The sequence below is a fragment of the Orcinus orca genome, chromosome 4 (genome assembly GCF_937001465.1).
Source record: "Orcinus orca chromosome 4, mOrcOrc1.1, whole genome shotgun sequence".
NCBI classification, from domain to species: domain Eukaryota; kingdom Metazoa; phylum Chordata; class Mammalia; order Artiodactyla; family Delphinidae; genus Orcinus; species Orcinus orca.
In genome coordinates, this window is record NC_064562.1 from 57822823 (window position 1) to 57894911 (window position 72089).

Consider the following 72089-nt stretch of genomic DNA (forward strand, 5'->3'; position numbering starts at 1 on the left):
AGTCATATTGCATGGTTCCCATTCCATGGGTCCCAACTCTCCCGGTGTAAGGGATTCTTCCTTCAGCTAAAACATGCATGTGGATCCCAGAGTATGATCCACATTGTGATCAGGAAACGTGTTCAAATGTATCTCATTTTTCGTCCCCTGCTACTCGGTGCAACTTTCCAGACGCTTTACTAACACTCTCCCCACTTGGAGAGTCAGTGCCTTTAACCTCCTGTTTGGCCCAGTTTGCAATTTCTTTGGAAGATGAACAGGAATAAGGAAAACCAATGAGAGACTATCTGTAGGTGTCTGGACGGGCAAATTTAACTCTCATTTCCCACCAGGAAGATGAATGAACCAAAGGCTCCGTGTGCCGTGCTGGAACTAGATTAGGGCCTGGAGAGATCCTGCGGTTTTGCGGCCAGCTCACAAGAAATCGAGCTGAAGAAAGGAGCTCAGGGGCACTGTAATTCACAAACCTGCGGAGTTGTAAATGACAGCTATCATCCAAAATTATACTGAAGGAAGGCTGTGAAGAGGATTTGAATGCGGGGCAGAATTCCTGGAAACCGATTACAGAAGGTACACGGGAGTCACTCTTAAAGCATAGGAAAAGAGACAGAACTTTGAAAATAATGCACTTGACAAAAAAGGGCATATGTGTTTTATCCAGAGCTCTCATAACTGAGGGGAGGAGATTCCCAGCAGGATCCAACTGCCACCTCAGGGCTCACATTGCCAAGGCAACGTGAGCAAGCCAGGCAGCAGTTACCTCACAGCAGAGGTCCCACCTCACAGAAGGGTGAGAAACCCAGCCAACATCAGACTCTCATCAGCGGGCCCACATCACCAAGGGGATGGGAACCAGGCAGGAGTGTCTTCACACCAGTGGGGTCACATCATCGAAAGGTGAGGTACTCAGCACATGTGTCCTCAAACCAGAGGACCCACATCACCAAGGGCCTCGGAGTGAGGCAGGCAGGAGTAGCCTCACAACACTGGGCCCATAGAATAAAAATGTGAGGAATCCAGCAGTTGGAACCTCCTAGCAGGCGGCCCAGAGCACCGAGGCTATGGGATCCAGGCCACAGTGAACTCACAGAAGAGGTCCCATGTCATGAAACTGAGCAACCTAGCCATTGGGACCTCAGAGCAGGAGGCCCACATCCTCATGGGGATGGAAATCTGGTAGGAGTGTCCTCGCACCACTGAGAACGTATCAGAAAATTTTGGGCGACCAGCAGTTAGGGCCTGACGACAGAGGACCCTCATCACCAAGCGAAGGTGGCTCCCAGCAGGCTCCAACTGCCACCAGAGGGCTGACGTCGCCAAGGCAATGTGTGCCAACCAGGCACGAATGACCTCACAGCAGAGGGCCCACCTCAGATAAGTGTGACGAACCCAGTCAGGATCAGCCTCATACCAGAGGGCCCACTTCACCAAGGGGATGGGAACCAGGCAGGAGTGTCCCCACACCAGTGGGACAACATCATCGAAAGGTGAGGATCCCAGCACATATGTCCTCAAACCAGAGGAACCACATCACCAAGGGGTTCGGAATGAGGCTGGCAGGACCGGCCTCACAACACAGGGCCCATAGAATATAAAAGTTGAGGAATCCAGCAGTTGGAACCTCCCAGCAAGTGGCCCAGAGCACCGAGGCTATGGGATCCAGGCCGCAGTGAACTCACAGCAGAGGGCCCACATCATGAACCTGTGAGCAGCCCAGCCGTTGGGACCTCAGAACAGAAGGCCCACATCCCCATTGGGATGGGAACCTGGCAGGAGTGGCTTCGCACCACTTAGCACATATCAGAAAATGTTAGGAGCCCAGCAGTTAGGGCCTGACGCCAGGGGGCCCTCATAACTGAGGGGAGGAGACTCCCAGCAGGTTCCAACTGCCAACAGAGGGCCCACGTCTACAAGGTGGCATGCGCCAGCCAGGCAGTAGTGACCTCACAGCAGAGGGCCTATCTCACAGAAGGGTGAGGAACCGAGGCAGGATGAGACTCTCACCAGAGGGCCCACAACACCAAGGGGATGGGAACCAGTCAGGACTGTCCTCCCACCAGTGGGGCCACATCATCGAAAGGTGAGGAACCCAGCACATGTGGCCTCATATCAGAGGACATACATCACAAAGGGGATGGGAGTGAGGCAGGTAGGAGTAGCCTAAAAACAGAGGGCCCAAAGAATAAAAAAGGTGAGGAATCCAGCAGTTGGAACCTCCCAGCAGGCGGCCGAGAGCACAGAGGCTATGGGATGCAGGCAGGAGTGAACTAACACCAGAGAGCCCACATCATGAAACTGTGAGCAACCCAGGCGTTGGGACCTCAGAGCAGAAAGCCCACATCCCCATGGGGATGGGAACCTGACAGGAGTGTCCTGGCATCACTGGGCTCACATCAGAAAACGTGGGGAGCCCAGCAGTTAGGGCCTGATGCTAGAGGGCCATCATCACCGAGGGCAGGAGGCTCCCAGCAGGTTCCATGTGCCAACAGAGGGCCCACGTCGCCAAGGTGATGTGTGCAAGTCAGGCAGGATTGACCACACAGCAGAGGGCCTACCTCACAGAAGAGTGAGGAACCCAGCCAGGATAAGACTGTCACCAGAAGGCCCACATCACCAAGGGGATGGGAACCAGGCAGGAGTGTCCTCACACCACTGGGGCCACATCATTGAAAGTTGCGGAACCCAGCACATGTGGCCTCAAACCAGAAGACCCACATCACGAAGGGGTTGCGAGTGAGGCAGGCAGGAGGAGCATCACAACACAGGACCCATAGAATACAAAAGTTGAGGAATCGAGCAGTTGGAACCTCCCAGCAGGCGGCCAAGAGCACAGAGGCTATGGGATCCAGACCACAGTGAACTAACACCAGAGAGCCCACATCATGAAATTGTGATCAACCCAGCCGTTGGAACCTCAGAGCAGAAGGCCCACATCTCCATGGAGATGGGAACCTAAGAGGAGTGCCCGAGCATCACTGGGCTCACTAAGAAAAGTTGTGGAGCCCAGCAGTTAGGGCCTGACGTCAGAGGGCCCTCACCACAGAGGTGAGGAGGCTCCCAGCAGGGTCCAAGTGCCACCAGAGGGCTCATGTCAACAAGGCGAGGTGAGCAAGCCAGGCAAGAGTTACCTGATAGTAGAGGGCCCACCTCACAGATGGGTGAGGAACCCAGCCAGGATCAGACTCTCACCAGAGGGCCCACATCACAAAGGGGATGGGAACCAGTCAGGATTATCCTCACACCAGTGGGGCCTCATCATCTTAAGGTGAGGAACCCAGCACATTGTCCTCAAACCAGAAGACCCACATCACCAAGGGCCTTGGAGTGAGGCAGGCAGGAGTAGCCTCACAACACAGGGCACATAATATAAAAAACGTGAGGATTCCAGCATTTAGACCTTCCAGCAGGCGGCCCAGAACACTGAGGCTATGGGATCCAGGCCACAGTGAACTCACAGCAGAGGGCCCACATCATAAAACTGTGAGCAACCCTGGCGTTGGGACCTCAGCACAGAAGGCCCACATCCCCATGGGAATGGCAACCTGGCTGGAGTGTCCTCGCACCACTGGGCACACATCAGAAAATGTGGGGAGCCCAACATATAGGGCCTGACGCCAGAGGGCCGTCATCACCGAGAGGAGGAGGCACTCTGCATGCTCCAACTGCCACCAGAGGGCTCACGTCTCCAAGGTGACATGTGCCAGCCAGGCAGGAGTGACCTCACAGCAGAGGGCCTACCTCACAGAACGTTGAGGAACCCAGCCAGGATTAGACTCTCGCCAGAGGGCCCACCTCACCAAGGGGATGGGAACCAGGCAGGAGTGTCCTCACACGAGTGGGGCCACATCATCGAAAGGTGAGGAACGCAGCACATGTGGCCTCAAGCCATAGGACAGTCATCACCAAGGGGCTGGCAGTGAGGCAGGCAGGAGGAGCCTCACAACAGAGGGCACATAGAATAAAAAAGTTGAGGAATCCAGCAGTTGGAACCTCCCAGCAGGCGGCTCAGAGCACCGATGATAAGGGATCCTTGCCGGAGTGAACTCACAGCAGAGGGCCCACATCATGGTACTGTGAGCAAGCCAGCCGTTTTGACCTCAGAGCAGAAGGCCCATATCCCCATGGGGATGGGAACCTGGCAAGAGTGTCCTCACTCACTTGGCGCACATCAGAAAATGTGGGGAGCCCAGCAGTTATGGCCTAAGGCAAGAGGGCCCTCATCACCGAGGGGAGGAGGATCCTAGCACACTCCAACTGCCACCAGAGGGCCCACGTCGCCAATGTGACGTGGGCCAGACAGGCATGATTGACCTCACAGCAGAGGGCCCACCTCACAGAAGGGTGAGGAACCCAGCCAGGATCAGACGCTCACCTGAGGGCCCACATCAGCAAGGGGATGGGAACCAGTCAGGACTGTCTTCCCTCCAGTGGGGCCACATCATCGAAAGGTGCGGAACCCAGCACATATGGCCTCAAATCAGAGGACACATATCACAAAGGGAATGGGAGTGAGGCAGGCAGGAGTAGCCTAAAAACAGAGGGCCCAAAGAATAAGAAAGGTGAGGAATCCAGCAGTTGGAACCTCCCAGCAGGCGGCCAAGAGCACAGAAGCTATGGGATGCAGACAGGAGTGAACTAACAGCAGAGAGCCCACATCATGAAACTGTGAGCAACCCAGGCGTTGGGACCTCAGAGCAGAAGGCCCACATCCCAATGGGGATGTGAACCTGGCTGGAGTGTCCTCGCACCACTGGGCGCACATTACAAAAAGTAGGGAGCCCAGCAGTTAGGGCCTGACGCCAGAGGGCCCTCATAACCGAGGGGAGGAGGCAACCAGCAGGCTCCAAGTGCCACCAGAGGGCTCATGTCCACAAGGCGAGGTGAGCAAGCCAGGCAGGAGTGACCTCACAGCAGACGGCCCACCTCACAGATGGGTGAGGAACCCAGCCAGGATCAGACTCTCAACAGAGGGCCCACATCACCAAGGGGATGTGAACTAGGCAGGAGTCTCCTAAGACCATTGGTCCCACATCATCGAAAGGTGAGGAACCCAGCACATGTGGCCTCAAACCAGACGACACACATCACGAAGGGGCTGGGAGTGAGGCAGGCAGGAGGATCCTCACAACAGAGGGCCCAAAAAATTAAAAAAGTGAGGAATCCAGCAGTTGGAACCTCCCAGCAGGCGGCCAAGAGCACAGAGGTTATGGGATCCAGGCTTCTGTGAACTAACACCAGAGAGCCCACATCATGAAAATGTGAACAACCCAGCCGTTGGGACCTCAGAGCAGAAGGCCCACATCCCCATGGAGATGGGATCCTAAGAGGAGTGCCAAAGCATCACTGGGCTCACTAAGAAAAGTTGGTGAGCCCAGCAGTTAGGGCCTGACGCAAGAGGGCCCTCATCACCGGGGGGAGGAGATTCCCAGCACGCTCCAACTGCCACCACATGGCTGACTTCACCAAGGCAATGTGTGCCAGCCATGCCGGAGTGACCTATCAGCAGAGGGTCTCCCTCACAGAAGGGTGAGGAACACAGCCAGGAACAGACTCTCACCAGGGTGTGCACATAACCACGTGGATGAGAACCAGGCAGGAGTGTCCTCACACTAGTGGGGCCACATCATCGAAAGGTGAGGAAGCCAGCAAAGGTGGCCACAAACCAGAGGACCCACATCACCAAGGGGTTGAGAGTGAGGTAGGTGTCTGGACGGGCATATTTAACACTCATTTCCCACCAGGAAGAGGAATTAACCAAAGGCTCAGCGTGCCCTGCCAGAAGCAGATTAGGGCCTGAAGCAGTCTTGCGGGTTTGCGGCCAGCTCACAAGAAAGCAAGTTGAAGAAAGGAGCTCAGGGACCCTGTAATTCACAAACCTGCAGAGTTATAAATGACAGATAAAGTCCAAAAATATATTGAAGTAAGGCTGCGAAGAGGACTTGAAAGCGGGGCAGAATTTCAGGAAACCGATTTCAGGAGGTAGACTGGATTTGCATTTAAAGCATAGGAAAAGAGGCAGAACATCGACAATGATGCACTTGGCCAAAAAGGGCGTATGAGTTTGTTCCTGAATATATTCAGGAAAAAACACATACGCCCTTTTTGGCAAACCAAGCAAGCTTGCAATGGAAATCCGAACTACTATGAAGTGTCACTTCCCCCCGGTCTAAAGGGCCATCTGAGAAAAGTGTAAAATCCAGAAAGGCAAGACAGGCCATGGGGAAAAAGGAGCCTTGTTATGCTGATGGGCGGGATGTAAATTGCCAACAGCCACTCTGGAGAAGTGTATGGTGTTTCCTGATACATCTGAAAAACAAAGCAACAGAGTCTAGGGCATTTCCACTTATGGTCCTAGAGCTTAGGGAAATTAAAATCAAAAAGACACAGCCACCCCAAAATTTGGGATGGCTCTGTTCACAGGAACCTCTTCTACAGTACAAGTTAAATATCCCAGAGAACAAATAATTGATAAAGAAGTTGCGGTACTTACGTACAACAGAATACCACTCAGCAATGAAATCTGTGTCACCAGGCCTGTACCAGCATAATGAGTGGATTGAGGCACGATGATTCTAAGTGAAATAAGTCACACAGAAAAAGAAACATCATAAGGTATCACTAATGCACGGAATGTAAACTTGGCTACACATGAACTGAATTACAAAACAGAACAGGGTCTCAAGTTTAGAAAACCAACTTATGCTTGCTTAAGGGGAAAGGTGAGTTGGGGTGCTGCATAAAACCAGAGTTTGAAATTAGCACAGATACCGTTCCATAAGCCAAATATGTAATAGACAAGACCTACCCCTTGCTCAACGAAATGGACTCAACAATGAGGTATCACCTCACACCTGTTAGAATGGGCATCATCTGAAAATCTACAAACAACAAATGCTGGAAAGGGTGTGGAGAAAAGGAAGCCTCTTCCACTATTGTTGGGAATATAAATTGATACAGTCACTGTGGAGAACAATATGGAGTTTCTTAAGAAACTAATAATAGAATTACCATATGATACAGCAATCCCAGTACTGGACATATACCCAGACAAAACCATAAATCAAAAAGAGACATTCACCGCAATGTTCATTGCATCACTATTTACAATATCGAGGTAATGGAAGCAACCTAAATGCCCACAGACAGACGAATGCATAAAGATGTGGTACATATATAAAATGGAATATTACTAAGCCATGAAAGGAATGAAATTGGGTCATTTGTAGAGACGTCGATGGATCTAGAGACTGTCATACAGAGTGAAGTAAGTCAGAAAGAGAAGAACAAATCTTGTATATTCATGCATATATGTGGAACCTAGAAAAACTGTACAGATTAACCGTTTTGCAAGGCATAAATAGAGCAACAGATGTAGACAACAATCGTATGGACAACAAGGGGGGAAAGCTCTTGCGGGGGTGGTGGTGGGAGGAGTTGAGAGATTGGGATTGGCATGTAAACATTTATATGTATAAAATAGATAACCAATAAGAACCTGCTGTATAAAAATATAAAATAAAATTCAAAATTAAAAAGAAATAAAATTTAAAAAATAAAACAGAAAAAACAATTATTCCCTTCACATACATGTATTTATATGAATAAATTATTTCCATGCTTGTATCTGTAAATACAAAAAAGAGGAATAAAATCTACCTTGAACCAAAAACGAAAAAGAGAAAAAAAAAAAACAGAACCCACCAGTTACTCAGAGGAAAACCGTATCAGGGCACTTGCTCCAGTTGTAAACAATTCTGAAGTTGGTCAGTGGTGGGGAATCATCTCCCATTCAGCCAGCAGCCCCCACACAACAAGCGTCCTCATTGCAAAGCTGGGGCACCGTGCCGAGGCATCTGTGAGTAAACGTGAGCTGAGCCCCAGGCCAGTTGCTGCTGAACTGTTCCCACCCTTCCCAGGTAAAACACCTGAATATATACAAGGACTTGAAAGCCTAGAGGAAGGACCATGGAGCCACACGAGTGACAGCATGCCAGCTGACTTGGTGCCTGCAGGCCAGCCAGGATGGTCCTGGCCCTGGGTGCTCTTCTGGAAGATTTCCATTTCCCTGCCTGAGATACCCGTCCTGTCCCTGCCCCCACTGCTTTTTTCCTTCCTCACCTCTGCCCAGGGAGAAATTCCAGCAGCAGGTATGGGTGACACATCCTCTTCTTTAGCAGGTGGCAGCCTGGCAACTGCTGCAGAAAGTCCAGCAGAGCCCCACTCACACTGGGCCACCCACAAAGCCGTGGCCTCTCACTCCCTCCCACCAGCCCAGCCCCGAGACTGCTGACAGGGCAGAGAAAATGGCGTCAGGCACAGCTGCAGGGGCTCTTGCTGCCTGGAGTGGTATTTATATTGATCTCAACCCAGGCACACCTGGGGAGGGCTGGCCGGCACGGTAAGGCTGCCCAGGTCAGCCAATCATCACCCCTCAGGGGCTCACAGTTGCAGAAAATGGAACTTGCTGAACCGGCCAGGTCCAAGGAACACGTGTGGGCTCCTGAGAGTCAGGATAGACAAGAGGCTGCAGCTTTGGCTTGTTTTCTAATCATTTTATCTGGCCCATGAGTGGGAGACAACTTCAAGAAAACCCTCTCCTAATGAGAGGAACCCAGGAGTCAGGGAGAGGAGGGGTGGGTGGTGGTTGGAGACAGAGGCCTGGTGCCCTGGGTGCAGTGGAAGTCTCTGGAAGACCAGGTGGAGGGAGGCCACACAGAGTGATGCCCAGGGTCACAGACCTGTCGGAGCTGCTGTTTGTTAGTTCAAGTCCTGCTCTGAGGTGTTCTGTGTCAGCTCTGAGCGACAGGTGAGCTGGGGGTGCTCTTCAATGAGGGCTATGTGCACGGTTCCTGTGTGCCCAGCCCTGCCACGGTACCTGCAAGGGTAGCTCTGTATCCTGGGAGGGGCCTGACCATAAGAGCCCTGTGGGCTGGGTTGGGGGTGGGGTACCTGCCCAGGAGAGCTCCATATCCTGGGATTGGCCTGACCACGAGAGCCCCATGGGCTGCTGGGGACCTGGTAAAGGATGTCAGGACAGTCAGTGAAGCCACCGAGGATATACCTCCAGTTGCTCCTGATTCCTACACCCTGCTGGTCATTCTACCAACCACCAGGACATGGTATTCTGTATTAGTCTTCAATGATGCCTTCTTTTGTATTCCATTAGTCCCAGAGTCACAAGAAATTTTGGCTTGTGAGTGGCAGGACTCAACATACAACTAAAACAATACTTCCGGGCCGTCTTGCCCCAAGGGTTCAAAAATTCCCACACCATCTTTGGGGAAAGCTTAGCTAAAGACCGAAAAGTTCTACCTCTGGAAAAGGAAACCCTCCTTCAATATGCAGATGACATTCTGATCGCCAGCCCTACTAAGGAGGCCTCTGAACTACCAAGCCAATAAAGGATAGAAGTTGTCCAAGAAAAAGCTCAAATATCACAGACTGCGGTGACCTGCCTGGGCTTCATTCTCACACAAGGTCAGAGAAGCCTATCCCAGGAAAGGGAAGAACCATTTACAGCCTTACCCCTTTCTAAAACTAGAAGACAGCTTAGGGGTTCCTGGGGAGGCCAGGGTTTGCTGCTTCTGGATCCCTAACTACAGTCTACTAGCTGGGCCTCTATATGAAACACTGAAAGGAAAAGATGATGATCCTTTTGAACAGAATCCAGAAGTGGCCTTTCAAGAATGGAAAGAGCAGTCAATTCAGACCCTTGTCCTGGAACTCCCTAATTGAGCTAAACCCTTTGACCTTTCCATTCCCGGTGAAAGGTGAATCGCCATTGGAGAAATAGTGCAAAAACTGGGACCACTTGAAATGGAACAACGCAAGAATGCCATCCAGGTAGGAAAAACTACAGTCACCAAGGGGCTTGGCCCACTGCCACATCTGGCCAAGATACTGGCGGTATCTAAAAACCTGGAAATCAGCAGCCCAAAAGGCCACCTCCCTCCTAAGGGAAAAGGACCCCACGTGGTGATCCTCATCACCAACCATGCCCTGAAGTTGCAGGGTTCGCTCCGTGGGCACACCGACCTCGAGTGAGGAGGCCCTCCAACTCCAACATCCAGAGAGATAACCGGGGGCAACAGGGCACCATGACGACTCGTGTGAACATCACTTGACCTGGAGTTTCTCTCATAAAACAACAATAGTGTGTCCCGAAGGAGTAGACTACTGCTTGCAGGACTTACTGCACCCGGAGCGGAGCTAATAATCTTGGCGGGGGAACCGTATATCACACTGTCACCATAGAAAAGCCTACAGACACCGTGATGATGGTGGCCAATAAGACCGGCTGGACTCCTGTTTACTTCAAAAGGCTGTTGACTCAGTGGCCATCATGGTCCTTGATCACCACTGACTCTGGACTGTCTGGGAGTTGAGCGGGCAGGGCTCTGACACCTGGTGCTGTTTTTACGTTAATTCAGGGGCCTAACTGAAGAAAGAGCAGACTACTGGTCAGAGCATCTAGGCTGGCAGAAACGGTCAGCCTAAGGTGGCCGAACAAATGTGGGGTGGGGTGAAATCGGCCCCCACAGCGTCTCTGCACATCTCTTTCCTGGACCCTTAAATGTCATTAGAATCTATAACACTTCCAATGCTGGTGCTCAGGCGGACAAGCAGGGAGGCAGGGGTCCTGGGGCCAATCAACGTCACCTGGAGGCTGCTGGGGAGAAGTTCTGACCCTCGTCCCCTGGTATGAGGGCTCCCAACTCAGCACTCAGCAGTTACAGAAGAAGGGTCTGCACCCTCAGCACTCCAAGAATGAGGAACGGGACAAAAGGCAGAGGAGGGGTTTGTCCCCAGCAAAGGCCATTAAAAATCCCTGGGAGATAAAAATAGAATCTGGGCAATAAAGTCAAGTCTGACCTTTTTTATCCTTTGTGCTTTGTCTAATTTCACATGCTCCTAGGGTCCCGCATGCAGAGGTTCCACACCCGGCACTTCAGACCAGATTTCCTAGTGCAGAATGACTGGGTCGACACCTCAGCTCCTGGGGCCCAGTGCAGACTCCGAGATATAGAGCCTGAGCTGCAGCCAACCTGGCCCTCGAGAGCTCCGCCCCCTCCCTCCCACTGACTCTCACAGGATCTCTACACAGCAGCCCAGCCCACAGCCCACAGGGTAGTGCATGCTCTCACCTCTCCATTCTCTGATCAAAATATAAAGTTTCCTTTGCTTGTGAACCAAACTCAGTCTCGATCTGTTGGCCCCAATGACACTGGGCAGGGGGACACTTGTTGGGGTCCACTCTGGAGGATCAGTAACAGAAATTGAGACTATTGTAACTTCAATGAACAGATTGTGAGCCAAACTGTAGTTAACATAGAACAGTTTATAAGGCTCGGGTAAAATAAGATGTTTCTAACACTTCCATTTGATATTTCCATCACTTTATTATAAGCAAGTTCAGTGAAAAGGTTTGTCTTATTTGTCAGGTCAATATTAGAGAAATGAAGTGATTTCTTTCCAAGGATGTACATCTAATAATCTTGGTTAAAGCTTCAATCTTGTTTTAAATGCTTTTCCATTGAAAATGATACCTCTCTTTCAGCTCCCCCATTTCTGAGAAGTATAAAATCTTATAATTTATTAATACCAAAGGGGAAAGGTGGGAGGAGGGATAAATTAACAGTTTGGAATTAACACATACACACTGCTATGTATAAAATAGATCATCAACAGGGAACTACTATATAGCACAGGGAACTACACTCAATATTTTGCAATAACCTATAAGGGGAAATAATCGGAAAAAGAATAGATATTTTTATTGACATCATCTATCAATGACAGTTAAAGTGTAACCTAAGGGAAGCCGGTGGTGAGTGCTTCTGACCCTGAAGACTTCAATCATCTAAAGTTTGGACTCTGCCTACTTCCCAAGGCCCTTAATGAACATATGTGTAGCCGTAGCTTAAAAAATTCCCCAGTTTGGGTTTCGGGGAGACACTGATTTTGAAAAAGCTCTGGTGTTCTCCTTACATGAATGGGACTCTTCCTACTGCTAAAACATGTCTGTCACACCCAGAGGATGGTATACCGTCTGATCGGGAAGAGTTTGGAAAAGGCATCTCATCTCCTCATCTCCTGGTGCTCGGGTTCACCCCTCCAGCGTCTTTACTAACAGTCTCCCCACTTGGAGATGTCAGCACTGTCAACATCCTGTTGCGTACAGTTTGGAATTTGTCCAGAGGATGAAGCGGAAGGATGAGGAACAATGAGAGACAAGTCCTAGGTGTTCAGACAGGCACATGTCACTCTAATTTCCAATCAGGAAGATGAATTGACCAAAGGCTAGGGTTGCCCATGGAAACAGTGTAGGGCTTGAGGAAATCCCACTGCTTTGTGGCCAGTTCCCATAAACACAAGTTAAACAATGGAACTCAGGGGCAGTAAAATTCACGAAACTGCAGAGTTGAAAATATCTATCACTGAAAAATGTCTTGAGGAAAGTCAGAGAAAAGGATTGGTAAGCAAGGGAGAATGGCAGGAAAGGGATTTGAGGAGGTAGAAAGGACTCGCCATTAAGCACAAGAAAAGGGGCTGAACATTGCCAACATTGCAGTTGGCCAAAAAGGCTGTATGCGTTTTTTTCTGTATATATTCAAGAAAAGGGCATACACTTTTTTAGCCAACCAAACAGGTGGGCACTGGAAATCAATACTACAAAAGATATCACTTCGCATCAGTCAGAAGAGCCATCCTCATAAAGTGTAAACACCAGAAATGCAGGACAGGGCAAGGAGAAGAGGGAGCCCTGTGAGGCTTATAGTGGAAATGTATATTGCCAACGGCCATTCTGGAGAAGTGTATTGTGTTTACTAAAGCATCTAAAAAATGAGCTACAGAGCATAGGGCACTTGCACTCATGGGCGTATATCTTGGGAAAAACAAAAATCGAGAGGACACAGGCACCCCAATGTTTACTGCCTCTCTGTTTAAAAGATCCTCGACTAGGATATAACTTAAATGTCTCTGGAGGGAAAAAATGGATAGAGATGTGGTACTTATGTAGAGTGGAATATTACTCAGCCTGGAAATCAATGAAATATGGCCAGTTGTAACAACTCCGGAGGAGTTACGTATGATCATTCTAAGTGACATAATTCAAAAAGAAAAAGACACGTATCATAAGATATCACTTAAAGGTGTAATCCAAAATGGCTACACATGAAATAAATTACAAAACAAAAACATAGTCAAATATGTAGAAAACACGCGTAAGGCTGCTAAACGGGAAAGGTGGGGAGGGGTGAGGCATCATCCAGGAGGTTGAAATTAGCAAAGATACCATTCCAAATACCAAACTGATAATCAACAAGGCCTACACGGTAGCTAAAAGAACTGCACTCAGCACACTCAAGTCACCGGAAAAGAATATCTATGACTGGTAAGAATCTGAAAAAGAATTTATTGATGTCTCTCTGTACGTGAATCAAGTGGATGTACAGCAGCAAGAAACAGAGCTTTGAAAATCAGCTGTAACCAATATAGTAATAAATTGAAAAAAATAAACGACAGAGAGACAGAGAAAACCTCTTACAACCTTTCCTCAGGGATGGTGATGCAACGTGGATTGAACACATCTAGACCCACAGCAGGATGAGACATAAGGCTGGAAACTGTTCGCGCTAAGAGAAATGTGAGGTTGGATGAGGAAATGCACACCCTTTAAAGTAATACTACCTGGTACCCATTCAATGGGTCCCAAATCTGCAGGTTCAAGGAATCTTCCTACAGCTAAAACATGCATGGAAAACCCAGAGGACTGTACACCATGTGATCGGGAGATGTGTCTAAAATGCACCTCATTTATCCTCTCCTGGTGCTCCTGTTCATCATTCCAGCCACGTTACTTAGAATCTCCCCACTTAGAGAATCAGCACATTTAAACTTCTGTTTCACACATTTTGCAAATTGTGAGGAGGATGAACGGGAAGAGGGGGAACCAATGAGAGAATAGTTGTAGGGGTTTGGAAGGGCACATGTCACTCTAATTTCCCATTAAGAATAAGAATTAAAAAAAGGCTCAGCCCGCCTCGCCGGAGCCAAAATAGGGCCTGAAGCAATCCTGTGGCTTTGAGGCCAGCTCACAAAAGAGCAACTTAAAAAATGGAGCTCAGGGTCACTGCAATTCACAAACCTGCAGAGTTATAAATGAAAACTAACGTCCAAAAATATGTTGAGGTAAGGCAAAGAAGAGGATCTGAATGCAAGACAGAATTGCAAGAAACAGATTTCAAGAGATAGATTGGACTCGTCTTTAAAGCACATGAAAAGCGGCAGAATTTCGACAATGATGCAGTTGGCCCAAAAGGGAGTATGCGTTTTTTCCTGAATATATCCAGGAAAAAACGCATACGCACTTTATGGGCAACCAAGCAAGCAAGCAATGCAAATGTGCACAACAAAGAAGTCTCATTTCCCACTGGTCAAAAGGGCCATCCGAAAAAATTGTAAAAACCAGAAATGCAGGACAGGCCATGGAGAACAGGGAGCCTTTAGACGCTGATGGACAGTGTGTGAACTGCCGAGAGCCACTCTGGAGAAGTGTATGGTGGTTCCTAAATCATCTAAAAAACAGAGCTACAGAGCATAGGGCACTTCCAATCACGGGAGTATATCTAGGGAAGTCTAAAAATCAACAAGACACAAGCACACCACAGTTTAGGGCTACTCTGTTTACAAGAACCTCAACTTCAGTACACCTTAAATATCCCAGGAAAGAGAACAATGGATAAAGAAAATGTGGTACTTATGTACAATGGAATATCTCTTCACCATGAAATGAATGTAATAAGGCTAGTAGAAGGATAAAGAGTGGATTTAGGTCTGATAATACTACTTGAAATAAGTCAAACAGAAAAAGAAACATATCATAAGATATCACTTATAGAGGGAGGATAAATATGGCTGCACAAAAAATGAATTACAAAACAGAACAGTGTCTCACATTTAGAAAACACACTTATGTCAGCTTAAGGGGAAAGGAGAGGTGGGGTGATGCATAAAACCAGAGTTTGAAATTAGCACAGATACCATTCAATAAACCAAATAGGTATTAGACAAGATCTACACCTTGCTCAATGAACTGGCCTCAACACACCCTATACACCACAGAGAAATATATCTGAGTAATAAGAATCTTAAAACCCATGTATTGATATATCTCCATAAGCGAATCAAGTGTGTGCAGAGCGGCACAAACACAGCAGTGAAAATGAGCTAAACCCCATTATAGAAATAAATTTTAAAACCAAAACGCAGAAACAATGAAAGAGAGAAAAATTCTTACAAAATTCGCTCAGGGGCTGTGATGCAACCTGGAATGACCACATATAAACACACAGCTGGATAAGACATAAGGCTGGACACTTGGGGCTGAGAGGATTGGTGAGCTTTGGTGAGCAACTGCCGAAAGTTTAATGCAATACTTCATGCTACTCATTCCAAGGGTCCCAACACTCCAGGTTGAAGGGAATCTTCCTACAGCTAAACCATGCATGGGAAATCCAGCAGATGGTATACAATATGATCGGGAAAGGTTTCTAAAACGCACCTCATTTTCCTCTCCTGGGGCTCCGGATCAACATTCCAGCCACTTTACTAACAGCATCCCCACATGGAGAGTCAATGCCTTTAAGTTCCGGTATCGCACAGTCTGCAGTTAGTGCGGAGGATGAATGGGAAGAGGGGGAACCACTGAGAAAATAGCTGTAGCGGTTTCAATGGCCACATGTCACTCTAATTTCACATAGGAAGAAGAATTAACCAAAGGCACAGCAAGGCGCCCCAGAAGAAGAATAGGGCCTGAAGAAATCCTGTGGATATGAGGCAAGTTCACAAAAATAAGAGCTGAAAAATGGAACTAAGGGCAACTGCATTTCAAAAACTTGCAGAGTTATAAAGGCCAACTATTCTCCAAAAGTATATTGAGGTAAGGCTATGAAGAGGCACTGACAGCAAGACAGAATTGCAGGAAACCGATTTCAGGAGGTAGACTGGAATTGCATTGAAAACATATGAAAAGACTCAGAACATCGACAATCATGCACTTGGCCAAAAAGGGCGTATGCGTTTTTTCCTGAATATATTCAGGAAAAAACGCATACGCACTTTTTGGCCAACCAAGCAAGCTTGCAAAGGAAATCTGCACTACAATGAAGTCTCACTTCCCCCCAGTCAAAAGGGTCATCTGAAAAAAGTGTAAAATCCAGAAAGGCAGGACAGGCCATGGAGAACTGGGAGCCTTGTTATGCTGATGGGCGGGATGTAAATTGCCAACAGCCACTCTGGAGAAGTGTATGGTGTTTCCTGAAACATCTAAAAACCAAAGCAACAGAGCCTAGGGCACTTCCACTTATGGTCCTATAGCTTAAGGAAATTAAAATCAAAAAGACACAGCCACCCCAAAGTTTGGGACGGCTCTGTTTACAGGACCTCGTTTACGGTACAAGTTCAATATCACAGAAAGTGAAAAATTGATAAAGAAGTTGTTGTACTTACGAACAATGCAATATCACTCAGCAATGAAATCTATGTCATCAGGCCTGTAGCAGCATAATGAGTGGATTCAGGTACGATGATCCTAACTGAAATAAGTCACACAGAAAAAGAAACATCATAAGATATAACTAATACAGAATGTAAACTTGGCTACACAGGAACTGAATTACAAAACAGAACAGGGTCTCAAATGTAGAAAACCAACTTATGCTTGCTTAAGGGGAAAGGTGAGTTGGGGTGCTGCATAAAACCAGAGATTGAAATTAGCACAGATACCGTTCTATAAGCCAAATATGTAATAGACAAGAGCTACTCCTTGCTCAACGAAGTGGACACAACACCCCATATTAAACGCCTAAGTATATACCTGACTAGTAAGAATCTTAAAACCTATGGATTTATATGTCTCCGAAAGAGAATCAAGCATGTGTACAGCGGCATGAACACAGCAGTGATAGGATTGGTGAGGTTCGGTGAGCAAATGCAGACCCTTTGAAGTCATATTGCATGGTACCCATTCCATGGGTCTCAACTCTCCAGGTTTAAGGGATTCTTCCTTCAGCTAAAACATGCATGTGGAACCCAGAGTATGATCCACCGAGTGATCGGGAAACGTGTTCAAATGTGTCTCAGTTTTCGTCCCCTGGTACTCGGGGGCAACATTGCAGACGCTTTACTAACACTCTCCCCACTTGGAGAGTCAGTGCCTTTAACCTCCTGTGTGGCCCAGTTTGCAATTTCTGCGGAAAATGAACAGGAATAGGGCGAACCAATGACAGACTAGCTGGAGGTGTCTGGACGGGCAAATTTAACTCTCATTTCCCACCAGGAAGAGGAATTAACCAAAGGCTCAGCGTGCCGTGCCGGAACCACACTAGGGCCTGAAGCAATCCTGCGGTGTTGCGGCCAGCTCACAAGAAAGCGAGTTGAAGAAAGGAGCTCAGGGGCACTGTCATTCACAAACCTGCAGAGTTATAAATGACAGCTATCGTCCAAAAATATATTGAAGTAAGGCTGCCAAGAGGACTTGAAAGCGGGGCAGAATTGCAGGAAACCGATTTCAGAAGGTACATGGGAGTCGCTCTTAAAGCATAGGAAAAGAGACAGAACTTGGAAAATAATGCACTTGGCAAAAATGGGCATATGTGTTTTATCCAGAGCTCTCATAACTGAGGGGAGGAGATTCCCAGCAGGCTCCAACTGCCACCTGAGGGCTCACATTGCCAAGGCAATGTGAGCAAGCCAGGCAGGAGTTACCTCACAGCAGAGGTCCCACCTCACAGAAGGGTGAGAAACCCAGCCAACATCAGACTCTCACCAGAGGGCCCACATCACCAAGGGGATGGAAACCAGTCAGGAGTGTCTTCACACCAGTGGGGTCACATCATCGAAAGGTGAGGTACTCAGCACATGTGTCCTCAAACCAGAGGACCCACATCACCAAGGGCCTCGGAGTGAGGCAGGCAGGAGTAGCCTCACAACACTGGGCCCATAGAATAAAAATGTGAGGAATCCAGCAGTTGGAACCTCCCAGCAGGCGGCCCAGAGCACTGAGGCTATGGGATCCAGGCCACAGTGAACTCACAGAAGAGGGCCCATGTCATGAAACTGAGCAACCCAGCCATTGGGACCTCAGAGCAGGAGGCCCACATCCCCATGGGGATGGAAATCTGTTAGGACTGTCCTCGCACCCTTGAGAACGTATCAGAAAATTTTGGGCGACCAGCAGTTAGGGCCTGACGCAAGAGGACCCTCATCACCAAGGGAAGGAGGCTCCCAGCAGGCTCCAACTGCCACCAGAGGGCTGACGTCGCCAAGGCGATGTGTGCCAACCAGGCACGAATGACCTCACAGCAGAGGGCCCACCTCAGAGAAGTGTGACGAACCCAGTCAGGATCAGACTCGCACCAGAGGACCCACATCACCAAGGGGATGGGAACCAGGCAGGAGTGTCCCCACACCAGTGGGACAACATCATCGAAAGGTGAGGATCCCAGCACATGTAGCCTCAAACCACAGGAACCACATCACCAAGGGGTTCGGAATGAGGCTGGCAGGACCGGCCTCACAACACAGGGTCCATAGAATATAAAAGTTGAGGAATCCAGCAGTTGGAACCTCCCAGCAAGTGGCCCAGAGCACTGAGGTTATGGGATCCAGGCCACAGTGAACTCACAGCAGAGGGCCCACATCATGAACCTGTGAGCAGCCCAGCCGTTGGGACCTCAGAACAGAAGGCCCACATCCCCATTGGGATGGGAACCTGGCAGGAGTGGCTTCGCACCACTTAGCACATATCAGAAAATGTTAGGAGCCCAGCAGTTAGGGCCTGACGCCAGGGGGCCCTCATAACTGAGGGGAGGAGACTCCCAGCAGGTTCCAACTGCCAACAGAGGGCCCACGTCTACAAGGTGGCATGCGCCAGCCAGGCAGTAGTGACCTCACAGCAGAGGGCCTATCTCACAGAAGGGTGAGGAACCGAGGCAGGATGAGACTCTCGCCAGAGAGCCCACAACACCAAGGGGATGGGAACCAGTCAGGACTGTCCTCCCACCAGTGGGGCCACATCATCGAAAGGTGAGGAACCCAGCACATGTGGCCTCATATCAGAGGACATACATCACAAAGGGGATGGGAGTGAGGCAGGTAGGAGTAGCCTAAAAACAGAGGGCCCAAAGAATAAAAAAGGTGAGGAATCCAGCAGTTGGAACCTCCCAGCAGGCGGCCGAGAGCACAGAAGCTATGGGATGCAGGCAGGAGTGAACTAACACCAGAGAGCCCACATCATGAAACTGTGAGCAACCCAGGCGTTGGGACCTCAGAGCAGAAAGCCCACATCCCCATGGGGATGGGAACCTGACAGGAGTGTCCTGGCATCACTGGGCTCACATCAGAAAACGTGGGGAGCCCAGCAGTTAGAGCCTGATGCAAGAGGGCCGTCATCACCGAGGGCAGGAGGCTCCCAGCAGGTTCCATGTGCCAACAGAGGGCCCACGTCACCAAGGTGATGTGTGCAAGTCGGGCAGGATTGACCTCACAGCAGAGGGCCTACCTCACAGAAGAGTGAGGAACCCAGCCAGGATAAGACTGTCACCAGAAGGCCCACATCACCAAGGGGATGGGAACCAGGCAGGAGTGTCCTCACACCAGTGGGGCCACATCATTGAAAGTTGCAGAACCCAGCACATGTGGCCTCAAACCAGAAGACCCACATCACGAAAGGGTTGCGAGTGAGGCAGGCAGGAGGAGCATCACAACACAGGACCCATAGAGTACAAAAGTTGAGGAATCGAGCAGTTGGAACCTCCCAGCAGGTGGCCAAGAGCACAGAGGCTATGGGATCCAGGCCACAGTGAACTAACACCAGAGAGCCCACATCATGAAATTGTGATCAACCCAGCCGTTGGAACCTCAGAGCAGATGGCCCACATCCCCGTGGAGATGGGAACCTAAGAGGAGTGCCCGAGCATCACTAGGCTCACTAAGAAAAGTTGGGGAGCCCAGCAGTTAGGGCCTGACGTCAGAGGGCCCTCATCACAGAGGTGAGGAGGCTCCCAGCAGGGTCCAAGTGCCACCAGAGGGCTCATGTCAACAAGGCGAGGTGAGCAAGCCAGGCAAGAGTTACCTGATAGTAGAGGGCCCACCTCACAGATGGGTGAGGAACCCAGCCAGGATCAGACTCTCACCAGAGGGCCCACATCACAAAGGGGATGGGAACCAGTCAGGATTATCCTCACACCAGTGGGGCCTCATCATCTTAAGGTGAGGAACCCAGCACATGTGTCCTCAAACCAGAGGACCCACATCACCAAGGGCCTTGGAGTGAGGCAGGCAGGAGTAGCCTCACAACACAGGGCACATAATATAAAAAACGTGAGGATTCCAGCATTTAGACATTCCAGCAGGCGGCCCAGAACACCGAGGCTATGGGATCCAGGCCACAGTGAACTCACAGCAGAGGGCCCACATCATAAAACTGTGAGCAACCCAGGCGTTGGGACCTCAGCGCAGAAGGCCCACATCCCCATGGGAATGGGAACCTGGCTGGAGTGTCTTCGCACCACTGGGCGCACATCAGAAAATGTGGGGAGCCCACCATTTAGGGCCTGACGCCAGAGGGCCGTCATCACCGAGAGGAGGAGGCACCCTGCATGCTCCAACTGCCACCAGAGGGCTCACGTCTCCAAGGTGACGTGTGCCAGCCAGGCAGGAGTGACCTCACAGCAGAGGGCCTACCTCACAGAACGTTGAGGAACCCAGCCAGGATTAGACTCTCGCCAGAGGGCCCACCTCACCAAGGGGATGGGAACCAGGCAGGAGTGTCCTCACACGAGTGGGACCACATCATCGAAAGGTGAGGAACGCAGCACATGTGGCCTCAAGCCATAGGACAGTCATCACCAAGGGGCTGGCAGTGAGGCAGGCAGGAGGAGCCTCACAACAGAGGGCACATAGAATAAAAAAGTTGAGGAATCCAGCAGTTGGAACCTCCCAGCAGGCGGCTCAGAGCACCGATGATAAGGGATCCTTGCCGGAGTGAACTCACAGCAGAGGGCCCACATCATGGTACTGTGAGCAAGCCAGCCATTTTGACCTCAGAGCAGAAGGCCCATATCCCCATGGGGATGGGAACCTGGCAAGAGTGTCCTCACTCACTTGGCGCACATCAGAAAATGTGGGGAGCCCAGCAGTTATGGCCTAAGGCAAGAGGGCCCTCATCACCGAGGGGAGGAGGATCCCAGCACACTCCAACTGCCACCAGAGGGCCCACGTCGTCAAGGTGACGTGTGCCAGACAGGCATGATTGACCTCACAGCAGAGGGCCCAACTCACAGAAGGGTGAGGAACCCAGCCAGGATCAGACTCTCACCTGAGGGCCCACATCAGCAAGGGGATGGGAACCAGTCAGGACTGTCTTCCCTCCAGTGGGGCCACATCATCGAAAGGTGCGGAACCCAGCACATGTGGCCTCAAATCAGAGGACACATATCACAAAGGGAATGGGAGTGAGGCAGGCAGGAGTAGCCTAAAAACAGAGGGCCCAAAGAATAAGAAAGGTGAGGAATCCAGCAGTTGGAACCTCCCAGCAGGCGGCCGAGAGCACAGAAGCTATGGGATGCAGGCAGGAGTGAACTAACAGCAGAGAGCCCACATCATGAAACTGTGAGCAACCCAGGCGTTGGGACCTCAGAGCAGAAGGCCCACATCCCAATGGGGATGTGAACCTGGCTGGAGTGTCCTCGCACCACTGGGCGCACATCACAAAATGTGGGGAGCCCAGCAGTTAGGGCCTGACGCCAGAGGGCCCTCATCACCGAGGGGAGGAGGCTCCCAGCAGGCTCCAAGTGCCACCAGAGGGCTCATGTCCACAAGGCGAGGTGAGCAAGCCAGGCGTGAGTGACCTCACAGCAGACGGCCCACCTCACAGATGGGTGAGGAACCCAGCCAGGATCAGACTCTCAACAGAGGGCCCACATCACCAAGGGGATATGAACCAGGCAGGAGTCTCCTAAGACCATTGGTCCCACATCATCGAAAGGTGAGGAACCCAGCACATGTGGCCTCAAACCAGACGACACACATCACGAAGCGGCTGGGAGTGAGGCAGGCAGGAGGATCCTCACAACAGAGGGCCCCAAAAATTAAAAAAGTGAGGAATCCAGCAGTTGGAACCTCCCAGCAGGCGGCCAAGAGCACAGAGGCTATGGGATCCAGGCCTCTGTGAACTAACACCAGAGAGCCCACATCATGAAAATGTGAACAACCCAGCCGTTGGGACCTCAGAGCAGAAGGCCCACATCCCCATGGAGATGGGATCCTAAGAGGAGTGCCAAAGCATCACTGGGCTCACTAAGAAAAGTTGGTGAGCCCAGCAGTTAGGGCCTGACCCAAGAGGGCCCTCATCACAGGGGGGAGGAGATTCCCAGCACGCTCCAACTGCCACCACGCGGCTGACTTCACAAGGCAATGTGTGCCAGCCATGCAGCAGTGACCTATCAGCAGAGGGTCTCCCTCACAGAAGGGTGAGGAACACAGCCAGGAACAGACTCTCACCAGGGGGTCCACATAACCACGTGGATGAGAACCAGGCAGGAGTGTCCTCACACTAGTGGGGCCACATCATCGAAAGGTGACGAACCCAGCAAAGGTGGCCACAAACCAGAGGACCCACATCACCAAGGGGTTGAGAGTGAGGTAGGTGTCGGACGGGCATATTTAACACTCATTCCCCACCAGGAAGAGGAATTAACCAAAGGCTCAGCATGCCCTGCCAGAAGCAGATTAGGGCCTGAAGCAGTCTTGCAGGTTTGCGGCCAGCTCACAAGAAAGCGAGTTGAAGAAAGGAGCTCAGGGGCCCTGTAATTCACAAACCTGCAGAGTTATAAATGACAGATAACGTCCAAAAATATATTGAAGTAAGGCTGCGAAGAGGACTTGAAAGTGGGGCAGAATTTCAGGAAACCGATTTCAGGAGGTAGACTGGATTTGCATTTAAAGCATAGGAAAAGAGGCAGAACATCGACAATGATGCACTTGGAAAAAAGGGCGTATGAGTTTGTTCCTGAATATATTGAGGAAAAAACACATACGCCCTTTTTGGCAAACCAAGCAAGCTTGCAATGGAAATCCGAACTACTATGAAGTGTCACTTCCCCCCGGTCTAAAGGGCCATCTGAGAAAAGTGTAAAATCCAGAAAGGCAAGACAGGCCATGGGGAAAAAGGACCCTTGTTATGCTGATGGGCGGGATGTAAATTGCCAACAGCCACTCTGGAGAAGTGTATGGTGTTTCCTGATACATCTGAAAAACAAAGCAACAGAGTCTAGGGCATTTCCACTTATGCTCCTATAGCTTAGGGAAATTAAAATCAAAAAGACACAGCCACCCCAAAATTTGGGACGGCTCTGTTTACAGGAACCTCTTCTACAGTACAAGTTAAATATCCCAGAGAACAAATAATTGATAAAGAAGTTGTGGTACTTATGTACAGTGCAATATCACTCAGCAATGAAATCTATGTCATCAGGCCCGTAGCAGCATAATGAGTGGATTCAGGTACGATGATTCTAAGTGAAATAAGTCACACAGAAAAAGAAACATCATAAGATATCACTACTACATGGAATGTAAACTTAGATACACAGGAACTGAATTACAAAACAGAACACGGTCTCAAATGTAGAAAACCAACTTATGCTTGCTTAAGGGGAAAGGTGAGTTGGGGTGCTACATAAAACCAGAGATTGAAATTAGCACAGATACCGTTCCATAAGCCAAATATGTAATAGACAAGAGCTACTCCTTGCTCAACGAAGAGGACACAACACCCCATATTAAACGCCTAAAAATATACCTGACTAGTAAGAATCTTAAAACCTATGGATTTATATGTCTCCGAAAGAGAATCAAGCGTGTGTACAGTGGCATAAACGCAGCAGTGATAGGACTGGTGAGGTTTGGTGAGCAAATGCAGACCCTTTGAAGTCATATTGCATGGTACCCATTCCATGGGTCTCAACTCTCCAGGTTTAAGGGATTCTTCCTTCAGCTAAAACATGCATGTGGAACCCAGAGTATGATCCACCGTGTGATCGGGAAACGGGTTCAAATGTTTCTCAGTTTTCATCCACTGGTACTCGGGCACAACATTCCAGATGCTTTACTAACACTCTCCTCACTTGGAGAGTCAGTGCCTTTAACCTCCTGTATGGCCCAGTTTGCAATTTCTGCGGAAAATGAACAGGAATAGGGAGAACCAATGAGAGACTAGCTGGAGGTGTCTGGACGGGCAAATTTAACTCTCATTTCCCACCAGGAAGAGGAATTAACCAAAGGCTCAGCGTGCCATGGCGGAACCACACTAGGGCCTGAAGCAATCCTGTGGCTTTGCGGCCAGCTCACAAGAAAGCGAGTTGAAGTAAGGAGCTCAGGGGCACTGTAATTCACAAACATGCAGAGTTATAAATGACAGCTATCGTCCAAAAATATATTGAAGTAAGGCTGCCAAGAGAAACTTAAAGTGGGGCAGAATTGCAGGAAACCGATTTCAGGAGGTAGACTGGAATTGCATGTAAAGCATAGGAAAAGAGGCAGAATGTCCACAATGATGCACTTGGCCAAAAAGGGCGTATGCGTTTTTTCCTGAATATATTCAGGAAAAAACGCATACGCCCTTTTTGGCCAACCAAGCCAGCTTGCAAAGGAAATCTGCACTACAATGAAGTCTCACTGCCCCCCGGTCAAAAGGGCCATCTGAAAAAAGTGTAAAATCCAGAAAGGAAGGACAGGCCATGGAGAACTGGGAGCCTTGTTATGCTGATGGGCGGGATGTAAATTGCCAACAGCCACTCTGGAGAAGTGTATTGTGTTTCCTGAAACATCCAAAAAACAAAGAAACAGAGCCTAGGGCACTTCCACTTACGGTCCTATAGCTTAGGGAAATTAAAATCAAAAAGACACAGCCACCCCAAAGTTTGGGACGGCTCTGTTTACAAGAACCTCGTTTATGGTACAAGTTCAATATCACAGAAAGCGAAAAATGGATAAAGAAGTTGTGGTACTTACGTACAGTGCAATATCACTCAGCAATGAAATCTATGTCATCATGCCCGTAGCAGCATAATGAGTGGATTCAGGTACGATGATTCTAAGTGAAATAAGTCACACAGAAAAAGAAACATCATAAGATATCACTACTACACGGAATGTAAACTTGGATACACAGGAACTGAATTACAAAACAGAACAGGGTCTCAAATGTAGAAAACCAACTTATGCTTGCTTAAGGGGAAAGGTGAGTTGGGGTGCTACATAAAACCAGAGATTGAAATTAGCACAGATACCGTTCCATAAGCCAAATATGTAATAGACAAGAGCTACTCCTTGCTCAACGAAGAGGACACAACACCCCATATTAAACGCCTAAAAATATACCTGACTAGTAAGAATCTTAAAACATATGGATTGATATGTCTCCGAAAGAGAATCAAGCGTGTGTACAGCGGCATAAACGCAGCAGTGATAGGATTGGTGAGGTTCGGTGAGCAAATGAGGACCCTTTGAAGTCATATTGCATGGTACCCATTCCATGGGTCTGAACTCTGCAGGTTTAAGGCATTCTTCCTTCAGCTACAACATGCATGTGGAACCCAGAGTATGATCCACCGTGTGATCGGGATACGTATTCAAATGTGTCTCAGTTTTCGTCCCCTGGTACTCGGTGCAACATTCCAGACGCTTTACTAACTCTCCCCACTTGGAGAGTCAGTGCCTTTAACCTCCTCTTTGGCCCAGTTTGCAATTTCTGCGGAAAATGAACAGGAATAGGGAGAACCAATGAGAGACTAGCTGGAGGTGTCTGGATGGGCAAATTTAACTCTCATTTCCCACCAGGAAGAGGAATTAACCAAAGGCTCAGCATGCCATTCCGGAACCACACTGGGGCCTGAAGCAATCCTGCAGTGTTGCGGCCAGCTCACAAGAAAGCGAGTTGAAGAAAGGAGCTCAGGGGCACTGTAATTCACAAACCTGCAGATTTATAAATGACAGCTATCGTCCAAAAATATATTGAAGTAAGGCTGCCAAGAGCACTTGAAAGCGGGGCAGAATTGCAGGAAACCGATTTCAGGAGGTAGACTGGAACTGCAGGTAAAGCATAGGAAAAGAGGCAGAACGTCCACAATGATGCACTTGGCCAAAAAGGGCGTATGCGTGTTTTCCTGAAAGTATTCGGTAAAAAACTCATACACACTTTTTCGCCAACCAAGCAAGCTTGCAATGGAAATCTCCACTACAATGAAGTCTCACTGCCCCCTGGTCAAAAGGGCCATCTGAAAAAAGTGTAAAATCCAGAAAGCCAGGACAGGCCATGGAGAACTGGGAGCCTTGTTATGCTGATGGGCGGGATGTAAATTGCCAACAGCCACTCTGGAGAAGTGTATGGTGTTTCCTGAAACATCTAAAAAACAAAGCAACAGAGCCTAGGGCACTTCCACTTATGGTCCTATAGCTTAGGGAAATTAAAATAAAAAAGACACAACCACCCCAAAGTTTGGGACGGCTGTGTTTACAAGAGCTCGTTTATGGTACAAGTTCAATATCACAGAAAGCGAAAAATGGATAAAGAAGTTGTGGTACTTACGTACAATGCAATATCACTCAGCAATGAAATCTATGTCATCAGGCCCGTAGCAGCATAATGAGTGGATTCAGGTACGATGATTCTAAGTGAAATAAATCACAGAGAAAAAGAAACATCATAAGATATCACTAATACACGGAATGTAAACTTGGCTACACAGGAACTGAATTACAAAACAGAACAGGGTCTCAAATGTAGAAAACCAACTTATGCTTGCTTAAGGGGAAAGGTGAGTTGGGGTGCTGCATAAAACCAGAGATTGAAATTAGCACAGATACCGTTCCATAAGCCAAATATGTAACAGACAAGAGCTCCTCCTTGCTCAACGAAGTGGACTCAACACCCCATATTAAACGCCTAAGAATATACCTGGCTAGTAAGAATCTTAAAACCTATGGAATTATATGTCTCCGAAAGAGAATCAAGCATGTGTACAGCGGCATAAGCGCAGCAGTGATAGGATTGGTGAGGTTCGGTGAGCAAATGCAGACCCTTTGAAGTCATATTGCATGGTACCCATTCCATGGGTCTCAACTCTCCAGGTTTAAGGGATTCTTCCTTCAGCTAAAACATGCATGTGGAACCGAGAGTATGATCCACCGTGTGATCGGGATACGTGTTCAAATGTGTCTCAGTTTTCGTCCCCTGGTACTCGGGTGCAACATTCCAGACGCTTTACTAACACTCTCCCCACTTGGAGAGTCAGTGACTTTAAGCGCCTGTTTGGCCCAGTTTGCAATTTCTCCGTAAGATGAACAGGAATAGGGAGAACCAATGAGAGACTAGCTGGAGGTGTCTGGAAGGGCAAATTTAACTCTCATTTCCCACCAGAAAGAGGAATTAACCAAAGGCTCAGCATGCCGTGCCGGAACCACTCTAGGGCCTGTAGCAATCCTGCGGTGTTGCGGCCAGCTCACAAGAAAGCGAGTTGAAGAACGGAGCTCACGGGCACTGTAATTCACAAACCTGCAGAGTTATAAATGACAGCTATCGTCCAAAAATATATTGAAGTAAGACTGCCAAGAGGACTTGAAAGCGGGGCAGAATTGCAGGAAACCGATTTCAGGAGGTAGACTGGAATTGCATGTAAAGCATAGGAAAAGAGGCAGAACGTCCACAATGATGAACTTGGCCAAAAAGGGCGTATGCGTTTTTTCCTGAATATATTCAGGAAAAAACGCATACGCCCTTTTTGGCCAACCAAGCAAGCTTACAAAGGAAATCTGCACTACAATGAAGACTCACTGCCCCCCGGTCAAAAGGGCAATCTGAAAGAAGTGTAAAATCCAGAAACGCAGGACAGGCCATGGAGAACATGGAGCCTAGTTATGCTGATGGGCGGGATGTAAATTGAAAACAGCCACTCTGGAGAAGTGTATGGTGTTTCCTGAAACATCTAAGAAACAAAGCAACAGAGCCTAGGGCACTTCCACTTATGGTCCTATAGCTTAGGGAAATTAAAATCAAAAAGACACAGTCACCCCAAAGTTTGGGATGGCTCTGTTTACAAGAACCTCGTGTACGGTAAAAGTTCAATATCACAGAAAGCGAAAAATGGATAAAGAAGTTGTGGTACTTACGTACAATGCAATATCACTCAGCAATGAAATCTATGTCATCAGGCCCATAGCAGCATAATGAGTGGATTCAGGTACGATGTTTCTAAGTGAAATAAGTCACACAGAAAAAGTAACACCATAAGATATCACTAATACACGGAATGTAAACTTGGCTACACAGGAACTGAATTACCAAACAGAACAGGGTCTCAAATGTAGAAAATCATCTTATGCTTGCTTAAGGGGAAAGGTGAGTTGGGGTGCTGCATAAAACCAGAGATTGAAATTAGCACAGATACCGTTCCATAAGCCAAATATGTAAGAGACAAGAGCTACTCTTTGCTCAATGAAGTGGACTCAACACCACATATTAAACGCCTAAGAATATACCTGACTAGTAAGAATCGTAAAACCTATGGATTGATATGTCTCCGAAAGAGAATCAAGCGTGTGTACAGCGGCATTAGCGAAGCAGTGATAGGATTGGTGAGGTTCGGTGAGCAAATGCAGATCCTTTGAAGTCATATTGCATGGTATCCATTCCATGGGTCTCAACTCTCCAGGTTTAAGGGATTCTTCCTTCAGCTAAAACATGCATGTGGAACCCAGAGTATGATCCACCGTGTGATCGGGAAACCTGTTCAAATGTGTCTCAGTTTTCGTACCCTGGTACTCGGGTGCAACATTCCAGACGCTTTACTAACACTCTCCCCACTTGGAGAGTCAGTGCCTTTAACCTCGTGTTTGGCCCAGTTTGCAATTTCTGCGGAAAATGAACAGGAATAGGGAGAACCAATGAGAGACTAGATGGACGTGTCTGGACGGGTAAATTTAACTCTCATTTCCCACCTGGAAGAGGAATTAACCAAAGGCTCTGCGTGCCATGCCAGAACCACACTAGGGCCTGAAGCAATCCTGCGGTGTTGCGGCCAGCTCACAAGAAAGCGAGTTGAAGAAAGGAGCTCAGGGGCACTGTCATTCACAAACCTGCAGAGTTATAAATGACAGCTATCGTCCAAAAATATATTGAAGTAAGGCTGCCAAGAGGACTTGAAAGCGGGGCAGAATTGCAGGAAACCGATTTCAGGAGGTAGACTGGAATTGCATGTAAAGCATAGGAAAAGAGGCAGAACGTCCACAATGATGCACTTGGCCAAAAAGTGCGTATGCGTTTTTTCCTGAATATATTCAGGAAAAAATGCATACGCACTTTTTGGCCAACCAAGCAAGCTTGCAAAGGAAATCTGCACTACAATGAAGTCTCACTGCCCCCCGGTCAAAAGGGCCATCTGAAAAAAGTGTAAAATCCAGAAAGGCAGGACAGGCAATGGAGAACTAGGAGCCTTTTTATGCTGATGGGCGGGATGTTAATTGCCAAAAGCCACTCTGGAGAAGTGTATGGTGTTTCCTGAAACATCTAAAAAACAAAGCAACAGAGCCTAGGGCACTTCCACTTATGGTCCTATAGCTTAGGGAAATTAAACTCAAAAAGACACAGCCACCCCAATGTTTGGGATGGCTGTGTTTACAAGAACCTCGTTTACGGTACAAGTTCAATATCACAGAAAGCGAAAAATGGATAAAGAAGTTGTGGTACTTACGTACAATGCAATATCACTCAGCAATGAAATCTCTGTCATCAGGCCCATAGCAGCATAATGAGTGGATTCAGGAACGATGATTCTAAGTGAAATAAGTCACACAGAAAAAGTAACACCATAAGATATCACTAATACACGGAATGTAAACTTGGCTACACAGGAACTGAATTACAAAACAGAACAGGGTCTCAAATGTAGAAAACCAACTTATGCTTGCTTAAGGGGAAAGGTGAGTTGGGGTGCTGCATAAAACCAGAGATTGAAATTAGCACAGATACCGTTCTATAAGCCAAATATGTAATAGACAAGAGCTACTCCTTGCTCAACGAAGTGGACTCAACACCCCATATTAAACGCCTAAGAATATACCTCACTAGTAAGAATCTTAAAACCTATGGATTTATATGTCTCCGAAAGAGAATCAAGCGTGTGTACAGTGGCATAAACGCAGCAGTGATAGGACTGGTGAGGTTCGGTGAGCAAATGCAGAGCCTTTGAAGTCATATTGCATATTGCCCATTCCATGGGCCTCAACTCTCCAGGTTTAAGGGATTCTTCCTTCAGCTAAAACATGCATGTGGAACCCAGATTATGATCCACCGTGTGATCGGGAAACGTGTTGAAATGTGTCTCAGTTTTTGTCCCCTGGTACTCGGGTGCAACATTCCAGACGCTTTACTAACACTCTCCCCACTTGGAGAGTCAGTGCCTTTAACAACCTGTTTGTCCCAGTTTGCAATTTCTGCGGAAAATGAACAGGAATAGGGAGAACCCATGAGAGACTAGCTGGAGGTGTCTGGACGGGCAAATTTAACTCTCATTTCCCACCAGGAAGAGGAATTAACCAAAGGCTCAGCGTGCCATGCCGGAACCACACTAGGGCCTGAAGCAATCCTGCGGTGGTGCGGCCAGCTCACAAGAAAGCGAGTTGAAGAAAGGAGCTCAGGGGCACTGTAATTCACAAACATGCAGAGTTATAAATAACAGCTATCGTCCAAAACTATATTGAAGTAAGGCTGCCAAGAGGACTTGAAAGCGGGGCAGAATTGCAGGAAACCGATTTCAGGAGGTAGACTGGAATTGCATGTAAAGCATAGGAAAAGAGGCAGAACGTCCACAATGATGCACTTGGCCAAAAAGGGCGTATGCGTTTTTTCCTGAATATATTCAGGAAAAAACGCATACGCCCTTTTTGGCCAACCAAGCAAGCTTGCAAAGGAAATCTGCACTACAATGAAGTCTCACTGCCCCCCGGTAAAAAGGGCCATCTGAAAAAAGTGTAAAATCCAGAAAGGCAGGACAGGCAATGGAGAACTGGGAGCCTTGTTATGTTGATAGGCGGGATGTAAGTTGCCAACAGCCACTCTGGAGAAGTGTATGGTGTTTCCTGAAACATCTAAAAAACAAAGCATCAGAGCCTACGGCACTTCCACTTATGGCCTATAGCTTAGGGAAATTAAAATAAAAAAGACATAGCCACCCCAAAGATTGGGACGGCTCTGTTTACAAGAACCTCGTTTACGGTACAAGTTCAATATCACAGAAAGTGAAAAATGGATAAAGAAGTTGTGGTACTTACGTACAATGCAATATCACTCAGCAATGAAATCTACGTCATCAGGCCCATAGCAGCATAATGAGTGGATTCAGGAACGATGATTCTAAGTGAAATAAGTCACACAGAAAAAGAAACATCATAAGATATCACTAATACACAGAATGTAAAATGGTTACACAGAAACTGAATTACAAAACAGAACAGGGTCTCAAATGTAGAAAACCAACTTATGCTTGCTGAAGGGGAAAGGTGAGCTGGGGTGCTGCATAAAACCAGAGATTGAAATTAGCACAGATACCATTCCATAAGCCAAATATGTAATAGACAAGAGCTACTCCTTGCTCAACGAAGTGGACTCAACACCCCATATTAAACGCCTAAGAATATACCTGACTAGTAAGAATCTTAAAACCTATGCATTTATAGGTCTCCTAAAGAGAATCAAGGGTGTGTACAGCAGCATAAGCGCAGCACTGATAGGATTGTTGAGGTTCGGTGAGCAAATGCAGACCCTCTGAAGCCATATTGCATGGTATCCATTCCATGGGTCTCAACTCTCCAGGTTTAAGGGATTCTTCCTTCAGCTAAAACATGCATGTGGAACCCAGAGTATGATCCACCGTGTGATCGGGTAACGTGTTCAAATGTGTCTCAGTTTTCGTCCCCTGGTACTCCGGTGCAACATTCCAGACGCTTTACTAACACTCTCCCCACTTGGAGAGTCAGTGCCTTTAACCTCCTGTTTGGCCCAGTTTGCAATTTCTGCGGAAGATGAACAGGAATAGCGAGAACCAATGAGAGACTAGCTGGAGGTGTCTGGACGCGCAAATTGAACTCTACTTTCCCACCAAGAAGAGGTATTAACCAAAGGATCAGTGTGCCATGCTGGAAACACACTAGGGCCTAAAGCAATGCTGCGGTGTTGCGGCCAGCTCACAAGAAAGCGAGTTGAAGTAAGGAGCTCAGGGGCACTGTAATTCACAAACCTGCAGAGTTATAAATGACAGCTATTGTCCAAAAATATATTGAAGTAAGGCTGCCAAGAGGACTTGAAAGCAGGGCAGAATTGCAAGTAACTGATTTCACGAGGTGGACTGGAATTGCATGTAAAGCATAGGAAAAGAGGCAGAACGTCCACAATGATGCACTTGGCCAAAAAGGGCGTATGCGTTTTTTCCTGAATATATTCAGGAAAAAACGCATACGCACATTTTGGCCAACCAAGCAAGCTTGCAAAGGAAATCTGCACTACAATGAAGTCTCACTGCACCCCGGTCAAAAGGGCCATCTGAAAAAAGTGTAAAATCCAGAAAGGCAGGACAGGCCATGGAGAAATGGGAGCCTTGTTATGCTGATGGGCAGGATGTAAATTGCCAACAGCCACTCTGGAGATGTCTATGGTGTTTCCTGAAACATTTAAAAAACAAAGCAACAGAGCCTAGGGCACTTCCACTTATGGTCCTATAGCTTAGGGAAATTAAAATCAAAAAGACACAGCCACCCCAAAGTTTGGGACAGCTCGGTTTACAAGAACCTCGTTTACGGTACAAGTTCAATATCACAGAAAGCAAAAAATGGATAAAGAAGTTGTGGACCTTAGGTACAATGCAATATCACTCAGCAATGAAATCTATGTCATCAGGCCCGTAGCAGCATAATGAGTGGATTCAGGTACGATGATTCTAAGTGAAATAAGTCACACAGAAAAAGAAACATCATAAGATATCACTACTACACGGAATGTAAACTTGGCTACACAGAAACTGAATTACAAAACAGAACAGGGTCTCAAATGTAGAAAACCAACTTATGCTTGCTTAAGGGGAAAGGTGAGTTGGGGTGCTGCATAAAACCAGAGATTGAAATTAGCACAGATACCGTTCCATAAGCCAAATATGTAATAGACAAGAGCTACTCCTTGCTCAACGAAGTGGACTCAACACCCCAAATTAAATGCCTAAGACTATACCTGACTAGTAAGAATCTTAAAACCTATGGATTGATATGTCTCCGAAAGAGAATCAAGCGAGTTTACAGCAGCATAAACGCAGCAGTGATAGGATTGGTGATGTTCGGTGAGCAAATGCAGACCCTTTGAAGTCATATTGCATGGTACCCATTCCATGGGTCTCAACTCCCCAGGTTTAAGGGATTCTTCCTTCAGCTAAAACATGCATGTGGAACCCAGAGTATGATCCACCGTGTGACCGGGAAATGTGTTCAAATGTGTCTCAGTTTTCGTCCCCTGGTACTCGAGTGCAACATTCCAGAGGCTTTACTAACACTCTCCCCACTTGGAGAGTCAATGCCTTTAACCTCCTGTTTGGCCGAGTTTGCAATTTCTGTGGAAGATGAACAGGAATAGGGAGAACCAATGAGAGACTAGCTGGAGGTGTCTGGATGGGTAAATTTAACTCTCATTTCCCACCAGGAAAAGGAATTAACCAAAGGCTCAGTGTGCCATGCCAGAACCACACTAGGGCCTGAAGCAATCCTGCGTTGTTGCAGCCAGCTCACAAGAAAGCGAGTTGAAGAAAGGAGCTCAGGGGCACTCTCATTCACAAACCTGCAGAGTTATAAATGACAGCTATCGTCCAAAAATATATTGAAGTAAGGCTGCCAAGAGCACTTGAAAGCGGGGCAGAATTGCAGGAAACCGATTTCAGGAGGTAGACTGGAATTGCATGTAAAGCATAGGAAAAGAGGCAGAACGTCCACAATGATGCACTAGGCCAAAAAGGGCGTATGCGTTTTTTCCTGAATATATTCAGGAAAAAACCCATACACCCTTTTTGGCCAACCAAGCAAGCTTGCAAAGGAAATCGGCACTACAATGAAGTCTCACTGCCCCCTGGTCAAAGGGCCATCTGAAAAAAGTGTAAAATCCAGAAAGGCAGGACAGGCCATGGAGAAGTGGGAGCCTTGTTATGCTGATGGGCGGGATGTAAATTGCCAACAGCCACTCTGAGGAAGTGTATGGTGTTTCCTGAAACATCTAAAAAACAAAGCAACAGAGCCTAGGGCACTTCCACTTATGGTCCTATAGCTTAGGGAAATTAAAATCAAAAAGACACAGCCACCCCAAAGTTTGGGACGGCTCTGTTTACAAGAACCTCGTTTACGGTACAAGTTCAATATCACAGAAAGCGAAAAATGGATAAAGAAGTTGTGGTACTTAAGTACAATGCAATATCACTCAGCAACGAAATCTATGTCATCCGGCCCATAGCAGCATAATGAATGGATTAAGGTACGATGATTCTAAGTGAAATAAGTCACACAGAAAAAGAAACATCATAAGATATCACTACTACACGGAATGTAAACTTGGCTACACAGGAACTGAATTACAAAACAGAACAGTGTCTCAAATGTAGAAAACCAACTTATGCTTGCTTAAGGGGAAAGGTGAGTTGGGGTGCTGCATAAAACCAAAGATTGAAATTAGCACAGATACCGTTCCATAAGCCAAATATGTCATAGACAAGAGGTACTCCTTGCTCAACGAAGTGGATTCAAGACGCCATATTAAACGCCTAAGAATATACCTGACTAGTAAGAATCTTAAAACCTATGGATTTATATGTCTCCGAAAGAGAATCAAGCGTGTGTACAGCGGCATAAATGCAGCAGTGATAGGATTGGTGAGGTTCAGTGAGCAAATGCAGACCCTTTGAAGTCATATTGCATGGTATCCATTCCATGGGTCTCAACTCTCCAGGTTTAAGGGATTCTTCCTTCAGCTAAAACATGCATGTGGAACCCAGAGTATGATCCACCGTGTGATCGGGAAACGTGTTCAAATGTGTCTCAGTTTTCGTACCCTGGTACTCGGGTGAAACATTCCAGACGCTTTACTAACACTCTCCCCACTTGGAGAGTCAGTGCCTTTAAAATCCTGTTTGGCCCAGTTTGCAATTTCTGCGGAAGATGAACAGGAATAGGGAGAACCAATGAGAGACTAGCTGGAGGTGTCTGGACGGGAAAATTTAACTCTCATTTCCCACCAGGAACAGGAATTAACCGAATGCTCAGCGTGCCATGCCGGAACCATACTAGGGCCTGAAGCAATCCTGCGGTGTTGCGGCCAGCTCACAAGAAAACGAGTTGAAGAAAGGAGCTCAGGGGCACTGTCATTCACAAACCTGCAGAGTTATAAATGACAGCTATCGTCCAAAAATATATTGAAGTAAGGCTGCCAAGAGGACTTGAAAGCGGGGCAGAATTGCAGGAAACCGATTTCAGGAGGTAGACTGGAATTGCATGTAAAGCATAGGAAAAGAGGCAGAACGTCCACAATGATGCACTTGGCCAAAAAGGGCGTATGCGTTTTTTCCTGAATATATTCAGGAAAAAACGCATACGCCCTTTTTGGCCAACCAAGCAAGCTTGCAAAGGAAATCTGCACTACAATGAAGTCTCACTGTCCCCCGGTCAAAAGGGCCATCTGAAAAAAGTGTAAAATCCAGAAAGGCAGGACAGGCCATGGAGAACTGGGAGCCTTGTTATGCTGATGGGCGGGATGTAAATTGCCAACAGCCACTCTGGAGAAGTGTATGGTGTTTCCTGAAACATCCAAAAAACAAAGCAACAGAGCCTAGGGCACTTCCACTTATGGTCCTATAGCTTAGGGAAATTAAAATCAAAAAGACACAGCCACCCCAAAGTTTGGGACGGCTCTGTTTACAAGAACCTTGTTTACGGTACAAGTTCAATATCACAGAAAACGAAAAATGGATAAAGAAGTTGTGGTACTTACGTACAATGCAATATCACTCAGCAATGAAATCTATGTCATCAGGCCCGTAGCAGCATAATGAGTGGATTCAGGTACGATGTTTCTAAGTGAAATAAGTCACACAGAAAAAGAAACATCATAAGATATCACTAATACACGGAATGTAAACTTGGCTACACAGGAACTGAATTACGAAACAGAACAGGGTCTCATATGTAGAACACCAACTTATGCTTGCTTAAGGGGAAAGGTGAGTTGGGCTGCTGCATTAAACCAGACATTGAAATTAGCACAGATACGGTTCCATAAGCCAAATATGTAATAGACAAGAGCTACTCCTTGCTCAACGAAGTGGACTCAACACCCCATATTAAACGCCTAAGAATATACCTGACTAGTAAGAAACTTAAAACCTATGGATTTATATGTCTCCGAAGGAGAATCAAGCATGTGTACAGCGGCATAAATGCAGCAGTGATAGGATTTGTGAGTTTCGGTGAGCAAATGCAGACCCTTTGAAGTCATATTGCATGGTACCCATTCCATGGGTCTCAACTCTCCAGGTTTAAGGGATTCTTCCTTCAGCTACAACATGCATGTGGAACCCAGAGTATGATCCACCATGTGATCGGGAAACGTGTTAAAATGTGTCTCAGTTTTCGTCCCCTGGTACTCAGGTGCAACATTCCAGACGCTTTACTAACACTCTCCCCACTCGGAGAGTCAGTGCCTTTAACCTCCTGTTTGGCCCAGTTTGCAATTTCTACGGAAAATGAACAGGAATAGGGAGAACCAATGAGAGACTAGCTGGAGGTGTCTGGACGGGCAAATTTAACTCTCATTTCCCACCAGGAAGAGGAGTTAACCAAAGGCTCACCGTGCCATGCCGGAACCACACTAGGGCCTGAAGCAATCCTGCGGTGTTGCGTCCAGCTCACAAGAAAGCGAGTTGAAGAAAGGACCTCAGGGGCACTGTAATTCACATACATGCAGAGTTATAAATGACAGCTATCGTCCAAAAATATATTGAAGTAAGGCTGCCAAGAGGACTTGAAAGTGGGGCAGAATTGCAGGAAACCGATTTCAGGAGGTAGACTGGAATTGCATGTAAAGCATAGGAAAAGAGGCAGAACGTCCACAATGATGCACTTGGCCAAAAAGGGCGTATGCATTTTTTCCTGAATATATTCAGGAAAAAATGCATACGCACTTTTTGGCCAACCAAGCAAGCTTGCAAAGGAAATCTGCACTGCAATGAAGTCTCGCTTCCCCCCGGTCAAAAGGGCCATCTGAAAAAAGTGTAAAGTCCAGAAAGGCAGGACAGGTCATGGAGAACTAGGAGCCTTTTTATGCTGATGGGCGGGATGTTAATTGCCAAAAGCCACTCTGGAGAAGTGTATGGTGTTTCCTGAAACATCTAAAAAACAAAGCAACAGAGCCTAGGGCACTTCCACTTATGGTCCTATAGCTTAGGGAAATTAAACTCAAAAAGACACAACCACCCCAAAGTTTGGGATGGCTGTGTTTACAAGAACCTCGTTTACGGTACAAGTTCAATATCACAGAAAGCGAAAAATGGATAAAGAAGTTGTGGTACTTACGTACAATGCAATATCACTCAGCAATGAAATCTCTGTCATCAGGCCCATAGCAGCATAATGAGTGGATTCAGGAACGATGATTCTAAGTGAAATAAGTCACACAGAAAAAGAAACATCATAAGATATCACTACTACACGGAATGTAAACTTGGCTACACAGGAACTGAATTACAAAACAGAACAGGGTCTCAAATGTAGAAAACCAACTTATGCTTGCTTAAGGGGAAAGGTGAGTTGGGGTGCTGCATAAAACCAGAGATTGAAATTAGCACAGATACCGTTCTATAAGCCAAATATGTAATAGACAAGAGCTACTCCTTGCTCAACGAAGTGGACTCAACACCCCATATTAAACGCCTAAGAATATACCTCACTAGTAAGAATCTTAAAACCTATGGATTTATATGTCTCCGAAAGAGAATCAAGGGTGTGTACAGCAGCATAAGCGCAGCACTGATAGGATTGTTGAGGTTCGGTGAGCAAATGCAGACCCTCTGAAGCCATATTGCATGGTATCCATTCCATGGGTCTCAACTCTCCAGGTTTAAGGGATTCTTCCTTCAGCTAAAACATGCATGTGGAACCCAGAGTATGATCCACCGTGTGATCGGGAAACGTGTTCAAATGTGTCTCAGTTTTCGTCCCCTGGTACTCGGGTGCAACATTCCAGATGCTTTACTAACACTCTCCCCACTTGGAGAGTCAGTGCCTTTAACCTCCTGTTTGGCCCAGTTTGCAATTTCTGCGGAAGATGAACAAGAATAGCGAGAACCAATGAGAGACTAGCTGGAGGTGTCTGGACGCGCAAATTGAACTCTACTTTCCCACCAGGAAGAGGTATTAACCAAAGGATCAGTATGCCATGCTGGAAACACACTAGGGCCTAAAGCAATGCTGCGGTGTTGCGGCCAGCTCACAAGAAAGCGAGTTGAAGTAAGGAGCTCAGGGGCACTGTAATTCACAAACCTGCAGAGTTATAAATGACAGCTATCATCCAAAAATATATTGAAGTAAGGCTGCCAAGAGGACTTGAAAGCAGGGCAGAATTGCAAGAAACTGATTTAAGGAGGTGGACTGGAATTGCATGTAAAGCATAGGAAAAGAGGCAGAACGTCCACAATGATGCACTTGGCCAAAAAGGGCGTATGGGTTTTTTCCTGAATATATTCAGGAAAAAACGCATACGCACTTTTTGGCCAACCAAGCAAGCTTGCAAAGGAAATCTGCACTACAATGAAGTCTCACTGCACCCCGGTCAAAAGGGCCATCTGAAAAAAGTGTAAAATCCAGAAAGTCAGGACAGGCCATGGAGAACTGGGAGCCTTGTTATGCTGATGGGCAGGATGTAAATTGCCAACAGCCACTCTGGAGAAGTCTATGGTGTTTCCTGAAACATTTAAAAAACAAAGCAACAGAGCCTAGGGCACTTCCACTTATGGTCCTATAGCTTAGGGAAATTAAAATCAAAAAGACACAGCCACCCCAAAGTTTGGGACAGCTCGGTTTACAAGAACCTCGTTTACGGTACAAGTTCAATATCACAGAAAGCAAAAAATGGATAAAGAAGTTGTGGACCTAAGGTACAATGCAATATCACTCAGCAATGAAATCTATGTCATCAGGCCCGTAGCAGCATAATGAGTGGATTCAGGTACGATGATTCTAAGTGAAATAAGTCACACAGAAAAAGAAACATCATAAGATATCACTACTACACGGAATGTAAACTTGGCTACACAGGAACTGAATTACAAAACAGAACAGGGTCTCAAATGTAGAAAACCAACTTATGCTTGCTTAAGGGGAAAGGTGAGTTGGGCTGCTGCATAAAACCAGAGATTAAAATTAGCACAGATACCGTTCCATAAGCCAAATATGTAATAGACAAGAGCTACTCCTTGCTCAACGAAGTGGACTCAACACCCCATATTAAATGCCTAAGACTATACCTGACTAGTAAGAATCTTAAAACCTATGGATTGATATATCTCCGAAAGAGAATCAAGCGTGTTTACAGCGGCATAAACGCAGCAGTGATAGGATTGGTGATGTTCGGTGAGCAAATGCAGACCCTTTGAAGTCATATTGCATGGTACCCATTCCATGGGTCTCAACTCCCCAGGTTTAAGGGATTCTTCCTTCAGCTAAAACATGCATGTGGAACCCAGAGTATGATCCACCGTGTGACCGGGAAATGTGTTCAAATGTGTCTCAGTTTTCGTCCCCTGGTACTCGGGTGCAACATTCCAGAGGCTTTACTAACACTCTCCCCACTTGGAGAGTCAATGCCTTTAACCTCCTGTTTGGCCGAGTTTGCAATTTCTGTGGAAGATGAACAGGAATAGGGAGAACCAATGAGAGACTAGCTGGAGGTGTCTGGACGGGCAAATTTAACTCTCATTTCCCACCAGGAAAAGGAATTAACCAAAGGCTCAGTGTGCCATGCCAGAACCACACTAGGGCCTGAAGCAATCCTGCGGTGTTGCAGCCAGCTCACAAGAAAGCGAGTTGAAGAAAGGAGCTCAGGGGCACTCTCATTCACAAACCTGCAGAGTTATAAATGACAGCTATCGTCCAAAAATATATTGAAATAAGGCTGCCTAGAGGACGTGAAAGCGGGGCAGAATTGCAGGAAACCGATTTCAGGAGGTAGACTGGAATTGCATGTAAAGCATAGGAAAAGAGGCAGAACGTCCACAATGATGCACTTGGCCAAAAAGGGTGTATGCGTTTTTTCCTGAATATATTCAGGAAAAAACGCATACGCCCTTTTAGGCCAACCAAGCAAGCTTGCAAAGGAAATCTGCAATACAATGAAGTCTCACTGCCCCCTGGTCAAAAGGGCCATAGGAAAAAAGTGTAAAATCCAGAAAGGCAGGACAGGCCATGGAGAATTGGGAGCCTTGTTATGCTGATGGGGCGGGATGTAAATTGCCAACAGCCACTCTGGAGAAATGTATGGTGTTTCCTGAAACATCTAAAAAACAAAGCAACAGAGCCTAGGGTACTTCCACTTATGGTACTATAGCTTAGGGAAATTAAAATCAAAAAGACACAGCCACCCCAAAGTTTGGGATGGCTCTGTTTACAAGAACCTCATTTACAGTACAAGTTCAATATCACAGAAAGCAAAAAATGGATAAAGAAGTTGTGGTACTTACGTACAATGCAATATCACTTAGCAATGAAATCTATGTCATCAGGCCCATAGCAGCATAATGAGTGGATTCAAGTACGATGATTCTAAGTGACATAAGTCACACAGAAAAAGAAACATTATAAGATATCACTACTACACGGAATGTAAACTTGGCCACACAGAAACTGAATTACAAAACAGAACAGGCTATCAAATGTAGAAAACCAACTTATGCATGCTTAAGGGGAAAGGATAGGAAAAGAGGCAGAACGTCCACAATGATACACTTGGCCAAAAAGGGCGTACGTGTTTTTTCCTGAATATATTCAGGAAAAAACGCATACGCCCTTTTTGGCCAACCAAGCAAGCTTGCAAAGGATATCTGCACTACAATGAAGTCTCAGTGCCCCCCGGTCAAAAGGGCCATCTGAAAAAAGTGTAAAATCCAGAAAGGCAGGACAGGCCATGGAGAACTGGGAGCCTTGTTATGCTGATGGGCGGGATGTAAATTGCCAACAGCCACTCTGGAGAAGTGTATGGTGTTTCCTGAAACATCTAAAAAACAAAGCAACAGACCCTAGGGCATTTCCACTTATGGTCCTATAGCTTAGGGAAATTAAAATCAAAAAGACACAGCCACCCCAAAGTTTGGGAAGGCTCTGTTTACAAGAACCTCGTTTATGGTACAACTTCAATATCAAAGAAAGCAAAAAATGGATAACGAAGTTGTGGTACTTACGTACAATGCCATATCACTCAGCAATGAAATCTATGTCATCAGGCCCATAGCAGCATAATGAGTGGACTCAGGTACGATGATTGCAAATGAAATAAGTCACACAGAAAAAGAAACATCATAAGATATCACTAATACACGGAATGTAAACTTGGCTACACAGGAACTGAATTACAAAACAGAACAGAGTCTCAAATATTGAACACCAACTTATGCTTGCTTAAGGGGAAAGGTGAGTTGGGGTGCTGCATAAAACCAGAGATTGAAATTAACACAGATACCGTTCCATAAGCCAAATATGTAACAGACAAGAGCTACTCCTTGCTCAACGAAGTGGACTCAACACCCCATATTAAACGCCTAAGAATATACCTGACTAGTAACAATCTTAAAACCTATGGAATTCTGTCTCCGAAAGAGAATCAAGCATGTGTACAGTGGCATAAACGCAGCAGTTATAGGATTGGTGAGGTTCGGTGAGCAAATGTAGACCCCTTGAAGTCATATTGGTTGGTACCCATTCCATGGGTCTCAATTCTCCAGGTTTAAGGGATTCTTCCTTCAGCTAAAACATGCATGTGGAACCCAGAGTATGATCCACCGTGTGATCGGGAAACGTGTTCAAATGTGTCTCAGATTTCATCCCCTGGTACTCGAGTGCAACATTCCAGACGCTTTTCTAACACTCGCCCCACTTGGAGAGTCAGTGCCTTTAACCTCCTGTTTGGCCCAGTTTGCAATTTCTGCGGAAAATGAACAGGAATAGGGAGAACCGATGAGAGACTAGCTGGAGGTGTCTGGATGGGCAAATTTAACTCTCATTTCCCACCAGGAAGAGGAATTAACCAAAGGCTCAGCGTGCCCCGGCGGAACCACACTAGGGCCTGAAGCAATCCTGCGGTGGTGCGGCCAGCTCACAAGAAAGCGAGTTGAAGAAAGGAGCTCAGGGGCACTGTCATTCACAAACCTGCAGAGTTATAAATGACAGCTATCATCCAAACATATATTGAAGTAAGGCGGCCAAGAGGACTTGAAAGCGGGGCAGAATTGCAGGAAACCGATTTCAGGAGGTAGACTGGAATTGCATGTAAAGCATAGGAAAAGTGGCAGAAAGTCCACAATGATGCACTTGGCCAAAAAGGGCGTATGCGTTTTTTCCTGAATATTCAGGAGAAAACGCATACGCACTTTTTGGCCAACCAAGCAAGACTGCAAAGGAAATCTGCACTACAATGAAGACTCACTGCCCCCCGGTCAAAAGGGCCATCTGAAAAAGTGTAAAATCCAGAAAGGCAGGACAGGCCAAGGAGAACTGGGAGCCTTTTTATGCTGATGGGCGGGATGTAAATTGCCAACAGCCACTCTGGAGAAGTGTATGGTGTTTCCTGAAACATCTAAAAAACAAAGCAACAGAGCCTAGGGCACTTCCACTTATGGTCCTATAGCTTAGGGAAATTAAAATCAAAAAGACACAGCCACCCCAAAGTTTGGGACGGCTCTGTTTACAAGAACCTCGTTTACAGTACAAGTTCAATATCACAGAAAGCGAAAAATGGATAAAGAAGTTGTGGTACTTACGTACAATGCAATATCACTCAGCAATGAAATCTATGTCATCAGGCCCGTAGCAGCATAATGAGTTGATTCAGGTACGATGATTCTAAGTGAAATAAGTCACACAGAAATAGAAACATCATAAGATATCACTAATACATGGAATGTAAACTTGGCTACACAGGAACTGAATTACAAAACAGAACAGGGTCTCAAATGTAGAAAACCAACTTATGCTTGCTTAAGGGGAAAGGTGAGTTGGGGTGCTGCATAAAACCAGAGATAGAAATTAGCACAGATACCGTTCCATAAGCCAAATATGTAAAGGACAAGAGCTACTCCTTGCTCAACGAAGTGGACTCAACATGCCATATTAAACGCCTAAAAATATACCTGACTAGTAAGAAACTTAAAACCTATGGATTTATATGTCTCCAAAAGAGAATCAAGCGTGTGTACAGCGGCATAAACGCAGCAGTGATAGGATTGTTGAGGTTCGGTGAGCAAATGCAGACCCTTTGATGTCATATTGCATTGTACCCATTCCATGGGTCTCAACTCTGCAGGTTTAAGGGATTCTTCCTTCAGCTAAAACATGCATGTGGAACCCAGAGTATGATTCACCGTGTGATCGGGAAAAGTGTTCAAATGTGTCTCAGTTTTCGTCCCCTGGTACTCGGGTGCAACATTCAAGATGCTTTACTAACACTCTCCCCACTTGGAGAGTCAGTGCATTTAACCCCTTGTTTGGCCCAGTTTGCAATTTCTGCGGAAAATGAACAGGAATAGGGAGAACCAATGAGAGACTAGCTGGAGGTGTCTGGAAGGGCAAATTTAAGTCTCATTTCCCACCAAGAAGAGGAATTAACCAAAGGCTCAGCGTGCCATGCCGGAACCACTCTAGGGCCTGAAGCAATCTTGCGGTGTTGCGGCCAGCTCAAAAGAAAGCGAGTTGAAGAAAGGAACTCAGGGTCACTGTAATTCACAAACCTGCAGAGTTATAAATGACAGCTATCGTCCAAAAATATATTGAAGTAAGGCTGCCAAGAGGACTTGAAAGTGGGGTAGAAATGCAGGAAACAGATTTCAGGAGGTAGACTGGAATTGCATGTAAAGCATAGGAAAAGAGGCAGAACGTCCACAATGATGCACTTGGCCAAAAAGGGCGTGTGCGTTTTTTCCTGAATATATTCAGGAAAAAACACATACGCCCTTTTTGGCCAACCAAGCAAGCTTGAAAAGGAAATCTGCACTACAATGAAGTCTCACTGCCCACCGGTTAAAAGGGCCATCTGAAAAAAGTGTAAAATCCAGAAAGGCAGGACAGGCCATGGCGAACTGGGAGCCTTGTTATGCTGATGGGAGGGATGTAAATTGCCAACAGCCACTCTGGAGAAGTGTATGGTGTTTCCTGAAACATCTAAAAAACAAAGCAACAGAGCCTAGGGCACTTCCACTTATGGTCCTACAGATTAGGGAAATTAAAATCAAAAAGACACAGCCACCCCAAAGTTTGGGACGGCTCTGTTTACAAAACCTCGTTTACAGTACAAGTTCAATTTCGCAGAAAGCAAAAAATGGATAAAGAAGTTGTGGTACTTACGTACAATGCAATATCACTCAGCAATGAAATCTATGTCATCAGGCCCGTAGCAGCATAATGAGTTGATTCAGGTACGATGATTCTAAGTGAAATAAGTCACACAGAAATAGAAACATCACAAGATATCACTAATACATGGAATGTAAACTTGGCTACACAGGAACTGATTTACAAAACAGAACAGGGTCTCAAATATAGAAAACCAACTTATGCTTGCTTAAGGGGAAAGGTGAGTTGGGGTGCTGCATAAAACCAGAGATTGAAATTAGCACAGATACCGTTCCATAAGCAAAATATGTAATAGGCAAGAGCTACTCCTTGCTCAACGAAGTGGAGTCAACACCTCATATTAAACGCCTAAGAATATACCTGACTAGTAAGAATCGTAAAACCTATGGATTTATATGTCTCCTAAAGAGAATCAAGCATGTGTACAGCAGCATAAACGCAGCAGTGATAGGATTGGTGAGGTTCGGTGAGCAAATGCAGACCCTTTGAAGTCATATTGCATATTACCCATTCCAAGGGTCTCAACTCTCCAGGTTTAAGGGATTCTTCCTTCAGCTAAAACATGCATGTGGAACCCAGAGTATGATCCACCGTGTGATCGGGAAACGTGTTCAAATGTGCCTCAGTTTTCGTCCCCTGGTACTCGGGTGCAACATTCCAGACGCTTTACTAACACTCTCCCCACTTGGAGAGTCTGTGCCTTTAACCTCCTGTTTGGCACAGTTTGCAATTTCTGCGGAAAATGAACAGGAATAGGGAGAACCAATGAGAGACTAGCTGGAGGTGTCTGGACGGGCAAATTTAAATCTCATTTCCCACCAGGAAGAGGATTTAAGCAAAGGCTCAGCGTGCCGTGCCGGAACCACCCTAGGGCCTGAAGCAATCCTGCGGTGTTGCAGCCAGCTCACAAGAAAGCGAGTTGAAGAAAGAAGCTCAGGGGCACTGTAATTCACAAACATGCAGAGTTATAAATGACAGCTATCGTCCAAAAATATATTGAAGTAAGCCTGCCAAGAGGACTTGAATGTGGGCAGAATTGCAGGAAACCGATTTCAGGAGGTAGACTGGAATTGCATGTAAAGCATAGGAAAAGAGGCAGAACGTCCACAATGATGCACTTGGCCGAAAAGGGCGTATGCGTTTTTTCCTGAATATATTCAGGAAAAAACTCATACGCCCATTTTGGCCAACCAAGCAAGCTTGCAAAGGAAATCTGCACTACAATGAAGTCTCACTGCCCCCCGGTCAAAAGGGCCATCTGAAAAAAGTGTAAAATCCAGAAAGGCAGGACAGGCCGTGGAGAACTGGGAGCCTTGTCATGCTGAAGGGTGGGATGAAAATTGCCAACAGCCACTCTGGAGAAGTGTATGGTGTTTCCTGAAACATCTAAAAAACAAAGCAACAGAGCCTAGGGCTCTTCCACTTATGGTCCTATAGCTTAGGGAATTTAAAATCAAAAAGACACAGCCACCCCAAAATTTGGGACGGCTCTGTTTACAAGAACCTCATTTATGGTACAAGTTCAATATCACAGAAAGCGAAAAATGGATAAAGATGTTGTGGTACTTACGTACAATGCAATATCACTCAGCAATGAAATCTATGTCATCAGTCCTGTAGCAGCATAATGAGTGGATTCAGCTACCATGATTCTAGGTGAAATAAGTCACACAGAAAAAGAAACATCATAAGATATCACTACTACACGGAATGTAAACTTGGCTACACAGGAACTGAATTACAAAACAGAACAGGGTCTCAAATGTAGAAAACCAACTTATGCTTGCTTAAGGGGAAAGGTGAGTTGGGGTGCTGCATAAAACCAGAGATTGAAATTAGCACAGATACCGTTCCATAAGCCAAATATGCAATAGACAAGAGCTACTCCTTGCTCAACGAAGTGTACTCAACACCCCATATTAAACGTCTAAGAATATACCTGACTAGTAAGAATCTTAAAACCTATGGATTTATATGTCTCCGAAAGGGAATCAAGCGTGTGTACAGCTGTATAAACGCAGCAGTGATAGGATTGGTGAGGTTCGGTGAGTAAAGGCAGACCCTTTGAAGTCATATTGCATGGTACCCATTCCATGGGTCTCAACTCTCCAGGTTTAAGGGATTCTTCCTTCAGCTAAAACATGCATGTGGAACCCAGAGTATGATCCACCGTGTGATCGGGAAACGTGTTCAAATGTGTCTCAGTTTTCGTTCCCTGGTACTCGGGTGCAACATTCCAGATGCTTTACTAACACTCTCCCCACTTGGAGAGTCTGTGCCTTTAACCTCCTGTTTGGCACAGTTTGCAATTTCTGCGGAAAATGAACAGGAATAGGGAGAACCCATGAGAGACTAGCTGGAGGTGTCTGGACGGGCAAATTTAACTCTCATTTCCCACCAGGAAGAGGAATTAACCAAAGGCTCAGCGTGTCATGCCGGAACCACACTAGGGCCTGAAGCAATCTTGCGGTGTTGCGGCCAGCTCACAAGAAAGCAAGTTGAAGAAAGGAGCTCAGGGGCACTGTAACTCACAAACCTGCAGAGTTATAAATGACAGCTATCGTCCAAAAATATATTGAAGTAAGGCTGCCAAGAGGACTTGAAAACGGGGCAGAATTGCAGGAAACCGATTTCAGGAGGTAGACTGGAATTGCATGTAAAGCATAGGAAAGGAGGCAGAACATCCACAATGATGCACTTGGCTAAAAAGGGCGTATGCGTTTTTTCCTGAATATATTCAGGAAAAAAATCATACGCACTTTTTGGCCAACCAAGCAAGGTTGCAAAGGAGATCTGCATTACTATGAAGTCTCACTGCACCCCAGTCAAAAGGGCCATCTGAAAAAAGTGTAAAATCCAGAAAGGCAGGACAGGCCATGGAGAACTGGGAGTCTTGTTATGCTGATGGGCGAGATGTAAATTGCCAACAGCCACTCTGGAGAAGTGTATGGTGTTTCCTGAAACATCTAAAAAACAAAGCAACAGAGCCTAGGGCACATCCACTTATGGTCCTATAGCTTAGGGAAATTAAAATCAAAAAGACACAGCCACCCCAAAGTTTGGGACGGCTCTGTTTACAAAAACCTCGTTTACGGTACAAGTTCAATATCACAGAAAGCGACAAATGGATAAAGAAGTTGTGGTACTTATGTACAATGCAATATCACTCAGCAATGAAATCTGTGTCATCAGGCCCGTAGCAGCATAATGAGTGTATTCAGGTACGATGATTCTAAGTGAAATAAGTCACACAGAAAAAGAAACATCATAAGATATCACTACTACACGGAATGTAAACTTGGCTACAGAGGAACTGAATTACAAAACAGAACAGTGTATCAAATGTAGAACACCAACTTATGCTTGCTTAAGGGGAAAGGTGAGTTGGGGTGCTGCATAAAACCAGAGATTGAAATTAGCACAGATACCGTTCCATAAGCCAAATATGTAATAGACAAGAGCTACTCCTTGCTCAACGAAGTGGACTCAACACCCCATATTAAACGCCTAAGAATATACCTGACTAGTAAGAATCTTAAAACCTATGGATTTATATGTCTCCGAAAAAGAATCAAGCGTGTGTACAATGGCATAAACGCAGCAGTGATAGGATTGGTGAGGTTCAGTGAGCAAATGCAGACCCTTTGAAGTCATATTGCATGGTACCCATTCCATGGGTCTCAACTCTCCTGGTGTAAGGGATTCTTCCTTCAGCTAAAACATGCATGTGGAACCCAGAGTATGATCCAACGTGTGATCGGGAAATGTGTTCAAATGTGTCTCAGTTTTCGTCCCCTGGTACTCGGGTGCAACATTCCAGACGCTTTACTAACACTCTCCCCACTTGGAGAGTCAGTGCCTTTAACCTCCTGTTTGGCCCAGTTTGCAATTTCTGCGGAAGATGAACAGGAATAGGGAGAAGGAATGAGAGACTTGCTGGAGGTGTCTGGATGGGCAAATTTAACTCTCTTTCCCACCAGGAAGGGGAATTAACCAAAGGCTCAGCATGCCATGCCGGAACCACACTAGGGCCTGAAGCAATCCTGCGGTGTTGCGGCCAGCTCACAAGAAAGCGAGTTGAAGAAAGGAGCTCAGGGGCACTCTAATTCACAAACCTGCAGAGTTATAAATGACAGCTATCGTCCAAAAATATATTGAAGTAAGGCTGCCAAGAGGACTTGAAAGCGGGACAGAATTGCAAGAAACCGATTTCAGGAGGTAGACTGGAATTGCATGTAAAGCATAGGAAAAGAGGTAGAATGTCCACAATGATGCACTTGGCCAAAAAGGGCATATGCGTTTTTTCCTGAATATATTCAGGAAAAAACGCATATGCCCTTTTTGGCCAACCAAGGAAGCTTGCAAAGGAAATCTGCACTACAATGAAGTCTCATTGCCCCCCGGTCAAAAGGGCCATCTGAAAAAAGTGTAAAATCCAGAAAGGCAGGACAGGCCATGGAGAACTGGGAGCCTTGTTATGCTGATGGGTGGGATGTAAATTGCCAACTGCCACTCTGGAGAAGTGTATGGTGTTTCCTGAAAAATCTAAAAAACAAAGCAACAGAGCCTAGGGCACTTCCACTTATGGTCCTATAGCTTAGGGAAATTAAAATCAAAAAGACACAGCCACCCCAAAGTTTGGGACGGCTCTGTTTACAAGAACCTCGTTTACGGTACAAGTTCAATATCACAGAAAGCGACAAATGGATAAAGAAGTTGTGGTACTTACGTACAATGCAATATCAGTCAGCAATGAAATCCATCTCATCAGGCCCATAGCAGCATAAACTGTGGATTCAGGTACGATGATTCTAAATGAAATAAGTCACACAGAAAAAGAAACATCATAAGATATCACTAATACACGGAATGTAAACTTGGCTACACAGGAACTGAATTACAAAACAGAACAGGGTCTCAAATGTAGAAAATCAACTTATGCTTGCTTAAGGGGAAAGATGAGTTGGGGTGCTGCATAAAACCAGAGATTGAAATGAGAACAGATACCATTCCATAAGCCAAATATGTAATAGACAAGAGCTACACCTTGCTCAACGAAGTGGACTCAACACCCCATATTAAACGCCTAAGAATATACCTGACTGGTAAGAATCATAATACCTATGGATTTATATGTCTCCGTAAGAGAGTCAAGCATGTGTACAGCAGCATAAACGCAGCAGTGATAGGATTGGTGAGGTTCGGTGAGCAAATGCAGACCCTTTGAAGTCATATTGCATGGTACCCATTCCATGGGTCTCAACTCTCCAGGTTTAAGGGATTCTTCCTTCAGCTAAAACATGCATGTGGAACCCAGAGTATGATCCACCGTGTGATCGGGAAACGTGTTCAAATGTGTCTCAGTTTTCGTCCCCTTGTACTTGGGTGCAACATTCCAAACGCTTTACTAACACTCTCCCCACTTGGAGAGACAGTGCCTTTAACCTCCTGTTTGGCCCAGTTTGCAATTTCTGCGGAAAATGAACAGGAATAGGGAGAACCCATGAGAGACTAGCTGGAGGTGTCTGGACGGGCAAATTTAACTCTCCTTTCCCACCAGGAAGAGGATTTAACCAAAGGCTCAACGTGCCGTGCCGGAACCACACTAGGGCCTAAAGCAATCCTGCGGTGTTGTGGCCAGCTCACAAGAAAGCGAGTTGAAGAAAGGAGCTCAGGGGCACTGTAATTTACAAACCTGCAGAGTTATAAATGACAGCTATCATCCAAAAATATATTGAAGTAAGGCTGCCAAGAGGACTTGAAAGCAGGGCAGAATTGCAGGAAACCGATTTCAGGAGGTAGACTGGAATTGCATGTAAAGCTTAGGAAAAGAGGCAGAACGTCCACAATGATGCACTTGGCCAAAAGGGGCGTATGCGTTTTTTCCTGAATATATTCAGGAAAAAACGCATACGCACTTTTTGGCCAACCAAGCAACCTTGCAAAGGAAATCTGCACTACAATGAAGTCTCATTGCCCCCCAGTCAAAAGGGCCATCTGAAAAAAGTGTAAAATCCAGAAAGGCAGGACAGGGAGTGGAGAACTGGGAGCCATGCCATGCTGAAGGACAGGATGAAAATTGCCAACAGCCACTCTGGAGAAGTGTATGGTGTTTCCTGAAACATCCAAAAAACAAAGCAACAGAGCCTAGGGCACTTCCACTTATGGTCCTATAGCTTAGGGAAATTAAAAACAAAAAGACACAGCCACCCCAAAGTTTGGGACAGCTCTGTTTACAAGAACTTCGTTTACAGTACAAGTTCAATATCACAGAAAGCGAAAAGTGGATAAAGAAGTTGTGGTACTTACGTACAATGCAATATCACTCAGCAATGATATCTATGTCATCAGGCCCGTAGCAGCATAATGAGTGGATTCAGGTACGATAATTCTAAGTGAAATAAGTCACACAGAAAAAGAAACATCATAAGATATCACTACTACACGGAATGTAAACTTGGCTACACAGAAACTGAATTACAAAACAGAACAGGGTCTCAAATGTAGAAAACCAACTTATGCTTGCTTAAGGGGAAAGGTGAGTTGGGGTGCTTCATAAAACGAGAGATTGAAATTAGCACAGATACCATTCCATAAGCCAAATATGTAATAGGCAAGAGCTACTCCTTGCTCAACGAAGTGGACTCAACACCCCATATTAAACGCCTAAGAATATACCTGACTAGTAAGAATCTTAAAACCTATGGATAGATATGTCTCCGAAACACAATCAAGCGTGTGTACAGCGGCATAATCGCAGCTGTGATAGGATTGGTGAGGTTCGGTGAGCAAATGCAGACCCTTTGAAGTCATATTACATGGTACCCATTCCATGGGTCTCAACTCGGCAGGTTTAAGGGATTCTTCCTTCAGCTAAAACATGCATGTGGAACCCAGAGTATGATCCACCGTGTGATCGGGAAACGTGTTCAAATGTGTCTCAGTTTTCGTCCCCTTGTACTTGGGTGCAACATTCCAAACGCTTTACTAACACTCTCCCCACTTGGAGAGACAGTGCCTTTAACCTCCTGTTTGGCCCAGTTTGCAATTTCTGCGGAAAATGAACAGGAATAGGGAGAACCCATGAGAGACTAGCTGGAGGTGTCTGGACGGGCAAATTTAACTCTCATTTCCCACCAGGAAGAGGAATTAAACAAAGGTTCAGCGTGCCGTGCCGGAACCACACTAGGGCCTGAAGCAATCCTGTGCTGTTGCGGCAAGCTCACAAGAAAGCAAGTTGAAGAAAGGAGCTCAGAGGCACTGTAATTCACAAACATGCAGAGTTATAAATGACAGCTATCGTCCAAAAATATATTGAAGTAAGGCTGCCAAGAGGACTTGAAAGTGGAGCAGAATTGCAGGAAACCGATTTCAGGAGGTAGACTGGAATTGCATGTAAAGCATAGGAAAAGAGGCAGAACGTCCACAATGATGCACTTGGCCAAAAAGGGCGTATGAGTTTTTTCCTGAATATATTCAGGAAAAAACGCATACGCCCTTTTTGGCCAACCAAGCAAGCTTGCAAAGGAAATCTGCACTACAATGAAGTCTCACTGCCCCCCGGTCAAAAGGGCCATCTGAAAAAAGTGTAAAATCCATAAAGGCAGGACAGGCCGTGAAGACCTGGGAGCCTTGTCATGCTGAAGGGCCGGATGAAAATTGCCAACAGCCACTCTGAAGAAGTGTATGGTGTTTCCTGAAACATCCAAAAAACAAAGCAACCGAGCCTAGGGCACTTCCACTTATGGTCCTATAGCTTACGGAAATTAAAATCAAAAAGACACAGCCACCCCAAAATTTCGGACGGCTCTGTTTACAAGAACCTCATTTATGGTACAAGTTCAATATCACAGAAAGCGAAAAATGGATAAAGAAGTTGTGGGACTTACGTACAATGCAATATCACTCAGCAATGAAATCTATGTCATCAGGCCCGTAGCAGCATAATGAGTGGATTCAGGTACGATGACTCTAAGTGAAATAAGTCACCCAGAAAAAGAAACATCATAAGATATCACTAATACACGGAATGTAAACTTGGCTACAAAGGAACTGAATTACAAAACAGAACAGGGTCTGAAATGTAGAAAACCAACTTATGCTTGCTTAAGGGGAAAGGTGAGTTGGGGTGCTGCATAAAACCAGACATTGAAATTAGCACAGATACCGTTCCATAAGCAAAATATGTAATAGACAAGAGCTACTCCTAGCTCAACGAAGTGGACTCAAGACGCCGTAATTAACGCCTAAGAATATACCTGACTAGAAAGAATCTTAAAACCTATGGATTTCTATGTCTCCGAAAGATAATCAAGTGTGTGTACAGTGGCATAAACACAGCAGTGATAGAATTGGTGAGGTTCGGTGAACAAATGCAGACCCTTTGAAGTCATATTGCATATTACCCATTCCATGGGTCTCAACTCTCCAGGTTTAAGGGATTCTTCCTTCAGCTAAAACATGCATGTGGAACCCAGAGTATGATCACCGTGTGATCGGGAAACGTGTTCAAATATTTCTCAGTTTTCGTCCCCTGATACTCGGGTGCAACATTCCAGACGCTTCACTAACACTCTCCCCACTTGGAAAGTCAGTGCCTTTAACCTCCTGTTTGGCCCAGTTTGCAATTTCTGTGGAAAATGAACAGGAATAGGGAGAACCCACGAGAGACTAGCTGGAGGTGTCTGGACGGGCAAATTTAACTCTCATTTCCCACCAGGAAGAGAAATTAACCAAAGGCTCAGCGTGCCGTGCCGGAACCAGATTAGGGACTGAAGCAATCGTGCAGTGTTGCGGCCAGCTCACAAGAAAGCGAGTTGAAGAAAGGAGCTCAGGTGCACTGATATTCACAAACATGCAGAGTTATAAATGACAGCTATCGTCCAAAAATATATTGAAGTAAGGCTGCCAAGAGGACTTGAATGCGGGGCAGAATTGCAGGAAACCGATTTCAGGAGGTAGACTGGAATTGCATGTAAAGCATAGGAAAAGAGGCAGAACGTCCACAATGATGCACTTGGCCAAAAAGGGCGTATGCATTTTTTCCTGAATATATTCAGGAAAAAACGCATACGCCCTTTTTGGCCAACCAAGCAAGCTTGCAAAGGAAATCTGCACTACAATGAAGTCTCACTGCCCCCCGGTCAAAAGGGCCATCTGAAAAAACTGTAAAATCCAGAAAGGCACGACAGGCCATGGAGAACTGGGAGCCTTGTTATGCTGATGGGCGGGATGTAAATTGACAACAGCCACTCTGAAGAAGTGTATGGTGTTTCCTGAAACATCCAAAAAACAAAGCAACAGAGCCTAGGGCACTTCCACTTATGGTCCTATAGCTTAGGGAAATTAAAGTCAAAAAGACACAGCCACCCCAAAGTTTGGGACGGCTCTGTTTACAAGAACCTCGTTTACGGTACAAGTTTAATATCACAGAAAGCGAAAAATGGATAAAGAAGTTGTGGTACTTACGTAAAATGCAATATCACTCAGCAATGAAATCTATGTCATCAGGTCCATAGCAGCATAATGAGAGGATTCAGGCTTGATGATTCTAAGTAAAATAAGTCACACAGAAAAAGAAACATCATAAGATATCACTACTACACGGAATGTAAACTTGGCTACACAGGAACTGAATTACAAAACAGAACAGTGTATAAAATGTAGAACACCAACTTATGCTTGCTTAAGGGGAAAGGTGAGTTGGGCTGCTGCATAAAACCAGAGATTGAAATTAGCCCAGATACCGTTCCATAAGCCAAATATGTAATAGACAAGAGCTACTCCTTGCTCAACGAAGTGGACTAAACAGCCCATATTAAACGCCTAAGAATATACCTGACTAGTAAGAATCTTAAAACCTATGGATTTATATGTCTCCGAAAGAGAATGAAGGGTGTGTACAATGGCATAAACGCAGCAGTGATAGGATTGGTGAGGTTCGGTGAGCAAATGCAGACCCTTTGAAGTCATATTGCATGGTACCCATTCCATGGGTCTCAACTCTCCAGGTTTAAGGGATTCTTCCTTCAACTAAAACATGCATGTGGAACCCAGAGTGTGATCCACCGTGTGATCGGGAAACGTGTTCAAATGTGTCTCAGTTTTCGTCCCCTGGTACTCGGGTGCAACATTCCAGACGCTTTACTAACACTCTCCCCACTTGGAGAGTCAGTGCCTTTAACCTCCTGTTTGGCCCAGTTTGCAATTTCTGCGGAAAATGAACAGGAATAGGGAGAACCCATGAGAGACTAGCTGGAGGTGTCTGGACGGGCAAATTTAACTCTCATTTCCCACCAGGAAGAGGATTTAACCAAAGGCTAAGCGTGCCGTGCCGGAACCACACTAGCGACTAAAGCAATCCTGCGGTGTTGCGGCCAGCTCACAAGAAAGCGAGTTGAAGAAAGGAGCTCAGGGGCACTGTCATTCACAAACCTGCAGAGTTATAACTGACAGCAATCGTCCAAAAATATATTGAAGTAAGGCTGCCAAGAGGACTTGAATCCGGGGCTGAATTGCAGGAAATCGATTTCAGGAGGTAGACTGGAATTCCATGTAAAGCATAGGAAAATTGACAGAACGTCCACAATGATGCACTTGGCCAAAAAGGGCGTATGCGTTTTTTCCTGAATATATTCAGGAAAAAACGCATACGCCCTTTTTGGCCAACCAAGCAAGCTTGCAAAGGAAATCTGCACTACAATGAAGTCTTACTGCCCCCCGGTCAAAAGGGCCATCTGAAAAAAGTGTAAAATCCAGAAAGGCAGGACAGGCCATGGAGAACTGGGAGCCTTGTTATGCTGATGGGTGGGATGTAAATTGCCAACAGCCACTCTGGAGAAGTGTATGGTGTTTCCCGAAACATCTAAGAAACAAAGCAACAGAGCCCAGGGCACTTCCACTTAGGGTCCTATAGCTTAGGGAAATTAAAATCAAAAAGACACAGCCACCCAAAAGTTTGGGCCGGCTCTGTTTTCAAGAACCTAGTTTACGGTACAAGTTCAATACCGCAGAAAGTGAAAAATGGATAAAGAAGTTGTGGTACTTACGTACAATGCAATATCACTCAGCAATGAAATCTATGTCATCAGGCCCGTAGCAGCATAATGAGTGTATTCAGGTATGATGATTCTAAGTGAAATAAGTCACACAGAAAAAGAAACATCATAAGATATCACTACTACACGGAATGTAAACTTGGCTACACAGGAACTGAATTACAAAACAGAACAGGGTCTCAAATGTAGAAAACCAACTTATGCTTGCTTAAGGGGAAAGGTGAGTTGGGGTGCTGCATAAAACCAGAGATTGAAATTAGCACAGATACCGTTCCATAAGCCAAATATGTAATAGACAAGAGCTACTCCTTGCTCAACGAAGTGGACTCAACACCCCATATTAAACGCCTAAGAATATACCTGAGTAGTAAGAATCTTAAAACCTATGGATTTATATGTCTCCGAAAGAGAATCAAGTGTGTGTACAGCGGCATAAACGCAGCAGTGATAGGATTGGTGAGGTGCGGTGAGCAAAGCAGACACTTTGAAGTCATATTACATGGTACCCGTTCCATGGGTCTCTACTCTCCAGGATTAAGGGATTTTTCCTTCAGCTAAAACATGCATGTGGAACCCAGAGTATGATCCACCGTGTGATCGGGAAACGTGTTCCAATGTGTCTAAGTTTTCCTCCCCTGTTACTCGGGTGCAACATTCCAGACGCTTTACTAACACTCTCCGCACTTGGAGACTCAGTGCCTTTAACCTCCTGTTTGGCCCAGTTTGCAATTTTAGCGGAAAAAGGACAGGAATAGGGAGAACCCATGAGAGACTAGCTGGAGGTGTCTGGACGGGCAAATTTAACTCTCATTTCCCACCAGGAAGAGGATTTAACCAAAGGCTTAGCGTGCCGTGCCGGAACCACACTAGGGCCTGAAGCAATCCTGCAGTGTTGTAGCCAGCTTACAAGAAAGCGAGTTGAAGAAAGGAGCTCAGGGGCACTGTCATTCACAAACCTGCAGAGTTATAAATGACAGCTATCTTCCAAAAATATATTGAATTAAGGCTGACAAGAGGACTTGAAAACGGGGCAGAATTGCAGGAAACCGATTTCAGGAGGTAGACAGGAATTGCATGTAAAGAATAGGAAAAGAGGAAGAACGTCCACAATGATGCACTTGGCCAAAAAGTGCGTATGCGTTTTTCCCTGAATATATGCAGGAAAAAACGCATACGCCCTTTTTGGCCAACCAAGAAAGCTTGCAAAGGAAATCTGCACTACAATGACGTCTCACTGCCCCCCGGTCAAAAGGGCCATCTGAAAAAAGTGTAAAATCCAGAAAGGCAGGACAGGCCATGGAGAACTGGGAGCCTTGTTATGCTGATGGGTGGGATGTAAATTGCCAACAGCCACTCTGGAGAAGTGTATGGTGTTTCCTGAAACATCTAAAATACAAAGCAACAGAGCCTAGGGCACTTCAACTTATGGTCCTATGGCTTAGGGAAATTAAAATCAAAAAGACACAGCCACCCCAAAATTTGGGACGGCTCTGTTTACACAACCTCGTTTATGGTACAAGTTCAATATCACAGAAAGCGAAAAATGGATAAAGAAGTTGTGGTCCTTACGTACAATGCAATATCACTCAGCAATGGAATCTATGTCATCTGGCCCGAAGAAGCATAATGAGTGGATTCAGGTACGATGATTCTAAGTGAAATAAGTCACACAGAAAAAGAAACATCATAAGATATCACTAATACACGGAATGTAAACTTGGCTACACAGAAACTGATTTACAAAACAGAACAGGGTCTCAAATGTAGAAAACCAACTTATGCTTGCTTAAGGGGAAAGGTGAGTTGGGGTGCTGCATAAAACCAGACATTGAAATTGGCACAGATACCATTCCATAAGCCAAATATGTAATAGGCAAGAGCTACTCCTTGCTCAATGAAGTGGACTCAACACCTCATATTAAACGCCTACGAATATACCTGACTAGTAAGAATCTTAAAACCTATGGATTTATATGTCTCCTAAAGAGAATCAAGCATGTGTACAGCGGCATAAACGCAGCAGTGATAGGATTGGTGAGGTTCGGTGAGCAAATGCAGACCCTTTGAAGTCATATTGCATGATACCAATTCCATGGGTCTGAACTCTGCAGGTTTAAGGGATTCTTCCTTCAGCTAAAACATGCATGTGGAACCCAGAGTAAGATCCACCGTGTGATCGGGAAACGTGTTCAAATGTGTCTCAGTTTTCGCCCCCTGGTACTCGGGTGCAACATTCCAGACGCTTTACTAACACTCTGCCCACTTGGAGAGTCAGTGCCTTTAAACTCCTCTTTGGCCCAGTTTGCAATTTCTGCGGAAAATGTACAGGAATAGGGAGAACCAATGAGAGACTAGCTGGAGGTGTCTGGACGGGCAAATTTAACTCTCATTTCCCACCAGGAAGAGGATTTAACCAAAGGCTCAGCGTGCCGTGCCGGAACCACACTAGGGCCTGAAGCAATCCTGCGGTGTAGCGGCCAGCTCACAAGAAAGCGAGTTGAAGAAAGGAGCTCAGGGGCACTGTCATTCACAAACCTGCAGAGTTATAAATGACACCTATCGTCCAAAAATATATTGAAGTAAGTCTGCCAAGAGGACTTGAAAGCGGGGCAGAATTGCAGGAAACCGATTTCAGGAGGTAGACTGGAATTGCATGTAAAGCATAGGAAAAGAGGCAGAACGTCCACAATGATGTACTTGGCCAAAAAGGGTGTATGCGTTTTTTCCTGAATATATTCAGGAAAAAACGCATTCGCCCTTTTTGGCCAACCAAGCAAGCTTGCAAAGGAAATCTGCACTACAATGAAGTCTCACTGCCCCCCGGTCAAAAGGGCCATCTGAAAAAAGTGTAAAATCCAGAAAGGCAGGAGAGGCCATGGAGAACTGGGAGCCTTGTTATGCTGATGGACAGGATGTAAATTGCCAACAGCCACTCTGTAGAAGTGTAAGGTGTTTCCTGAAACAACTAAAAAACAAAGCAACAGAGCCTAGGGTACTTCCACTTATGGTCCTATAGCTTAGGGAAATTAAAATCAAAAAGACACAGCCACCCCAAAGTCTGGGAAGGCTCTGTTTACAAGAACCTCATTTACGGTACAAGTTCAATATCACAGAAAGCGAAAAATGGATAAAGAAGTTGTGGTACTTACGTACAATGCAATATCACTCAGCAATGAAATCTATGTCATCAGGCCCATAGCAGCATAATGAGTGGATTCAGTTATGATGATTCTAAGTGAAATAAGTCACACAGAAAAAGAAACATCATAACATATCACTACTACACGGAATGTAAACTTGGCTACACAGCAACTGAATTACAAAACAGAATAGTGTATCAAATGTAGAACACCAACTTATGTTTGCTTAAGGGGAAAGGAGAGTTGGGGTGTTGCATAAAACCAGAGATTGAAATTAGCACAGATACCGTTCCATAAGCCAAATATGTAATAGAAAAGAGCTACTCCTTGCTCAACGAAGTGGACTCAACACCCCATATTAAACGCCTAAGAATATACCTGACTAGTAAGAATCTTAAAACCTATGGATTTATATGTCTCCGAAAGAGAATCAAGCGTGTGTACAGCGGCATAAACGCAGCAGTGATAGGATTGGTGAGGTTCGGTGAGCAAATGCAGACCCTTTGAAGTCATATTGCATGGTACCCATTCTATGGGTCTCAACTCTCCAGGTGTAAGGGATTCTTCCTTCAGCTAAAACATGCATGAGGAACCCAGAGTATGATCCACCGTGTGATCGGGAAACGTGTTCAAATGTGTCTCAGTTTTCGTCCCCTGGTACTCGGGTGCAACATTCCAGGCGCTTTACTAACACTCTCCGCACTTGGAGACTCAGTGCCTTTAACCTCCTGTTTGGCCCAGTTTGCAATTTCTGCGGAAAATGAACAGGAATAGGGAGAACCCATGAGAGAGTAGCTGGAGGTGTCTGGACGGGAAAATTTAACTCTCATTTCCCACGAGGAAGAGGAATTAACCAAAGGCTCAGCGTGCCATGCGGGAACCACACTAGGGCCTGAAGCAATCCTGCGGTTTTGTGGCCAGCTCACAAGAAAGCGAGTTGAAGAAAGGAGTTAAGGGGCACTGTAATTCACAAACCTGCACAGTTATAAATGACAGCTATCGTCTAAAAATATATTGAAGTAAGGCTGCCAAGAGGACTTGAAAGCGGGGCAGAATTGCAGGAAACCGATTTCAGGAGGTAGACTGGAATTGCATGTAAAGCATAGGAAAAGAGGCAGAACGTCCACAATGATGCACTTGGCCAAAAAGGGCGTATGCGTTTTTTCCTGAATATATTCAGGAAAAAACGCATACGCCCTTTTTGGCCAACCAAGCAAGCTTGCAAAGGAAATCTGCACTACAATGAAGTCTCACTGCCCCCCGGTCAAAAGGGCCATCTGAAAAAAGTGTAAAATCCAGAAAGGCAGGAGAGGCCATGGAGAACTGGGAGCCTTGTTATGCTGATGGGCGGGATGTAAATTGCCAACAGCCACTCTGGAGAAGTGTATGGTGTTTCCTGAAACATCTAAGAAACAAAGCAACAGAGCCTAGGGCACTTCAATTTATGGTCCTATGGCTTAGGGAAATTAAAATCAAAAAGACACAGCCACCCCAAAATTTGGGACGGCTCTGTTTACAAGAACCTCTTTTACGGTACAAGTTCAATATCACAGAAAGCGAAAAATGGATAAAGAAGTTGTGGTACTTACGTACAATGCAATATCACTCAGCAATGAAATCTATGTCATCAGGCCCATAGCTGCATAATGAGTGGATTCATGTACGATGATTCTAAGTGAAATAAGTCACACAGAAAAAGAAACATCATAAGACATCACTACTACACGGAATGTAAACTTGCCTACACAGGAACTGAATTACAAAACAGAACAGGGTCTCAAATGTAGAAAACCAACTTATGCTTGCTTAAGGGGAAAGGTGGGTTGGGGTGCTGCATAAAACCAGAGATTGAAATTAGCACAGATACCGTTCCATAAGCCAAATATGTAATAGACAAGAGCTACTCCTTGCTCAACGAAGTGGACTCAACACCCCATATTAAACGCCTAAGAATATACCTGACTAGTAAGAATCTTAAAACCTATGGATTTATATGTCTCCGAAAGAGAATCAAGCGTGTGTACAGCGGCATAAACGCAGCAGTGATAGGATTGGTGAGGTTCAGTGAGCAAATGCAGACCCTTTGAAGTCATATTGCATGGTACCCATTCCATGGGTCTCAACTCTGCAGGTTTAAGGGATTCTTCCTTCAGCTAAAACTTGCATGTGGAACCCAGAGTATGATCCACTGTGTGATTGGGAAACGTGTTCAAATGTGTCTCAGTTGTCGCCCCCTGGTACTCGGGTGCAACATTCCAGACGCTTTACTAACACTCTGCCCACTTGGAGAGTCAGTGCCTTTAAACTCCTATTTGGCCCAGTTTGCAATTTCTGTGGAAAATGAACAGGAATAGGGAGAACCCATGAGAGACTAGCTGGAGGTGTCTGGACGGGCAAATTTAACTCTCATTTCCCACCAGGAAGAGGAATTAACCAAAGGCTCAGCGTGCCATGCCGGAACCGCACTAGGGCCTGAAGCAATCATGCGGTGTTGCGGCCAGCTCACAAGAAAGCGAGTTGAAGAAAGGAGCTCAGGGGCACTGTCATTCACAAAACTGCAGAGTTATAAATGACAGCTATCGTCCAAAAATATATTGAAGTAAGGCTGCCAAGAGGACTTGAAAGTGGAGCAGAATTGCAGGAAACCAATTTCAGGAGGTAGACTGGAATTGCATGTAAAGCATAGGAACAGAGGCAGAACGTCCACAATGATGCACTTGGCCAAAAAGGGCGTATGCGTTTTTTCCTGAATATATTCAGGAAAAAACGCATACGCCCTTTTTGGCCAACCAAGCAAGCTTGCAAAGGAAATCTGCCCTACAATGAAGTCTCACTGCCCCCCGGTCAAAAGGGCCATCTGAAAAAAGTGTAAAATCCAGAAAGGAAGGACAGGCCATGGAGAACTGGGAGCCTTGTTATGCTGATGGGCGGGATGTAAATTGCCAACAGCCACTCTGGAGAAGTGTATGGTGTTTCCTGAAACATCTAAGAAACAAAGCAACAGAGCCTAGGGCACTTCCACTTATGGTCCTATAGCATAGGGAAATTAAAATCAAAAAGACACAGCCACCCCAAATTTTGGGACGGCTCTGTTTACACAACCTCGTTTATGGTACAAGTTCAATATCACAGAAAGCGAAAAATGGATAAAGAAGTTGTGGTCCTTACGTACAATGCAATATCACTCAGCAATGGAATCTATGTCATCTGGCCCGAAGAAGCATAATGAGTGGATTCAGGTACGATGATTTTAAGTGAAATAAGTCACACAGAAAAAGAAACATCATAAGATATCACTAATACACGGAATGTAAACTTGGCTACACAGAAACTGATTTACAAAACAGAACAGGGTCTCAAATGTAGAAAACCAACTTATGCTTGCTTAAGGGGAAAGGTGAGTTGGGGTGCTGCATAAAACCAGACATTGAAATTGGCACAGATACCATTCCATAAGCCAAATATGTAATAGGCAAGAGCTACTCCTTGCTCAATGAAGTGGACTCAACACCTCATATTAAACGCCTACGAATATACCTGACTAGTAAGAATCTTAAAACCTATGGATTTATATGTCTCCTAAAGAGAATCAAGCATGTGTACAGCGGCATAAACGCAGCAGTGATAGGATTGATGAGGTTCGGTGAGCAAATGCAGACCCTTTGAAGTCATATTGCATGATACCAATTCCATGGGTCTGAACTCTGCAGGTTTAAGGGATTCTTCCTTCAGCTAAAACATGCATGTGGAACCCAGAGTAAGATCCACCGTGTGATCGGGAAACGTGTTCAAATGTGTCTCAGTTTTCGCCCCCTGGTACTCGGGTGCAACATTCCAGACGCTTTACTAACACTCTGCCCACTTGGAGAGTCAGTGCCTTTAAACTCCTCTTTGGCCCAGTTTGCAATTTCTGCGGAAAATGTACAGGAATAGGGAGAACCCATGAGAGACTAGCTGGAGGTGTCTGGACGGGCAAATTTAACTCTCATTTCCCACCAGGAAGAGGATTTAAACAAAGGCTCAGCGTGCCGTGCCGGAACCACACTAGGGCCTGAAGCAATCCTGCGGTGTTGCGGCCAGCTCACAAGAAAGCGAGTTGAAGAAAGGAGCTCAGGGGCACTGTCATTCACAAACCTGCAGAGTTATAAATGACACCTATCGTCCAAAAATATATTGAAGTAAGTCTGCCAAGAGGACTTGAAAGCGGGGCAGAATTGCAGGAAACCGATTTCAGGAGGTAGACTGGAATTGCATGTAAAGCATAGGAAAAGAGGCAGAACGTCCACAATGATGTACTTGGCCAAAAAGGATGTATGCGTTTTTTCCTGAATATATTCAGGAAAAAACGCATTCGCCCTTTTTGGCCAACCAAGCAAGCTTGCAAAGGAAATCTGCACTACAATTTAGTCTCACTGCCCCCCGGTCAAAAGGGCCATCTGAAAAAAGTGTAAAATCCAGAAAGGCAGGAGAGGCCATGGAGAACTGGGAGCCTTGTTATGCTGATGGACAGGATGTAAATTGCCAACAGCCACTCTGTAGAAGTGTAAGGTGTTTCCTGAAACGTCTAAAAAACAAAGCAACAGAGCCTAGGGTACTTCCACTTATGGTCCTATAGCTTAGGGAAATTAAAATCAAAAAGACACAGCCACCCCAAAGTCTGGGAAGGCTCTGTTTACAAGAACCTCATTTACGGTACAAGTTCAATATCACAGAAAGCGAAAAATGGATAAAGAAGTTGTGGTACTTACGTACAATGCAATATCACTCAGCAATGAAATCTATGTCATCAGGCCCATAGCAGCATAATGAGTGGATTCAGTTATGATGATTCTAAGTGAAATAAGTCACACAGAAAAAGAAACATCATAACATATCACTACTACACGGAATGTAAACTTGGCTACACAGCAACTGAATTACAAAACAGAATAGTGTATCAAATGTAGAACACCAACTTATGTTTGCTTAAGGGGAAAGGAGAGTTGGGGTGTTGCATAAAACCAGAGATTGAAATTAGCACAGATACCGTTCCATAAGCCAAATATGTAATAGAAAAGAGCTACTCCTTGCTGAACGAAGTGGACTCAACACCCCATATTAAACGCCTAAGAATATACCTGACTAGTAAGAATCTTAAAACCTATGGATTTATATGTCTCCGAAAGAGAATCAAGCGTGTGTACAGCGGCATAAACGCAGCAGTGATAGGATTGGTGAGGTTCGGTGAGCAAATGCAGACCCTTTGAAGTCATATTGCATGGTACCCATTCTATGGGTCTCAACTCTCCAGGTGTAAGGGATTCTTCCTTCAGCTAAAACATGCATGAGGAACCCAGAGTATGATCCACCGTGTGATCGGGAAACGTGTTCAAATGTGTCTCAGTTTTCGTCCCCTGGTACTCGGGTGCAACATTCCAGGCGCTTTACTAACACTCTCCCCACTTGGAGAGTCAGTGCCTTTAACCTCCTGTTTGGCCCAGTTTGCAATTTCTGCGGAAAATGAACAGGAATAGGGAGAACCCATGAGAGAGTAGCTGGAGGTGTCTGGACGGGAAAATTTAACTCTCATTTCGCACCAGGAAGAGGAATTAACCAAAGGCTCAGCGTGCCATGCGGGAACCACACTAGGGCCTGAAGCAATCCTGCGGTTTTGTGGCCAGCTCACAAGAAAGCGAGTTGAAGAAAGGAGTTAAGGGGCACTGTAATTCACAAACCTGCACAGTTATAAATGACAGCTATCGTCTAAAAATATATTGAAGTAAGGCTGCCAAGAGGACTTGAAAGCGGGGCAGAATTGCAGGAAACTGATTTCAGGAGGTAGACTGGAATTGCATGTAAAGCATAGGAAAAGAGGCAGAACGTCCACAATGATGCACTTGGCCAAAAAGGGCGTATGCGTTTTTTCCTGAATATATTCAGAAAAAAACGCATACGCCCTTTTTGGCCAACCAAGCAAGCTTGCAAAGGAAATCTGCACTACAATGAAGTCTCACTGCCCCCCGGTCAAAAGGGCCATCTGAAAAAAGTGTAAAATCCAGAAAGACAGGACAGGCCATGGAGAACTGGGAGCCTTGTTATGCTGATGGGTGGGATGTAAATTGCCAACAGCCACTCTGGAGAAGTGTATGGTGTTTCCTGAAACATCTAAAAAACAAAGCAACAGACCCTAGGGCACTTCCAGTTATGGTCCTATAGCTTAGGGAAATTAAAATCAAAAAGACACAGCCACCCCAATGTTTGGGACGGCTCTGTTTACAAGAGCCTCGTTTTTGGTACAAGTTCAAAATCACAGAAAGCGAAAAATGGATAAAGACGTTGTGGTACTTACGTACAATGCAATATCACTCAGCAATGAAATCTATGTCATCAGGCCCATAGCAGCATAATGAGTGGATTGAGGTATGATGATTCTAAGTGAAATAAGTCACACAGAAAATGAAACATGATAAGATATCACTAATACACGGAATGTAAACTTGGCTACACAGGAACTGAATTACATAACAGAACAGGGTCTCAAATGCAGAAAACCAACTTATGCTTGCTTAAGGGGAAAGGTGAGTTGGGGTGCTGCATAAAACCAGAGATTGAAAGTAGCACAGATACCGTTCCATAAGCCAAATATGTAATAGACAAGAGCTACTCCTTGCTCAACGAAGTGGACTCAACACCCCATATTAAACGCCTAAGAATATACCTGACTAGTAAGAATCTTAAAACCTATGGATTTATATGTCTCCGAAAGAGAATCAAGCGAGTGTACAGCGGCATTAATGCAGCAGTGATAGGATTGGTGAGGTTCAGTGAGAAAATGCAGACCCTTTGAAGTCATATTGCATGGTACCCATTCCATGGGTCTCAACTCTCCAGGATTAAGGGATTTTTCCTTCAGCTAAAACATGCATGTGGAACCCAGAGTATGATCCACTGTGTGATCGGGAAATGTGTTCAAATGTGTCTCAGTTTTCGTCCCCTGGTACTCGGGTGCAACATTCCAGAAGCTTTACTAACACTCTCCCCTCTTGGAGAGTCAATGCCTTTAACCTCCTGTTTGGCCCAGTTTGCAATTTCTGCGGAAAATGAACAGGAATAGGGAGAACTAAAGAGAGACTAGCTGGAGGTGTCTGGACGGGCATATTTAACTCTCATTTCCCACCAGGAAGAAGAATTAACCAAAGGCTCAGCGTGCCGTGCCGGAACCACACTAGGGCCTGAAGCAATCCTGCGGTGTTGTGGCCAGCTCACAAGAAAGCGAGTTGAAGAAAGGAGCTCAGGGGTACTGTCATTCACAAACCTGCAGAGTTATAAATGACAGCTATCTTCCAAAAATATATTGAAGTAAGGCTGCCAAGAGGACTTGAAAGCGGTGCAGAATTGCAGGAAACTGATTTCAGGAGGTAGACAGGAATTGCATGTAAAGCATAGGAAAAGAGGCAGAACGTCCACAATGATGCACTTGGCCAAAACGTGCGTATGCGTTTTTCCCTGAATATATTCAGGAAAAAACGCATACGCCCTTTTTGGCCAACCAAGAAAGCTTGCAAAGGAAATCTGCACTACAATGACGTCTCACTGCCCCCCGGTCAAAAGGGCCATCTGAAAAAAGTGTAAAATCCAGAAAGGCAGGACAGGCCATGGAGAACTGGGAGCCTTGTTATGCTGATGGACAGGATGTAAATTGCCAACAGCCACTCTGGAAAAGTGTATGGTGTTTCCTGAAACATCTAAAAAACAAAGCAACAGAACCTAGGGCACTTCAACTTATGGTCCTATAGCTTAGGGAAATTAAAATCAAAAAGACACAGCCACCCCAAAGTTTGGGACGGCTCTGTTTACAAGAACCTCGTTTACGGTACAAGTTCAATATCACAGAAAGCGGAAAATGTATAAAGAAGTTGTGGTACTTACGTACCATGCAATATCACTCAGCATTGAAATCTATGTCATCAGGCCCGTAGCAGCATAATGAGTGGATTCAGGTACGATGATTCTAAGTGAAATAAGTCACACAGAAAAAGAAACATCATAAGATATCACTACTACACGGAATGTAAACTTGGCTACACAGGAACTGAATTACAAAACAGAACAGGGTCTCAAATGTAGAACACCAACTTATGCTTGCTTAAGGGGAAAGGTGAGTTGGGGTGCTGCATAAAACCAGAGATTGAAATTAGCACAGATACCGTTCCATAAGCCAAATATGTAATAGACAAGAGCTACTCCTTGCTCAACGAAGTGGACTCAACACCCCATATTAAACGCCTAAGAATATACCTGACTAGTAAGAATCTGAAAACCTATGGATTTATATGTCTCCGAAAGAGAATCAAGCGTGTGTACAGCGGCATAAACGCAGCAGTGATATTATTGGTGAGGTTCGGTGAGCAAATGCAGACCCTTTGAAGTCATATTGCATGGTACCCATTCCATGGGTCTCAACTCTGCAGGTTTAAGGGATTCTTCCTTCAGCTAAAACATGCATGTGGAACCCAGAGTATGATCCACCGTGTGATCGGGAAACGTGTTCACCTGTGTCTCAGTGTTTGTTCCCTGGTACTCGGGTGCAACATTCCAGGCACTTTACTAACACTCTCCCCACTTGGAGAGTCAGTGCCTTTAACCTCCTGTTAGGCCCAGTTTGCAATTTCTGCGGAAAATGAACAGGAATAGGGAGAACCAATGAGAGACTAGCTCGAGGTGTCTGCACGGGCAAATTTAACTCTCATTTCCCACAAGGAAGAGGATTTAACCAAAGGCTCAGTGTGCCATGCCGGAACCACACTAGGGCCTGAAGCAATCCTGCGGTGTTGCGGCCAGCTCACAAGAAAGCGAGTTGAAGAAAGTAGCTCAGGGGCACTGTCATTCACAAACCTGGAGAGTTATAAATGACAGCTATTGTCCAAAAATATATTGAAGTGAGGCTGCCAAGAGGACTTGAAAGCGGGGCAGAATTGCAGGAATCCGATTTCAGGAGGTAGACTGGAATTGCACGTAAAGCATTGGAAAAGAGGCAGAACGTCTACAATGATGCACTAGGCCAAAAAGGGCGTATGCGTTTTTTCCTGAATATATTCAGGAAAAAACGCATACGCCCTTTTTGGCCAAACAAGCAACCTTACAAAGGAAATCTGCACTACAATGAAGTCTCACTGCCCCCCAGTCACAAGGGCCATCAGAAAAAAGAGTAAAATCCAGAAAGGCAGGACAGGCCATGGAGAACTGGGAGCCTTGTTATGCTGATGGGCGGGATGTAAATTGCCAACAGACACTCTGGAGAAGTGTATGGTGTTTCCTGAAACATCCAAAAAACAAAGCAACAGAGCCTAGGGCACTTCCAGTTATGGTCCTGTGGCTTAGGGAAATGAAAATCAAAAAGACACAGCCACCCCAAAGTTTGGGACGGCTCTGTTTACAAGAACCTCGTTTACGGGACAAGGTCAATATCACAGAAAGCGGAAAAAGGATAAAGAAGTTGTGGTACTTATGTACAATGCAATATCACTCAGCAATGAAATCTATGTCATCAGGCCCGTAGCAGCATAATGAGTGGATTCATGTACGATGATTCTAAGTGAAATATGTCATACAGAAAAAGAAAGATCATAAGATATCACTACTACACGGAATGTAAACTTGGCTACACAGGAACTGAATTACAAAACAGAACAGGGTCTCAAATGTAGAAAAGCAACTTATGCTTGCTTAAGGTGAAAGGTGAGTTGGGGTGCTTCATAAAACCAGAGATTGAAATTAGCACAGATACCGTTCCATAAGCCAAATATGTAATAGACAAGAGCTACTCCTTGCTCAACGAAGTGGACTCAACACCCCATATTAAACGCCTAAGAATATACGAGACCAGTAAGAATCTTAAAACCTATGGATTTATATGTCTCCGAAAGAGAATCAAGCGTGTGTACAGAGGCATAAACGCAGTGGTGATAGGATTGGTGAGGTTCGGTGAGCAAATGCAGACCCTTTGAAGTCATATTGCATGGTACCCATTCCATGGGTTTCAACTCTCCAGGTTTCAGGGATTCGCCCTTCAGCTAAAACATGCACGTGGAACCCAGAGTATGATCCACCGTGTGTTCGGGAAACGTGTTCAAATGTGTCTCAGTTTTCGTCCCCTGGTACTCGGGTGCAACATTCCAGATGCTTTACTATCACTCTCCCCACTTGGAGAGTCAGTGCCTTTAACGTCCTGTTTGGCCCAGTTTGCAATTTCTTCGGAAAATCAACAGGAATAGGGAGAACCAATGAGAGACTAGCTGGAGGTGTCTGGACGGGCAAATTTAACTCTCATTTCCCACGAGGAAGAGGAATTAACCAAAGGCTCAGCGTGCCATGCCGGAACCACACTAGGGCCTGAAGCAGTCCTGTGGTGTTGCGGCCAGCTCACAAGAAAACGAGTTGAAGAAACGATCTCAGGGGCACTGTAATTCCAAAATCTGCAAAGTTATAAATGACAGCTATCGTCCAAAAATATATTGAAGTAAGGCTGCCAAGAGGACTTGAAAGCGGGGCAGAATTGCAGGAAACCTATTTCAGGAGGTAGACTGGAATTGCATGTAAAGCATAGGAAAAGAGGCAGAACGTCCACAATGATGAACTTGGCTAAAAAGGGCGTATGCGTTTTTTCCTGCAGGAAAAAACGCATACGCCCTTTTTGGCCAACCAAGCAAGCTTGCAAAGGAAATCTGCACTACAATGAAGTCTCACTGCCCCCTGGTCAAAAGGGCCATCTGAAAAAAGTGTAAAATCCAGAAAGGCAGGAGAGGCCATGGAGAACTGGGAGACTTGTTATGTTGATGCGCGGGATGGAAATTGCCAACAGCCACTCTGGAGAAGTGTATGGTGTTTCCTGAAACATCTAAAAAACAAAGCAACAGAGCCTAGGGCACTTCCACTTATGGTCCTATAGCTTAGGGAAATTAAAATCAAAAAGACACAGCCACCCCAAAGGTTGGGACGGCTCTGATTACAAGAACCTCGTTTACGGTACAAGTTCAATATCACAGAAAGCGAAAAATGGACAAAGACGTTGTGGTACGTACGTACAATGCAATATCGCTCAGCAATGAAATCTATGTCATCAGGCCCGTAGCAGCATAATGAGTGGATTCAGGTATGATGATTCTAAGTGAAATAAGTCACACAGAAAAAGAAACATCATAAGATAACACTACTACACGGAATGTAAAGTTGGCTACACAGGAACTGAATTACAAAACAGAACAGGGTCTCAAATGTAGAAAACCAACTTTTGCTTGCTAAAGGGGAAAGGTGAGTTGGGGTGCTGCATAAAACCAGAGATTGAAAGTAGCACAGATACCGTTCCATAAGCCAAATATGTAATAGACAAGAGCTGCTCCTTGCTCAACGGAGTGGACTCAACACCCCATATTAAACGCCTAAGAATATACCTGACTAGTAAGAATCTTAAAACCTATGGATTTATATGTCTCCAAAAGAGAATCAAGCGTGTGTACAGTGGCATAAACGCAGCAGTGATAGGATGGTGAGGTTCGGTGAGCAAATGCAGACCCTTTGAAGTCATATTGCATGGTACCCATTCCATGGGTCTCAACTCTCCAGGTTTAAGGGATTCTTCCTTCAGCTAAAACATGCATGTGGAACCCAGAGTATGATCCACTGTGTGATCGGGAAATGTGTTCAAATGTGTCTCAGTTTTCATCTCCTGGTACTCGGGTGCAACATTCCAGACGCTTTACTAACACTCTCCCCACTTGGAGAGTCAGTGCATTTAAACTCCTGTTTGGCCCAGTTTGCAATTTCTGCGGAAAATGAACAGGAATTGGGAGAACCAATGAGAGACTAGCTGGAGGTGTCTGGACGGGCAAATTTAACTCTCATTTCCCACAAGGAAGAGGAATTAACCAAAGGGTCAGCGTGCCATGCCAGAACCACTCTAGGGCATGAAGCAATCCTGCGGTGTTCCGGCCAGCTCACAAGAAAGCGAGTTGAAGAAAGGAGCTCAGGGGCACTGTAATTCACAAACCTGCAGAGTTATAAATGACAGCTATCGTCCAAAAATATATTGAAGTAAGGCTGCCAAGAGGACTTGAAACCGGGGCAGAATTGCAGGAAACCGATTTCAGGAGGTAGACTGGAATTGCATGTAAAGCATAGGAAAAGAGGCAGAACGTCCACAATGATGCACTTGGCCAAAAAGGGCGTATGCGTTTTTTCCTGCAGGAAAAAACGCATACGCCCTTTTTGGCCAACGAAGCAAGCTTGCAAAGGAAATCTGCATTACAATGAAGTCTCACTGCCCCCAAGTCAAAAATGACATCTGAAAAAAGTGTAAAATCCAGAAAGGCAGGACAGGCCATGGAGAACTGGGAGCCTTGTCATGCTGAAGGGCGGGATGTAAATTGCCAACAGCCACACTTGAGAAGTGTATGGTGTTTCCTGAAACATCTACAAAACAAAGCAACAGAGCCTAGGGCACTTCCACTTATGGTCCTACAGCTTAGGGAAATTAAAATCAAAAAGACACAGCCACCGCAAAGTTTGGGATGGCTCGGTTTACAAGAACCTCGTTTACGGTACAAGTTCAATATCACAGAAAGCGAAAAATGGATAAAGAAGTTGTGGTACTTACGTACAATGCAATATCACTCAGCAATGAAATCTATGTCATCAGGCCCGAAGCAGCATAATGAGTGGATTCAGGTACGATGATTCTAAGTGAAATAAGTCACACAGAAAAAGAAACATCATAAGATATCACTAATACACGGAATGTAGACTTGGCTACACAGGATCTGAATTACAAAACAGAACAGGGTCTCAAATGTAGACAACCAACTTATGCTTGCTTAAGGGGAAAGGTGAGTTGGGGTGCTGCATAAAACCAGAGATTGAAATTAGCACAGATACCGTTCCATAAGCCAAATAAGTAATAGACAAGAGCTACTCCTTGCTCAACGAAGTGGACTCAACACCCCATATTAAACGCCTAAGAATATACCTGACTAGTAAGAATCTTAAAACCTATGGATTGATATGTCTCCGAAACACAATCAAGCGTGTGTACAGCGACATAATCGCAGCTGTGATAGGATTGGTGAGGTTCGGTGAGCAAATGCAGACCCTTTGAAGTCATATTGCA